At 46.4% G+C, this 72,089-nt stretch overlaps 1 protein-coding gene across 1 annotated transcript; it reads left to right on the top strand.

Annotated features, from left to right (window-relative positions):
- Positions 1 to 5,196: 5,196 nt before the first annotated feature.
- On the top strand, positions 5,197 to 38,602 carry LOC126534433 (uncharacterized). The gene is made up of 6 exons (XM_050181708.3): positions 5,197 to 5,288; positions 5,674 to 5,814; positions 9,941 to 10,095; positions 14,184 to 14,248; positions 17,253 to 17,336; positions 38,313 to 38,602. The coding sequence occupies exons 2-6, from the start codon at positions 5,689 to 5,691 to the stop codon at positions 38,450 to 38,452; spliced, it is 570 nt and encodes a 189-aa protein (XP_050037665.2). The 5' UTR covers positions 5,197 to 5,288; positions 5,674 to 5,688; the 3' UTR covers positions 38,453 to 38,602.
- Positions 38,603 to 72,089: the final 33,487 nt, after the last annotated feature.

Raw genomic sequence — 72,089 nt, forward strand, 5'->3', positions numbered from 1 at the left:
GTTCCTGATGAAATGGCGGACCAAGATCAAGAAATTGTTGTTATGATCAGCTCTCTGGTGAGTGCTATTCGTGTTCTACTGGACAAGCTACAGACACCAACAGCTCGAAGTGCATTGCAAGTGCTGGATGCCATCAGTCCGGTTCTGGCGAGCCTTCAGAAGTCCAGTGCTTGAGAACTTCTACAGCAGAACCATGGCTCATCGACAACAACAAAGATCGTTCCGGGATGATGTGAGAAGTGCCTCCATATTCCAATGGAATGCGAGAGGCCTGAGGTCTCGTATTTTGGATTTCCGACAGTTCGTATTTGCAAACCATTTTCCTATACTGGTCATCTGTGAACCGAACTTATCAGCCTGCATAAGACTATCGGGATATGAATCTTTTCTTTCAAACACGTGTGTCCGTAGTAGTAAGGTTCTGGTTTACATTCGCAAGGACCTTACGTATTTTTCCCAACACGTAGCGCCACATGACGGTAACCAATACGTCTGTGTTACTGTGAAAAAGAAGAAGCTGTCTTTTACTCTTATTGGCGTCTACCTTTCCCCAACAAGTCAGTTTGATAGAAAAAGACTGGAAGATATTATGGCTGATACTCCCGGTCCTTGGATAATAACAAGGGACTTCAACGCTCACCAAAATATATGGGGAAGCTCCAGGATAAACTCGAGGGGCAGGTCACTAGTATCCTTTGCATCAGGCTACAACCTGTGTCTTCTAAATGACGGAAGCCCGACATTTCTGCGAGGAACTACATACAGTAGCTGCCTTGACTTGACTTTGGTGTCACGTTGCCTGACTTTGAGCGTGCAGTGGTTCACTGATGTTGACACCCATGGAAGTGATCATATTCCGACCTATGTGAGAATCGATGGACTAGACGCCGCATTACCGGTTGTCTCTCGCCAAATCGACTGGTCAGTCTTTCAAGGTCGCGTAGAAGACACATGCAAGATACATATTGCACGCAGATTAGAAGACATAATTGCTGACGCTATGCAAGATTGTACACGCTGCTTCACACATCCATCAAAGCGTACAGAGAATGACATTGAATTGGAAAGGCTTCGTGCACTACGTCGCCGAGCTGAAAGGAGGTACAGGCGCACGAAGTCAATTCTTGACCTCAGAGAAGCTCGGCGCATGCAAAAGAAGATCAAACGCCGAATGGATAAGCTAGCGGATCAAAGATGGAAATGTTTTTGCGACTCACTAGACCCTCGCAAGCCATTGTCCTGTGTGTGGCGTACCCTACGGGGTCTTTGCTCAAGTCCCCAGCAACGACACCCATTCAACGCCCTTGCTCTCTATCAAAACCGCCGCGAGATAGACGTCGCAGAGGAATTTTGTGCGAACGTCGCCGGCGGCACAGTTTTAGTCCCTGACATGGCTCTAGGCAACATCCCCGGCCCACGAGATGCAAGTATGGACGCTCCATTCTCTATGGAAGAGTTAGAAGCTGCTATGGCGCTATGTAGGTGTTCGTCTTCACCAGGACCCGATGGCATAACATATACTGCTTTGCGCCACCTAGGCAGAGAAGCACGAAGAGAACTCCTCAGCCTTTTTAATACTTCATGGCAAGATGGTGTCGTCCCACAGGAATGGAAACGCAGCCGCCTGGTACCGCTTCTAAAAGCAGGAAAGTCACCGCTCGAATTGGCATCCTATCGGCCTATAGCTCTTGCGAGCTGCGTCGGGAAGCGTATGGAACGTATGATCCTCATGCGTCTCGAATGGTACCTTGAACATCATAAAATTTACCCTTACTCTATGGCGGGATTTCGACGCGGTCGTTCATCGATTGACAGTGTCATCGATCTAGTATCATCTGTGGAACAACAAAAATCTCGGAAGCGATTATCAGTAGCGCTCTTTCTTGACGTGAAAGGCGCTTACGACAACGTTTCCCATCAAACCATTCTAGACGCACTTCTGACAATTGAACTAGGAGGGCGAGTCTATCGATGGGTCAGTAACTACTTGACACAAAGGTCCTTGTTCGTACGAACGGAAGATGGGCCAACTACCGACCACTACACATGCCGAGGCGTTCCCCAAGGCGGTGTTCTAAGCCCTATTCTTTTCAACCTCGCGCTTCTTCGGCTGGCCGAATCCTTACCGGAAATAGTGAGTGTTTCAATCTACGCCGACGACATCTGCATCTGGACATCAGCGGTCACTCGCCTGCAGGTTCGCGCACGGCTACAGAAAGCAGCAACACAGGCATCTGACTACCTTCACACACAAGGCCTTACCATCTCAACAGAAAAATGTGCATTAGTCGCTTTTACGCGAAAAACGATGACTCCTTATCCAGTATGCATCAATGGTCAGCCTATCTCCTACAAGAGACATCACCGGTTTTTGGGCGTCATTGTAGACCGGGACCTCACTTGGAGCCCTCATGTTGCCCACTTAAAGAAGAAGCTCACATCTATTGTTCACGTCTTCAAGTTCATCGCCGGCAAAACATGGGGATCGTCAGTGGGCTCCATGCTACTGTTATATCGAGCACTGTTCATCGGATTCCTGCGCTATAGCTCCCCCGTGCTTGCTAAAACATGCAAGTCAAATCTTCATGAACTTCAGAGCGTACAGGCACAGGCACTACGTGTTTGCCTAGGCCTTCCGCGCAGCGCCTCGACAGCTGGAACCATTATAATCGCTCAAGACCATCCGATCACAACTTATATTAGCACCGAAACGCTTAGAGCCCATGTTCGTCATGTTTCACGGATGCAGTCAAGCTTTCTTGCGTGCCTGCCAGAACGACGACCACAGGCGTCCTTCTCCAACAAGGTCAACATCCATCGTGCCTCCTTACCATCGGGTTTCACACCCTCTGCACGTTCAACCTCAGCTTTGTGGTGTTTAAAACCTCAAGTGCGTCTTACGGTTCCAGGGATAAGAAAGAAGACCGACCTGCCTACCTTGGCCTTGAAGCAAGCAGCTCTGGATTTTTTGCAGACTTTCTACTTTCATCGAGTACATATATATACGGATGGCTCTTTCACTCAGACCAGCTCCACCAGCGCAGTGGTTATACCATCCCGTTCACTAAGCATCCAATACAATATTTCTCACTTGACAACATCGACTAGTTCGGAGCTTGTTGCCCTCCGAGGTGCCGTTGATTATATCAATAACCAAGCGGCTAATCGGTGGGCTATATTCTGCGATTCGAAGGCGGCCTTACAATGTCTTCTGGCATCTCTTCGTCGCGGGTCATGTGAACAACTTGTTTCGGAGATACGAGAAATGCACCATCACATGATCGCGAAAGGACACGACGTCGTGTTTCAGTGGCTGCCTGGTCATTGCGGTATCTCCGGCAACGACCTCGCTGACGAAGCTGCTAGAAAAGCTCACGAGGGAGCAACCCTTGTTTCAATACCTTTATCGCGGACCGACGCAGCCCAACACTTAGGCAAGCTAGCGCACTCTTTGACACTGGAGAAGTGGCGCACACCTGAATTCACTCACCATCGCTTGCATTCCCTCGATCCCTATATGCAACTGCGGCTGTTACCAGGTCTTCCGCGAAATGAGGAAACAGTGCTGTGCCGCTTACGTTTGGGCGTCGCATTCACAAATGCTTATGCATTTCTGATTCGAATGGCTGATAGCGCCGAGTGCAATGCCTGCGGTGTCGAGGAAACCATAGAACACCTACTGTGCTACTGCCCATCTTATGAAAATGAAAGGCAAGACCTCTGCACAGCTCTCAATCAGCTAGATGGAAAGCCGTTCACCTTGAACAAGATCTTGGGATCATGGCCTCGCATATCACAGCTACAAAAGGCCACAAAAGCGCTGCTGCGATATTTGAAAGCGACCGGATTGAGTCAGCGTCTGTGATCCGGACTGAGTGACCGACTGATATCTCCAGTGGACTTTCTCTTTTCTTTTTTTTTCAATCTTTCCGTCCCCCTTTCCCTTTCCCCAGTGTAGGGTAGCCAACCGGGCTCAGTCCTGGTTAACCTCCCTACCTTTCATTTATCTTTTTCTCTCTTTCTCTTTTCTGCCTGTCCTCCGGTTTCTCTTATATTCCCCCTATTGGGACAGCCAGCTTGCAAATTAGTGGGCCCGCTTTGTCATGTCGTCGTCTCATTTTTTCGTTGTCTCAAATTGTGCTTCACCAGCCAGGCGCAGTCAGCTTCCCTTCAGAAAAGTAATTACATGTATTTGTGGGAAATTGAGAGTAGCTATTTCGAATTCCACAATATTCATTACTGTATTTGACAGAAAGAAAGAATCGCATATAATAATGTAGAACACGCCACAACCTTAATATGAAAACGATTATGAAATGTAAATATCTATCTCATATAAATATAATGGTTTATATTTCTTACAAACATTTCGTTTTTTTCCTAACTTGCACATGGAATTACGAATTTTTAGTCTTCGAGCGCACTCCGCCTTAAACGCCCGTCCGGCAGATTGCTTCTTTGCCATTCCCGCGTAGTGTTTGATAGTAACTATTTCAAAGAAATAATGATTTATGCAGCCAAAATAAGATTATGGCGTTTACTGTAGAAGAATGCTGTCACAATAAATCAGTTCTGTTCGGAAGAGATAGCTGAAGTCTGCTTTCGCGTTCTTTAAGTACTATCGTTTCGTGGTGGAATTCCACACACAGAATGTGGAATGCAAAAGTGTCAAAGCTTGACAGTACTGTCGAAGTACTGAAACATGATGAGTAGAAGAAGTCTAATAAAGTTTACTGGCATGTGCCCGGGCTAAAATTAGGATCAGGTGGAATATTTATTCAATCCATCGTTTTTACGTTATTCGTTATATTTTATGCCAATCTTAGTGGGCGCTCTCTGTGCAATGCACGCATATTGACGCACTAAATCAAATAAAAAAGCAACGAATGGCCTGGAAGAGAAATTCTTTTTGCTGTAGTGATAAAAGGTGCCTCCCTGATGCTTAATAAAGAGAGCTGTGAGGGAATTTAGATTGCTATAACATGGTACCATCTGCGCGATAATAGACGCTGCAGGGCTGTGCATGGCTGTGAGGCAATTTTATAGAATAAAAGCAGAGCACGGAAGGAAAAAAAGAGGGCAAAATTCACCAGCTGTTTTTCTTCACGGTGAGAAGACTGAAAACAGCTTGCGAACTCGAACCATAAAGAGGCAGCCGTTTCACCTGAAATGCAGCAGTTGCTTTGTGCTCCTGCACCTAGATAACACCACCAGTGGGACGCTGCACATTTGCCGTCCGCACAGTGTTCTTCGATCTGCACGTGTCGGCAAACTTCGTTTATCAGAATGTGAGAGAGCCAACTCCCTTTGTGACATTGTGCTAAGCCTACTTAGCTTCATGCTATGCTCATTCTTAGCGCTAAATTTAAGGCCCTTTAAAATATTTTTTTTTTCGGACGAAACAAACATGAATTCGTGTCACTAAAAACAAACTTGTCCTAACATCACTGCCCCACACTGTGACAGTTGATAGTCGGTGTTTTCGTCTTAATTTTTGTTCGATTTATGCCCGTGTTACAAGCTTACGCCTTCAGGTAATTTGTACGCGCGTGCAGCAGCCGTGCCCTCTTATGCCTAAATAATGAATTTAAAGCTTCTTAGTTAGTCTCGTGACCCTGACTTCTGATATCCCTTTCTTGCATCCTTGATTAACGTTTTATTTTTCATGTGCAGTGCAGCCCCGTCGACATGACTTCTTGGAAGCTTTTCAAGCTTTTTGCCAGTGTCATCGCGGCTACCACAACAGTGCCAATGAGTATTGTTACCGATGCACAGGACTGCCAGCAGAGTCCACAGGACTGCAGCGCAACGCAGGTGAGAACCCTCGATGGATTTTACAATCCAGCGTTAGCACTAGCATGTCCATAATGACGAGTTGTTACAGAATTCTCCCGGCTAAGGGTGACAATCAATAATGTCGGTGCTCGCATGTTCCCATAAGCTTATTTGCCACGACTTCCTGTGTGGAAGCATTCACAATGAAAAATTAAAATTTCTACCCAAGAAAAACCTGCAACACTTAAGTTGTCCATTTTTCTCACAAATATTACTTCGGCATAAGTTGGGCATTGCTAAGACTAAAATGAAGCAGTGGAAGGGCGCTTACTTGAATTTATGTAAGGAAGGAATTCAAGCCATACCAAACTGGATGTTTGTCACTCTGAAGCAGATCACAGCTTTGACATACCGCATTTTCTAAGTGTAAAATATTTGTATTGTTTTTTCATGGCTGAACTGTTTACTAACATCAAAAATAGAGCTAAGGATGTAGTAATCATTGACATTACGCTAGTGATGGAACATACATTCAAAGAGCTAGTGTTTGAAGGTGGGATGTTTGCAGTATAGATAAAATAATAACGTGGGCGGATGATATCTTAATTTATATACAGGCTAAAACAGGAGTGCGGCTGGGCAAGTGACGCGCAAATCACATTAGCAAGTGCGTATATAAAGTAACACAATGTTTTCGTGGGAAAGAGCGCCCCGTCGCACACTAAACATGATTGGTTGTTGTGATGTGATAAAGATAATTGTGGGAAAAGAATAGTCTCGGCTGATGAAAGACCGCTGTAACTGGAGATCCCTGGGAGAAGTGTTTTATACTTTAGTGGAGGTATAAGACACGGTTATATTGATAATAACGTCTACAAATAGTAAGACTAGTCTTTCCATGATTCTACATCTGAAAAGTATTTGTCGACTTCATGACGGCTAGTGGGCGCTTATGTAAATGTTGACTGATAACGTTGCATAATTATTGGTAGCATCATGAAGGCTAAGTGTGACGCAGGTCTGTCTTCTACAATAAATGACTTGTATTAGATGTGCAACAGTTGTTTGACATGGTTGATTTGTCACAAATCTCATTATTTATTTATCTTTTTATTTATTCAGCATAGTCGCAAGGCCACGAGCCGGTACACAGAAGAGTGCGAGTTTGAACAACAATAGATAAATAAGAGCCAGGTGCACTTCCTTAAAAAGTTCGCTTGTAGACATGAAGGATGCACGTACAGCAATGGCGACGACAGAAGTAGGCAGGTGACTACAGTTGACGCTATATTTTGTTACAAAGGATTCAAAATATCGCTTAGTATGGCAATCCGGCATGCGAATTTTTAGAACGTGGTCAACGCATGCTGATAGCTAATGAGGTAGGGAGAAAAGAGATTGTTTGAAGTTTTTATTGAAGTAGTAAATTTTGTTAAATACGCAAGTCGGGCTAGGTGGAATCGTGCCAAAAGGTAAGGAAGATACAAAGCTTCCTTTATTTGGGAAACGCTGGACTAGGGGCGAATATTTATAAATAATGAAGCGTGCAAAACCATTGGAAATCAATTCAATGGACGTGACTAGGAATTTATTTTGGTTATTCTCCGTGGTTTTATAATTTCACAAATGTCTATATATCTGTGTCTAACTAGAACAGAGGAATCATTAAACAAAAAAGCGCATCGGCACTGTTGACAATCAAGAAACGCAGGACGGCTTCGGTAGCTCCTTAAGTTTAAACTATGTTCTCTTAGGCGGACACTAAGGTGGCGTGATCCCTTCGTCCTATATATTTTATTGCGAAGCAATACTACTTTAGGTCGCACTTCAGCCCGTTCCGTGTCGAGGCGGTGGTAGGCACCATTGACCTTTAGCGTGACCTCGCTGCGTGACGTCACACCACGTGACCTAGAGTGACGTCATACCAGCTGTGTAAAAACGGGGCCCCATCTCACGCCGTCGCGAGGCGAGGCGGTAGCCACCAACCGCCTCGCAAACCTCACACTATTGCTTCGCAATCTCCAGGCTTCACCAAGCTAAGCCACGGCCGTTTTTTTTTCTTCCAGATTACAATATCAATTTATACACAACGGCCTTTACACGATTAACGAACTGGTTTCCAAGCCTCTTTCAACAGATCAGAATCAACAGATCTTTCTCAGTTTATTAGCTGCTTAGAAAGCAACTATCAATCTTAACCGGCTGTCAATCTTCTTAAACCAGTGTGCCTACCTATGCAAGTAGGCCACAACCATATTCTTTTGCTTAACTGATACCTGTTGATTGGCTGTATACTGATTACCATTTTCTGTATAGGACCTGTTCTGAAAGCTTTCTGCTACAGATACCTGCAAGTACATCGAGTAGCATGCTGCGGATAAAAGTCAATTTTGTTTCGTTAAGCTTGTATGGAACATGTATGGAGTATTGAGCTATTGGTGTGTTCAGCTAAACACCGAGATCTGCGTGCAATAGTGAAGCTCATCAACTGATCTCCCTTCGTGACCAGCTGCTACTTCAGCCAAATAACTTTTGTCAGAAAAGACACCTGATGTAGATATTGGAACTGAAATGCGTATTAGAGGTGAAAGGATGTAATCACTGACAGCCGTTAGTGGTTTTCATTTAATGTCATCTGTACCGCAGGAATATTTGACATTATCAAGAACAATTTTCTTATCAAGAATAATAGTTCCAAGTACCTCATGCAGTTCAATGGGAGAATGAGACACACTGAAAGAACCGTCACTAGTTAAGAAAACTTTACACGGTACTTGTACGTCATTAAGGAGCATACCGTGATAAGGAATTCTTAGTTAAACATGCCTGCAATATTGACGTTGGTCATATCAGACTGCTGAGATGAAAAGCCCCTTTGTCATGGAATTTTTCTTGGTTACTTCAGTTCATTGATTATCTCAACGCAGTAGTTGCAGTACCATGCAACGGTGCCCAGGTGCTCTATTTATCACTACCTTTCGTCGAAATCACCAGGCTTAAGTCAGCTGCCGTTCTGTTATGAAGAGCCAGTTGGCTCTCCGAGCAAATGTTGACGCTGAATAACTGCTCGCTATCTTGATGTTACAGCACATGAGACAGTTACTTTGACATTGAAGTATCGATCAGTGGCGCTGCATGTGTGGAAGAATGTATTCTGCTTGAGTACATAACACAGAAGTTGCACGGAGACAACTTTATGCGTGTTATAAAATAGTCATCTGTGACGCGTTCTGAAGCATGGATACACCTACGCGATAGCCTGATTAAAAGATGAGTGATATGGCTTCATGAGGCATATATATCTAAAGGATGATAAACTTCGAGCCTGTGTCGCATTGGTTTATCGCCTAGGCGAAAGGTACGTCCGAAGGTGATTCTGTGCACAAGAAAGGAATAAATGGATACACAAAAAAAACAAGCCCATGTTCTTTATATTACGCAGGCGAAAAAGTAAAAATTAAGCCTTTACTTGACTTCACAAGCACGTTTTTCTATTTCGCTCATTGCACTACTTTTGTGGGAACGCTGCTTAAAACGTATTATAATGCAAGATTTGGAGATGATAGGCACGAAATAAAAATAAAATTATGATTGCGGAGAAAAATGTACACATGAAAATAGCTATTTACCGAGATAATACACATAGTACTGCCAAAGGCATGGTTTACTGTAGCAATGTGTATGAAATAAAATGTAGGGAATCATGCTATGGTAGCCCGTAGCTAGAAATTAACTATACATCTGCCTGCTGCACAATCTACTTTCTTGATAAGATCTTGCTCCACGAACAATTTATCTATAACTAAGGCTCAGGGGTAAATAATGAGTAATGTCCGAACGCTCGCCCGTGTCAATTGGCACAAAAGTGAACGCCACTGTTTCTGTCATTATCTTGCGAATGTTGCAACTGTGCTACAATGATTATGGGCATGGCTACGCTACAGATCCAATACACAACATAAAGTTTGATTTTAAAGACTGGCTGAAAGCAAATACAAATTTCGTTCGCGGCTAGAAGGAGAGTCATTGCAAAAATGCGCAATATGTGCTCCTTTGTAACTAATGCTTCTGGAGAATTTTTCAGAGGTCCAATTTACTAGATCAGCTCTTGTGAAGGTGACACCAAATGCCGTCACGTTCACAATCATGCACGTGTGTGTTTCAGGTGCTGTCTGATTTCAGCTTGTTCAACACGTACGTTACATCTGATCCTAATCCATCCAAGTTCTGCGAGAGATACGACCAGACATCACTTTCAGATGACGGCAGCACAGCGCAGTATGACCTAGTGTACAGGGATGCCGCTGGAAGCGGCGACCCGTAAGTACGCATTCCGATTCACAAAAGTAGATGTATATAAAAACGCTAGATGCTAGAAACTTGCAACAATTTATGGTAAAGGTGCTTATCCTGCAATAAAATTTCCATTCGGTATGGGACCCCAGAAAGGGTAAACCTTATGAACGAATATCTGAAGTTAAGCTGCACCATGAAAATTCCTATACATACAGGTGAAACGTTGCTGACACCTTCAAATATTGTTTCAGTGAATTACTGGACCTTGGGTTGAAAACATTCCCCAGGTTTATTTTAGCTGTTTAGCGACAGATAAGTTTTATAGAGAAAATAAGTTTTTAGACTATTATAGAACCAGCCTTATTTTCAGCTACAATCAATCAAGGATGCCATCTATCCCCCCCCATTTTACCACATGAGATACATTCGCTCTGTACGCTCATTATTTCGTCCCAACTTTACGTGTTTTCAATGGATTTTACACTCTTATTAAAGGTGTCGTGAAGCACTCCTAAGGATTGGTGCAAACAAATTCCTCGAATAGTCTACGCTGCTGTGAACCCCTCAGCCAAATTTTGCAATAGTGTCCGCAGGGTGGAGCCGGCTAGAGGACCGCGAAATAACATTATTTATCAAACACACTAATCACAACACACGCCTTGTCCTCACTGTTTTTCCTGTTGGTATATTTCGTCATATATCAGAATCCCATACGCAGTTGCTATGTGCCAATAGCTGTCATCCATTAAGAAAGGTGTTTGGATAAGTGCACTTGTTCCTACTCATAATGTGTGTTCAGGCAGTATAATGAATAGGCTGAAGAGAACGAGAATTGTTCTGCACAGCAGCAATACGGAGAACTCAGGAGAAGTTGTGTCTATCTGGGCATAAAGTGTGGTATCATTTCTTACAGTGCAGTGGAAGTAGACTGGATATTATTAGAACTTTGCTCAAGTTTGAGATTTTAATGCGATTAGCATTGTTTGGGAACTCGACCCAGGTTGTGATATGTCTGTTTGTTTGTTTTTCTTGTTCGGGCCTAACATCTTTCTCACCCAGCTATTTCAGTTGGTAATCCGTAGTCTCATCGGTAAAGGATTCGGCTTCCGTGTTGGAATTACCGCGTTCAAAACACACAGGTGGACCAACCTGAGTTCCTAGGCATAGGTAACTGCGTAAGTGCCGCATTTCAGTTAACCTCCTTGGCGCCAACTTTGGCCCCTGGCCACTCTTCAAACACGAAAACAAAAACATTAAGCAGAACGCATATGACGGTTATTGTCGACGGTAATGCGTTTAGCATTTACTCACTGCTGTGGCACAACATATTGCCACCATCGATATGAAGTATTTATGAGGCATGTAGTGCAGCAGGATTCTTCCTTCGCGCTTCCTTTAGAAAACTCGGAGCCACATAGCTCCGCCAGCGAAGCCTGCACGTGACTTATTAGCGAGCTGCACTAGATGTACAGGAAAAGGAAAAAAGAAAGATGACAGGATAGAGCGACAGAAAAGAGACAGGAAATATATAGTGCGTGTACAGCTGTCTGTCCTGTCCTCTCGACCTTGCTTTTTTTCTTTTCCTGTGCATCTTGCGCAACACATTATTATTTCAAATATGAAAGAACTAGACTACAATAAAGTAATATTTCACGCGGCATGCGAAATGCATAGTGCGCATGTGGGTATGAACGCTAATAAACGCGCCATGTGGAAATCGGACTCCTCTCTCGCGATTCTTTCTGGACACGCTGCGCCATCTAGTGGTTCTGCCGAGAAGTCCGGGCGTTAGGTCCGAGACGAAAAGCGTGGAGTTCCGTCGCCTGCGTACGCTGAGAATTGTTCCATGTTTTGCCGCACAATGTATGGTACTTACCCAGTGACCGCAGTTGGCTTGATGTTCATCGAAGAACGGCGCGTAGCTAGTGCACCATGGCACAGTTCGCTAAAGCTTCGGCGTGAGACTTGATTGAAAAGTGCCACGTACCCAGTGCATTTGTGGCGCAGCCTGCTAAGGCGCCGCGTTGCTCTCCTTGAGGAACCCTTGGGAAGTGGGTTGGATTGCGCGTGGCATAGGAGGAACAATTTAAGGGATTCTTTCGTCATTGAAGAGCGGTACATACCCATTCCACCATGCCTAATTACCCACGTTGACATTCATTGTAAAGCGGCACGGATCTACTAGAACATATAAAGCGACCCTAGTGGCATCATAGATATTCATGGAGCACCAGCAGAGACCGCGTGTCAAACACATATATGACCCGTGCAAAGCCCCTAATCACGAGAAACAGCAATGACTTAAACTTATCCGTATTTTTTGCTCGCACCAACACTTTTAAATACAGTTTTTTTCCTCGGACAAATGAACTCTGGAATGACCTGCCTGGTTCCATTCGTTGTTTACCACATAGAGAATTTGGGGATGCCATTGAGTGCTCCCCTTAGTCATGTTACTCAGATATGCTTGTTTTGTATGGTGATTTTCTTTCGCACATTTTGTATTCACCCACTCCTGCAATAGCCCTGCCGGGCTGCAGTATTTTTAAATAAATAAATAAAAAAATAAATAAATACCCATTGGTCCAAGTCGGCGTAAAACAGTTTCTTTGAACAGCTGTATCTACCTACGGATGGATGGATGGATGGATGTATGTCCACTTTGAGCGTCCACTTTGGAACGGGGTGCTGGGTTGCGCCACCAAGCTCTTGCTATTATACTACCTAATGTGTTACCTAGGTTAAACAATGAAAAACCGAAAAAAGAACACTCTGAACTACCACACCCAAATTTTCTGATCCTCTATTGCGAACTGTGCTTTTGTACGTCTCCGCCTTTTGTCGTCTCCCTACTTTTCTTCCACCAATCCTCCGATCGCCTCTTAGTAATGCCTATTGCGGACATGTTTACTTTACCACTGCTCCCGCTGAACCCAAGGGCTTCAAGGAGGCCAGTGGTGCCTAAATCGACAACTGGGCCCCGTAACTACAGTGTGCTTCTGGAGACATGGCACAGTTCGCAATTCATCCAACTTCTATTATGCCGACAGGGGCACCTGTCGGCATAATAGAAGTTGGATGAAGAGCGGCACATATGTGACCATTTCCACATACTCCATGACCTAAGTTGACCTGGCAGTTGGTTTCAAACCTTGTTTTCTAAGAACAGCAGCCCGACGCTCTACCCTTTCCACCACGGACTATACAGTGACCCAAGTAGGAGGGAAAATGGCTAGATGCAGCGAGAGATAGATAAATGGATGGGTGGCTCCTGGAAAGTGCTTGAAATACCCTAACAAGGCAAACACATAAAATAGAGCCATTAAAATTTTTATGGTGATGAGCAGAATCGACCCCGCGTCATATACACTCAGAGAGTCTTTCCAAATGTATATTTACACGTGCGCCACGCGCTGGCTTCGCGGCAGTGCTGCTATACATGGCATCTATACATGGCACATGGCGGTGCTGCTATACATGGCAAATACGTGTAGGCACGCCTCTTATATGACACGTTTGCGCGGTGGCAATAGGGTGTGTCGCTACACTGCCTCAATGCTGATCACAATAACTTTCACAAACATTTCCAGATTGCTCAACTACATGGTATTGTAGCGCAAGAAAAAAAAAACGAGAAAGGAAGATTCTATGTGACAGACGGTAGAGAAAAAGTCACTTGAAATCTCCCTTTTCTGTTTTTTTGTGCTACATTACCATGCCGTTGAGCAACCAGGCACTCCTCCAAGAAAAAGATATTCTGCAGTATATTTCTAGATTGGTTCTGTGTGGACATTTCAGCACAAATAAATAAATAAATAAACCTGTTAATCAAAGGACGTTGCACCTTGCCGAGGAAGAAGCGTTATGGTCAATTGAGGCGCCTCTGTTTGGTTAATGTAGTGCACTTTGTGCACGGCGGCATCATTAATTTTCTCCGTGAAGTATATGAGTAGCGACAGTGTTTGGTCGTTCATTCTGCAGAACACAAAAACATAGATTTCATGAGGAGATACGCGGTATCTGACTATTAAGCGCAGTGTGGTTGCTTACGAGGCCGAAGGACGATGCTTGATATTATTTTAACCTTGATGTATTTGATGTTTTCCCTTCAGCATCAGCGACACCTCCACCTTCGAAGTAGCGAACAACACTGCCTTTTACGTCACTTACGGAAGCGGTGAGCTGATGTTCTCGCTTTGATATTCCGTCGTGCCTTACGTAATTTCACTCATGCGATACGTGATATGAATTGAACGATATTTGTAAATAGCCATCCTCAGAATAACATACCTTTATGATTAAATTTTAGCTGATGCGGAATATTATTTCAACATCATTTATGCTTTTTATGCACTGAAAACTCTGAAGCGTGCGTGTCGGTGTCTGTACTACTTTAATGACCCAATAAATGAACAATTCGTGGCACGATACACAATGGCAATGCAGTGATAAGTGCTTTGAGCTTGTTTCGGCCAATCTGGCAAGAGAGAGACAGAGACGGAAAGAGAAAGGAAAAGGTAGGGATACTGAAAAATATAGTGCCTTTTTGGCTAAGAGTGGAAGACAATATTTCCAGAGAGGGAGAGACAGAGGAAATGAAGGTTCGGTGAATTAGTGGGCAAAGAGGTGCAGCATAAGGCAACTAAAGGCGCTCGCACAGGCCTCTCGTCTTCGAAGCTCACAGAAGTACCTTTGCTTGAATAGCAAGAAATTCTTTATAGCACAGCCTAAATGGTCGTCCTGGACAGTTTCCAATGTCATCGCTGGTCAGGAATAACGGCTAGTCATAATTACTCACATAAATCACAGGTGATTCCCTGAGCGCCGAAACGCCTACCAGTAAATAAACCATATATGCCGGAACAAAGACCATACATTCATATATTTGAAGAATTTTCTAAGCTTTCATCGAAGTTTATTCCATAGGGATTGTACATGGGGCTTGTCTTATGAGTATCCGGCCACGTTTGCAAATGTCGTTTGAGAAGATTGCCGCCTAGGTCTCAATATCCTATTCTCCCATACTTCTCCAACAACCCCGTTCATGTACTAATTGTGGCCATGTCGTCCCTGTAAACTTCTTAATCTGATCCGCCCACGTAACTTTCTGCCGCCTCCTGCTACGCTTCCCTTCCCTTGGAATCCAGTCCGTAACCCTTAATGACCATCGGTTATCTTCCCCCCTCATTACATGTCCTGCCAATGCCCATTTCTTTTTCTTGATTTCAACTAAGATGTCATTAACTCGCCTTTGTTCCCTCACCCAATCTGCTCTTTTCTTATCCCTTAACGTTACACCCATCATTCTTCTTCCCATAGCTCGTTGCGTCGTCCTCAATTTAAGTAGACCCCTTTTCGTAAGTCTCCAGGTTTCTGCCCCGTAGGTGAGTACTGGTAAGCCAAAGCTATTATACAATTTTCTTTTGAGGAATAATGCAACCTGCTGTTCATGATCTGAGAATGCCTGCCAAACGCACCCTAGCCCATTCCTATTCTTCTGATTATTTCCGTCCCATGATGCGGATCCGCCGTCACTACCTGCCCTAAGTAAATGTATTCCCTTAGCACTTCCAGTGCCTCGCTACCTATTGTAAATTGCTGTTCTCTTCCGAGACTGTTAAACATTACTTTAGTTTTCTGCAGATTAATTTTTAGACCCACTCTTCTGCTTTGCCTCTCTAGGTCAGTGAGCATGCATCGCAATTGGTCGCCTGAGTTACTAAGCAAGGCAATATCATCAGCGAATCGCAAGTTACTAAGGTATTCTCCATTAACTTTTATCCCCAATTCTTCCTAATCCAGGTCTCTGAATGCATCCTGTAAACACGCTGTGAATAGCATTGGAGAGATCGTATCTCCCTGCCTGACACCTTTCTTTATCGGGATTTTGTTGCTTTCTTTATGGAGGACTACGGTGGCTGTGGAGCCCCTATAGATATCTTTCAGTATTTTTACATACGGCTCGTCTACACCCTGATTCCTTAATGCCTCTATGACTGCTGAGGGTTCGACAGAATCAAACGCTTTCTCGTAATCAACGAAAGCTATATCTAAGGGTTAGTTATATTCCGCACATTTCTCTATCACCTGATTGATAGTGTGAATATGGTCTATTGTTGAGTAGCCTTTACGGAATCCTGCCTGGTTCTTTGCTTGACACAAGTCTAAGGTGTTCCTGATTCTATTTGCGATAACCTTAATAAATAGTTTGTAGGCAATTAACAGTAAACTGATCGGTCTATAATTTTTCACGTCTTTGGCGTCGCTTTATTATGGATTAGGATTATGTTAGCGTTCTTCCAAGATTCCGCTACGCTCGGGGTCATGAGGCATTGCATATACAGGGTGGCCACGGTGTGGCATGTAGTGTGTGGCACACGGTGAAAGGAAGAGCAGGCACATGACTAAATGCAGTGGGAAGACATACTCAAGAACCTCATATTTGAAGAGTTGTGAGCTGATTAGATTCTGAACCATGCAAGCCTCCAACTTGACGAACCAGCTGACAAGATTCTGAGGCGGAAAAAACGTTTGGAATGAGTTGAACCGTGTAATCAGGCCCTCTCCGGCCAGCCCCGTGTTGCGTCGCAAGGAGGAATCCTGATCACGTCTGCAGGTCACCAAATTGGGCTGCTGGTTTATTCGGGTCGTCTAACTTTTTTGCAAACAGCGGCGGTTAACTTTGGCGGGTGGCCGGTGAAATACAGTACAGATTTCTGGGCTAGTTGGTTCGTTGCAGTAGTTGCGGACATGGCGCTAGATTCACACGAACAAGAAAGATGATAGGAAGTGTGCTACGTCCGGTTACCTACACCAGGATAGCACTTGTGCTGACGTTTTTTCTTTGTCCTTGCCAATTCAACGCCATGGCCTCTATTAATAGTAGGTGACGCAGCATACCGTTGCTCTGGCCCAGTAGCCAGACGCGTTATTTATCTCTAGCTCTCTAGCTCGTGGCGGCCACTACAAGTGCTCGATACTAGCGCCGCTACAATACCAACGTGTAATGTGGTGAACGTGGCTTAAATCATGGATGCTGTACCTCAAATAGGTAGAATGTAATGCCGACGCATTTCTACCGCATTTGCCACTAAGTAACTCCGAATGTTTTTTATAACTCGCCTACTACCACAGCAAGCCTCCTCAAATCATACTAAACTAGGTACTTTTTTCTCTTTCAGATTCCAGTACTGTCTACCAACTCATCCTTGATTATGTGAACGGAGACCAATGCTTCGTTGGACACTGCAACTGCACTGAAACACGTAGGTATCGCGCGAAGGTTCTGTATTGCAGTTCCGAGGAAAATTTGGCAAAGAATGTATTTTTTTTCCTTTTAGTCATTGGATCACACATCACTACGTCACAATTATCACAAGAACGTCCCCATGACGCCAACTGGCTAGGATAGGAATAGGAACGAGAAAAAAACAACATGCAGTTAACACTTCACTGCGAAACTAATTCCGTGTTCTCATGCGACTCTAGGCTTGAAGACCTTCAACCGAGTTGAGCGCAGCGCTGCCTCTCGATTGCTGCCATGGTAAAAGACATAAAAAAGTATGTTTGGTGCCAAATGAACTGCCGTATTATGATGTACGCTGCAGTGGGAGACGGTGGAGTAATTTTAGCCATGCACTTAAGCCACGCTACCAGGGCATTATTGCATTGTCCCCCCAACGAAATACACCTGTTGTTGCCTGGATTTCATCCCGCACCCTTGCGCTCAGCGGCGCAACGCAAATGGTGGTGGCATCTGTATCGTGTTTGAAGTAACGGACCAAGGCAACTTGTTGCTGAGCAAAGAATGACAAACTGGTTGTTTATTCATATGCTTATGTAAGCAGCGAGGGAAAGGACATTCAGGGAAAGAAGTGGCAAGCGATATCGGCGCACATGTGCGATAGCCCATTCTGATACATCTTTTCTTCATACAATTGGGAGACTTGCTTGTCTTCACACAAACAAACACACAAAAATTAACCTAGCAGGCTTGACGAAAGTTTTCGTCGTAGCAAAGACGCTTCGGCTCCGTTCGGGATCTGGTAGACCGACGAATTGTTGGCACTGCGGATGGGCTTCCCGGTGTGTCTTGTTGCCCGGCTGAGTCAGGAACCCCGGTCATTTGCCGGCTTGAGCTACGGTCGGCTGCCGCAGTGTCACCTGTGTTGTTTACCGGTTCAAAGACTTCGATCGGTTGTAATACGTTATTCGGTTCCGGCTCAGTGTCTTCCCGGCTGCTCTCGTAGTCGTTCACGTTTGGCAAGCGCTCGTCTGTTCGCCGCAAATGCTGTCGATTGCGTCTCAGCTGTTGGTGGCTCTCAGTTTGGACCAGATATGAACGTGGCGCTGCTTCTTTAAGCACCGTTGCTTTGCATGACCAGTTCCCATTTTGTATCCGAACAACGTTTCCTGCTTCAAGAGGTGATATTGGCTTGCCCCGCAATGATTGTCGATGTTTTGATACAGGGCATCCCCCATCAGTGTTGAACTCGGGAACAGTTGTCCGAAGACGACGACCTTCCAGCAACTCCGTCCATCTTCCAAGGGAGAAGATCGATAAGCCAAAAGGCCCAACCAGAAATCCTAACGGCACTCCGTAGTTTTCTTGAGAATTCTTTTAACAATCTTTACCCCATTTTCGGCTAGGCCGTTTGAGCGAGGGAAATTAGGGCTGGATGTTATATTGTCGCGTAGACCCTGCTGAAGTATACACGCTGAATGGGGATCCAGGCGTTTGTACTTCACGAAACCTAAACGTTTACGCGCGATGCCGAGACGAACCTCGTACTCTTCCTCTTCAGTCCCCTTGCTGTGCCACACCGTGTGGCACTACCCCCTCTTCAAAAAAATAATAACAAAAGAATGAAAACATACATAGGCTTGACGTGAGAGTGCCGAGATGGCCTAGGACGAACACATAGGCTATAGTCACAATGACTGTGGTGGGCGATATAGTCACAAGGCACTCAGGGAGGAGCAACAACAAAAACTAACCTAAGCGGCTGAAAACGTCGAATTTTAGGGGCTATGGTATGGTTTCAACCGCACATCATGCACAATCTCAGATTACGGTTGTGGACGTCGGGGAGGCTAGCTTCCGTCAGGAAGGGCTCGCTAATTCACGTCACTAATTCGCTGCAACACTTTGTAAGGTCCGAAGTAGGGGCTCAAAAGCTTCTCGGATAGTTCTTTTCGGCGCACGGGAGTCCAGACCAAAACTTGATCGCCAGGTTGGAATTCGACTTGTCGATGGCGGAGATTGTAACGTTGCGCATCGATGCTCTGTTGTTTCTTTATGTGCCCTCGGGCAAGCTGACAGGCTTCTTCCGCGTGCTGCACGAAGAGTTCGGCATCTTGGGCGAGATCGAGGTGAGCGATGTTGTGGCGTGGCAGCATTCCTTCTAATATAGTCTGCACTTCACGGCCGTAAACGAGGTAAAACGGCGTGAAGCGTGTTGTTTCTTGAGTAGCAGTATTATACGCAAACGTTACGTATGGGAGTATCTCGTCCCACGTCTTGTGCTGTACGTCTACGTACATAGACAGCATGTCAGTCATCGTTTTTCAGTCGTTCGGTCGAGCCGTTTGTCTGCGGATGATAGGCAGTTGTCCTTCGATGGGTTGTGCAGCTGAGTTTAAAAACGTCTTCAATGAGCTATGCTGTAAAGGCTTTGCCTCGGTCTGTGATGACGTGCGATGGGGCGCCATGTCGTAGGACGATGCTCTGTATGAAAAACTAGGCAACCTCGGAAGCTGTGCCTCGAGGCAACGCCTTTGTCTCAACATACCGCGTTAAATAGTCTGTGGCGACGATTATCCACCTGTTGCCAGAAGATGACAGTAGAAACGGGCCCAAAAGATCCATGCCGACCTGGTCGAAAGGTTTGCCAGGTGGGTCAATCAGATTCAGCAATCTCGCAGGCATCACAGCTGGCGACTTTCGGCGCTGGCATTCACGGCAGGCTTGGACGTACCGCTTAACACACTCGGCAAGTTTCGGCCAGTAGTACGATTTGCGCACTCTATCAAGCGTTCGCGTAAAACCCAAATGGCCAGACGGAGGCTCGCCATGACAGGCGAATAAAACTTCGGCAAGGAGGTCTGCTGGAACGACCAAAAGGTATGTCTTGTTGGTGGCAGCGGAGTTCTTCTTATACAAGACGCCATGTCGTAAACAAAAAGACGACAGTCCTCGAGCGATGTGCCGGGTACAGATGGGTTTCGTGCTTCCGTATGTTCGAATATAGGTCGTAGTGTGTCGTCTGCGCGCTGCCGTGTGGACAAATCAGGAACGCTTACGGCCTCAAGGAAAACGCCGTCGTCCTCAATGTCTTGGTCGGTAGTGTCGATAGGGGCGCGCGAGAGTGCGTCAGCGTCTTCGTGTATGCGGCCCGACTTGTACACGATGGTCACGTCGTACTCCTGCAAACGTAGACTCCACCGTGCCAGTCGTCTAGAAGGGTCCCGCAAATTTGCAAGCCAAGATAACGAGTGATGATCGGTTACAACTTTGAATGGGCGGCCGTAGAGGTAAGGTCGAAATTTGGCCAGCGCCCATGCGCCCAGCGCTACACAAATACCCTGGGTCAGCAACATAGAAATGTTGCCTTCTACGATGGCTTCACCGTCTTGTAGCTCGTCGGACTTGACCAGAACCATAACACTTGCACGCGGCGGTATCGTGAGGAGTCCTCTTCAAGAACACATCTTTCTCTTTAAGAATTTTACGCTAAGTGCCAAAAAAGCACAGTGATCACTTCTACCGAGGTGCGGTATTGCCATGGTGTTTGCTGAGTCGACTTGCATTGTTCAGCGAGGGAGCGTTTTACAATACGGGAAGGGGGACTATTGTTAACAAGTAAACGTGTTGAAATCAAATAACGAAGCGACAGTAAGCAGTTGCAGAAGACCACAGCGTCACCGAAGCGAAGCCCCATTCAAAGATGGCGCTTAGCTTCGTCACTGCCACGCACGCATTCGCATGACCTAAGAATCTCAGTGACGTGATCAAAGGAATGCTAACGGACGGAGTGCTCAAGATTTTTTTTAACACTAATATAGTGCTAAGTAACTGCTGCCACTTTGTCACTTGCAAATGCAGATAGTCATTTTTAAAGTAGCTGACCTGGTTTACGGTGAGTTGAGTGAAATTAGTACTTCACAGGAATGGTCAGGATGTATGAATCAGGGACAACACTTTTGAAGCCATATACCTCTTCAACTGCATACAAAGCACGAATTCCGACGCTAGTGGGTTGTCGTCCTCACATTTCACGTTGAACTGAAGCACACCACGCGTTTGTGCTTCCGGTACGTGGCAGGCTGAAGGAACGAGTATCGACGCACCCTACACTACCTAATTACTACCTAATTGTAGATCTCGGTGGCTACAGAATCTACTAATACATTCACCAACTCTCCGCTTATTTCAGCAGCACATGCTCATTCTTAGTGCACTTTTCGAGTTTACTTACAATCAAGAAAGATGAATGGTGTATGCTGCCTTAAATTGGACCTGTCAGCATTGCCTGAAATAAAAGCCAATTAGAAACTTATATGGAGAGTAAATGTGCAAATTTAGGGGGCGTTTTACCCTAACGGTCGCGTCACACAATACAGTATTGGAAGTGGAGTTGAGCTCCAGTGGCGTGGCCGTGGGATTCAATGCTAGATTGTTCACGTTGAGGGCATTTTGCTGTTTTATTAAAATTGGCACGCGCAAGTTTGACGTGATAATACGTTAAGGTAAAGTATTAACCAATTGCCATTTTTTGGTGTTATGTACATAGTTAATTCCTGGCTGATAACAAATTAGCATGTACAATGACAATACATTCTCTACAGCATGCTAACTTTTTACAAGCATTAAGCAATACACTTGTGCGCAACGATAATTCAGCTAATTTAATATTGTAACAAAGTCCCACGGTGTTAAGGGTTCTAAGCAATGCACGGCACATCAAAATCTCGGCTGTTTCAAAAGACAACTATTGCGTTGAGCAACTCCTATTATATCCTTCTGCTTGCCCCTCTCTTCCTCTTCTTTTATTTCCGGCGTTCTTTGTTACCGTTAAACTCGCCGCCCCCTCTCCGCCCCCTCAGCACTCGATTTTGCACAGGAGTGAGACAGGAGCTTTTACGAGTACAGCTTTCACGAGGAACGTAAGGCTTCACCTGGCTGACCTAAGTAGGAAAAGTGCGTTTACGATAGTTTTCATCGAGTTAGGGAATCGCTGCTTAATGAAACGTCAGATGTTCCAGAGCTTCCACAATACGAAAAGGACCAGAAAACCGGGGTGAGAATTTTTCGCAGCGCCGAGGTAAACACAGGGCCCGTAGAAGCATGTCTACATCGCGCGGTTGGAGAAAGCGAGAAGGGCTTTGCTGAGAAGACGTGCTGAACAGAGCTTGGTGGTGAAGTAATTCTTGCGGATCTTGGAGCTGAGTCTGGTGCAGAGTCGCACAGGAGTACACTTTCGCGGGGCGTTCTTGCAGAGACGTGTCAAAGCCAAGAAGGTGTTCTTACGGTTACCTTGGCTTCCACACGTAGCGCAGCTGAAACACCAGGGCGTGTCTGACTTCCTGTTAGGATGTGTGTAGAGCGAAAACCCCAGTAGCCACGTAGTCATCCTTGTCGTGGTGTGTGGGACAGACGTAGGAAGAGACGACATCTTTTATGGTGCTGTTGGTGTGCTCCACCTTTCTATTTGTTTGTGGACGTTGAGGAGACGCTGCAGCACGTCGCATTCCAAGTTTAGACAATAAATTTTTGAAGACACGCGAATAAGTGTCATGCTGTGGTCGAAAATCATCAAATTTGTCGTACCATGCTAGAATATGAGGCACTCATTAATAAAAGTCGTGACATGAGCGGCTTCAGAATAAGGGACGGCTCCAATGTTTTTATTCATTTCACGCACACAATACGCAATACTGCTTGGACTCACATCCTTGGCGGCTAGGATGGGGTCCAATAACAAAATAGACATAAGAAGAACAGCGTACTTATTGTACGAGAAAACTTACACACGTTATTAAAGCATTTTTACATGAAAAATAAACAATAAACAATAGACTATGTCATGACATCAGGAGATACAAATAGAAACATCCTGTGAGTATTCACGAAAACAGTTTTTTACGCATTGCATAAAGTTTTGGCTCATCTTTACACTGAGTGGGAGTGGGCTCCATAGTAGAGCACCGTTGAACTCTACGAGTCTCTGTCCATATACATTGTGACATGGTGGTAATTTATTACAGTTGTTAGTAGCTGTCTTCGTGTTTCGTGTAGGAAAATAAAATATTGTGATAGGTAGTGGAATATTATACCGCATTATTGCATTAACTAACTGAGCAACGTTTACTTTATACGCCTCTCTGAACGGCAGAACACAAAGCAATCGAAACAGAGGTTTACTTGGATCAGTATGTTTAGACAAGGTAACTATTCGTAGCGCCCGTTTTTGAAGACCGACTATAGATTCTACATATTTTTTCTACGTACATCCCTAAGACTCTAAAGAATAATAAAGGTGACTCTGTATAAAAGCAAATAAAATATCCGTAAAACTTGAGGGCTAAAACATTGACGGGCTTTTACAAATACATGAAAACCATACGCCAATTTGGAATATACCATACCATACCATACCATTAGAATATACCAGACTACAAAACTTGTTTTGTCGATATTAAGTGTAAGCTTATCCTCGTGCACAATTTCTTTATTTTGCCCTGCAGTTCTTCCAATAGTGTCCCCAACAAAAAATAAAGCCGTATCATCCCAGTATACGTAAGCTTCGCAGAACGTTAACACTGACGGATGATCGTTGATGTATAGCGAGAAGACGACGGACCGAAGGACTGAACTTTGTGCAACGCCCATCGAAACACTATGTGAGGCTCACATGAGAGTATTAGTTACAACATAGTGCTTCCTGTCCGAGAGATACCTGTTTAGGACATCCTATATCCGCCCCTAAAACCATAAGTATAAAGTTTATGCAATAATATTATATGATTAACCGTATTAAATGCTTTTTTCAAGTCTAGAAATACAACAATCTTATTGTCGTGTGATTCTGTATTAATCAAATGTGTAAATGCAAGAACTGCAGAAGATGTGTGTAAGCCAGACGAGTAGCAGGTAACAAAAAGCACTTTATTCCGAAACGCAGCCGGGTATTTAAGGAGCGCTGCGATAAGTAGTGGGCGTGTTGCACATGCGCACTGGTTGACTTCGAGGCACGATATTGCGCTCCAGTACATCTTCCCTTCCTTGAAAAAAAAATAGAAAGAAAAAGAAGGAACATCGATGAACATTTTCATTTGCAAACAAGGATGGCTTTGCTATTTACGTTCAGGAAGTGAATAACGTTGCGGCTCTTGGCGTACCCGTTCACTTCTTCGAAGTGGGGCTTGAATCGCGGTTGCTGGGCTACTTGGCACAGCCTGTCTTCGGGTTTCTGCTTGTGATTCAGAAGGCTGAGCAGCATCTGCGGCCCTGAGATGCCCTCGTGCGGCTTAACTGTTCTCCACTGTCTGTAGCCACTAAGTAGGAACGCGGTGGCCCTGCAGGACCAATTACCACGGCCGGGTCCCACGTTCTGCTGTGGGTGTCGTATACGGACACTCTGTTTCCGCTACGAAGGTCTGGCAAAGCCCGTGTTTGTTCTCTTGTAGTAGGAACGCTGTTTATCTGGTATTTCTTGCAGTCGCTAACGAACTGCTTCCGTGGGTATCGTCTTGGGCTCCAGGTGACAGTTGAGAACCGAGAGTTGGCTTCTGGTGTGACGTCCCATGAGCCTTCGAGCTGGCGACTGCAACTGTTCGTTCCTCGGAGTATTCCGCCACTCCAACAACGCACTGTAAAATTCAAGAGTGGAAAGCGGGCATTTGTTTAGCAGATGTTAAGCTTCCTGAACGGCATGCTCTGCCACACCGTTGACGCGCGGATGGTACGGGCTAGAAGTTTTGTGGCTGGTATTAAGTTGACCTGTGAATGCTTGAAATGTTGCACTGTTGAAAGGAGGGCCGTTGTCACTGCACAGTTTTGAGGGAATGCCATGTGTCGCGAAGATTTCTGCATTTGCGTTGATCAGCATTTGCGTTTGCATTGCATTTGCGAGCAGCGGTAGTCCGGTTAAGCTTGCGAACCTCGAAGAAAAACGAGTAAGAATCTACCACTATGAAGTAATCATTGCCTTCGTGGTGAAAAAGATCGACCCCGACAACCTGCCATGGCAAACTCGGTAGTTCATGGCTGAGCATGGGCAGCCTTGCATTTCTTTTTTTGTACTTGTCGCAAACAGCGCATGATGTTGGCGTTCATGTTTGGCCAGTACATTACCTGTCTTGCTCTCGCCTTCATTTTGTCTTCGCCGCAATGTACAGCGTGGAGCAGGCCGAGAACTTCCTTGCGTTTTGATGGAGGAATTACAAGCTTGTTGCTTCTGAGAAGCAGCCCATCCTCGACGTGTAGCTCATCACGGTAGCTCCAGTATGGCTTTAAGGCATCCGGGAGCTGCTGCTTGCTTTTGGGCCACTCTGTACTCGCGTAACGGCAGAGTTCGGTCATGAGGGTGTCCTTATCAGTCTCTGTTCTGATACTGAGCAGCAGTTGATCTGAAACAGGTAACGAAGAAACAACATTGACTTGGAAGTGCTCTGTTTCATCCACTAGCTCTGTTTTGCGAGGAAAGCGTGAAAGTGCGTCGGCCAAAGACAGTTCCTTTCCTGGTTTGTATATCACGCTGATAGGGAATCTTTGAAGCGTGAGGCGCATGCGTTGAAGGCGAAGAGGGCAATCGCAAAGTGGTTTCTTGAAAATCGATTCCAGTGGTCGGATTCTACCGTGACTAGTGGTTGACCGAGTATGTAGTCCTTGAATTTCATGCAGCCATGAACTATGGCTAGGGTTTCCTTTTCAATTTGTGCATACCGCTGTTGCGTGGCAGTTAAGGAGCGGGACGAATATGCAATGGGGTGGTCATCTTGCAAGATGACTGCTCCGACACCGTACTGGCTCGCGTCCACGGACAGTTTCACTAGCTGAGACTGGTCAAAGTATGCTAGCACTGTTGCTGTGGCAAGACTAGCTGGTAACTTTTGGAATCTGTTTTCCTGCCCTTCTGTCCACGTCCAAGCGACGTCCTTCTTAACTAGCTCCCGCATAGGTGCAGATGCGACTGACAGGTTCGGCAGGAACCGAGACACATAGTTTATCATTCCAAGGAACATTTGAAGCTCCTTACGGTTTTTCGGCGGTGGAACTTGTATGATGTCGTGCACTCTGTCTGGGTCCAGTGACAGTCCTTCAGCGGTGAGGAGGTGGCGCATGTAAAGTACACTGGCCTGCAAGAATTGGCACTTCTTTTTATTGAACTTTAGATTACGTTCCCTACAGCGTTCAAGCAAGGCGGTGAGGTTCGTGTCGTGCTCCTGCCTTGTCTTTCCCCAGAGCAATATATCGTCCATTACGACAGCTACGCCAGGCAAGCTTCCAACGACCTCGTGCATGGCGCGTTGAAAAACCTCTGGTGCTGATGTGATGCCGAATGGCATGCGCAGAAATCTGTACCTTCTGAACGGCGTGCTCATGGTGCGAACGCGCGAACTTTCTTCGTCGAGGGTTATTTGCCAGAACCCTGACGTGGTATCGAGGGTAGAAAAATATTTGGCTCCTTGCAGCCGCGGCAGTACGTCTTCCAATGTAGGCATATGGTAATGCTCCCGCAAAATCGCCTTGTTTAAGTCGGATGGATCCAAGCATATGCGTATCTTATCCTTTTTCAGTACTACGACCATATAGCTAGACCACGAGCAAGGCTCTGTCATCTTTGCAATGACGCCTTCGCGTTCCATCTCGTCGAGCTTCGCTTTCACGGACTCTTGGAGGGCGACGGGAATTCTCCTCGCTGGTTTTATGGTTGGTCGTACATCGGGCTTCAGCTGCAGGTGACAGGCGATGCCCTCAAGTTGTCCTAGACCCTGGAAGACGTCTTCAAAGCCAAATATGAGGATCTCGGACACTTCGTTGACGGCATCTATGCGTTTTATTAGGCACAGTTTCTCAGCGACGTGTCCGCTTAATGTAACTAGTACATCTTGGACAACAACAAAAAACGTAACCTCGGTGCTTCGATTCTTATTAGACACGAGCAGGTTTATCTTTCCGATTGCTTGTTCTGTGTGGCCGAAAAACGTACGCGAGGTTGCGCAACAGTTCTGCGCAGGCGCAGCGGACAACTTTCGAAAGACCGTTTCTGGCATAATCCAACAGTTCGCCCCTGTGTCTATCTTACGTTTGGTCATGATACCAGCCACATTTACCACTGACGCCCAGTGCTCGTCACTCGTGACCGCTTGAACTTCCAACGCTTGAAGGAAGTATGTCTCGTCGCCAGCCCCATCTTCGTCACCAGTCATTTCAACCTGTCGCACATGCCGTCTTTCTGGTCGTGTTTTCGAGCTTCGTGTGCGGCATACACTAGAAAAATGGTTTCGGCCATTACAATGTTTGCAATACGTCCCTATTGCTGGGCATCTTGCAGCTTTTTGATGTTGTAAGCCACATTTCGGGCAGGTGGCAGTCTTTGCTTTTACAGCGTCAATGTTGATTTCCGATTCAAAAGAAGTGCTGCCGCCCTGGCTGCCTCGGATTTCAGCGACCTGTTCTTTGCTCTGTTCTTTAGCACGGCAAATCTCAACCATTCTTGCGCAGTTCGGATTTTCAGAAGTAAGTCTCTGCTGCAGTTCTTTGTCTCTTATTCCAACGATTATTCTACTGCGTAGAAGTCTATCTTCAATCTCCCCAAATTCACAGTGCGCAGCTAGAGTATTCAGTTCTGTGAGCCATTCGTTAAATGACTCGGCCTCGCGCTGGTTCCTGGAACCAAACCGAAACTCGTTGTTGGTGAGATTTGTAACTGGTCTGTAATATTCTTCGAACTTCTGCATTATTACTTTCCGATCATTCTTCTGCTCCTCGTTTTCAAACTTTAAGGTGCGGAAAACACGCCTTGCATCTTCACCGATAGTCATTAAAAATGTAGCGGTCTGAACATCCTGGGGCTGTAGACTCAGCATTGTCGCTGTTGCAAAAAGTGCGAACTCATTTTTCCAGATGTTCCAGTTGTGGAAAATGTCGCCAGTAACGTCGAGCGGCTTGGGCGGTGGTAGCAGAATCGAAGTCATTGTTGTGGCTTGTGGTTTTCGTTCCGGATGAGCCCTTGTCTCGTTCATGGGAATTATTACTGCTGTTAAGCTGGGATCCTATGGCAAAACTTGCCGCACGGGCAGGTTTTGAGTGGGCACGTGCCCACTCCTGACACCATGTAAGCCAGACGAGTAGCAGGTAACAAAAAGCACTTTATTCCGAAACGCAGCCGGGTATATAAGGAGCGCTGCGATAAGTAGTGGGCGTGTTGCACATGCGCACTGGTTGACTTCCAGGTACGATATTGCGCACGAGGACGAAACCGATGCTGATTAGGACAAATAATATTATGTTTAAAAAAAATTCCTGCATGCGTGTACAAATTATTTTCTCAAAGTATTAAATATGCTCAGAAGAGTTATTGGTCTTTAGTTGCTGGGGGCAGAACGGTCTATGTCCTTATACAATGTTACTACCTTTGCTACTTTCCAAGGAGTGATTAAACATATGCAACAGATGAATACCTAATATATCTATATTATCTCTCAATAACGTGAAGGGAACTCCATCTAGTCCCGCCGCCTTACTTACAGAAATGTTTTTCACGACCGTTTTCAACCAACCCTATATCATGCATCGCGAGAGAGAGAAACAACTTCATGTACTCGCCTGCAGAACGACACCATGACTAAATGGCGCGGTGACGCGGGCCCTGACGTCTTGTCAGCGGGTTTTCTCTACTCAGCTGCAGCGCGTGTTACTCCCGCGGTCGGTCGCCCTGAGGGGCAACGTTCCATCGGTTTCCCTCGGCCTTTCTCTTTCAAGAGCCACCGAGACATGCTGGACGGCCCAGGTTTGGCTTTCGGCGTCGTAGCTTTCGGCCGCAGCCGCGAGTCATGGCGGAATCGTTGTACTCGTCGAAGCTTCGTCGGCGAACTTGGTACAGTCCCATAGGATGTGCGTCAGGGTGGCCCTCTCCCGCTGGCACACGCGGCACACATCACTCACATATAATTTCAGGTATAGCTGAGTCATTAACACTGGGGTGGGTGAGGAACCAGTTTGCAATTGTCTGAACAGCACCGCCTCCGCTCGGCTCAGCCCCGGGTGCGGGGGTGGGAAAGTTCTTCGAGCGAGGCGGTGGAACTGTATAAATTCGTTGAACGTCGTCATGCGGTCCTTGGCACTACACCACGTTGGACGGTTGGTTGCAGCGGCGCGGTTCGTTAGCGCTCGCGCCACTGCGTGTGCCGTCTCTTTGTGCTTATTGTGCTTCTCCGACGCATCGTTGCCCGCGTGCGCCGGCAACCACTTGATTCTAACGTACCGATTCTCTCATGCCAGGTCAGCCGAGCACAGAACGCGCACAGCGTCACCACACACTTTGCCCTTGCTTAATTCCGCACTGCACTTCGCTAATCGCACAACACCGTCTGGCACCCGGGGTCGGCAATGGCCAGGGCAATGGCCACCTCCTCCGCCTGACACGCCTCGCGGACCTGTAAGCTCGCCGCCGCCCTCGTCGCGCCGGACGACGCCTCGATGATGGTAGCTACGAACGCCGCGCAATCTCCCTGGTATTCTCCCGCATCCACGAACCTTGCGTGCTCGTCCTTGGCGTGAAAGTCGATGAGGACCTTGGCCCTCGCCGCTCTTCTCTCCTTGTTAAACTCCAGGTTCATGTTTCTCGGGATGAGGTCTACCCGAATCCGGCACCGGGTCCCATCCGGCAAAGAAACGTCGCTACTCGCCTTTTTCGCCCCGGGCGTGAAGCCCAAGTATTGAAGTATGCGCCTGCCGGCTTCGGCCATAGAGAGCCGCTCCAGCTGGGCGGTCCGTTGCGCTTCCGCAATTTCCTCGAGGGTATTGTGTACCCCCAGGCTCAGGAGCTTGTTGGTGTTCGTACACTCGAATAGTCCGAGCGCCGCCTTGTAAGCTCGGCGTATCAGGGCGTTAACCTTATTCTTTTCGCACTGCATCCAGTTGTCGAAGGCTGCAATGTAGGTGACGTGGCTGATTAAGAAGGAGTGCACAAGCCGAATCAAGCTATCCTCCTTCATCCCGGCCTTGCGGTTTGGCGACCCGTCTGATGAGACGTATTGCGTTGGTAATCTTGGCTGTAAGGTGGGAAATGGTCTCGTCGTTGCCCCGTCGCTTGTTTATAATCATGCCGAGCACCCGGATTTTGTCGACCTCCAGGATCACTTGGCCGTTCCTCGACACGATCTTGATGGCCTCCTAATCCCTCGGTTCGCTCTTGTTACGTCTGACGCACTTCGGTGGTAACACCAGCAGTTCGGACTTGCTCGGTGAGCAGATCAAACCGGAACCGTTCAGCTGGTCTTCGGTCGCGTCGACGGCTTCTTGCAGCGTGCTCTCAAAGTGACCATCGCTGCCTCCCGGAACCTACAGCGTGATGTCATAGGCGTAGATGGTGTGCCGGACGCCCTCGACGCGAGAGATTCGCTTGGCCACCCCGATCATAAAGAGGTTGAATAACAATGGCGAGATGACCGAGCCCTGGGGGGTCCCGACACTGCCGAGCCTCTTGTCTTGGAGCAGTAGATCTCCGGCGCCGAGCTCGGTAGTCCGCCTCGTCAGAAAGATCTTGATGTAATTGTGCACTCTTGCGCCCATGTTGAGTCTGGACACTTGGGCTAGGATCGCAGAGTGCTTCACCTTGTCGAAGCGCCCTGCAGGTCCAGCCCCAGAATGGTCTTGTTGTCTTTCGTTATGGTGTTATCGTCAATGATATCTGCAACAGAATCATCGCGTCTTGGGTTCCGAGGGAACGCCGAAACCCGATGAACGTGGTGGGGTATAGTCCCGACTCCTCCAGGTAATCCTGCCACCTACACATGAGGACGTGCTCCAACACGTTGCACACGCAGGACGTGAGCGAGATGGGCCGGAGGTTGTCCGTGTTCGGCGGCTTGCCTGGTTTGGGGATGAGGATGGTCTTGGCAGTCTTCCATTGCTGGGGTAGTGACCCCGCCCACCAGCACTCGTTGTAAAAACCGGTGAGGTTTTCGATGGCCATATCGCTGAGGTTCTTGAGTGCTCTGTTCGAGATGTGATCCGGACCGGCCGCCGACTTGCTGTTTAATTCGTGCAGGGCCGCTCGCACCTCCTCGACGCTGATGTCGCGGTCGAGCTTCTATTTATTTATTTATTTATATTTATTTATACATACTGCAGACCACATAACGTGGTCCACGCAGGACGGGCATTTTTAACAAATCACATAGTATAAATCACAGTATATCACAGTATATGGGTGCACATACATTATGTTTTACATCCAGATACAAATAAATAAAAATGAACACAATGGCTAAATGTATACAATGCTATACGATGGCAAGACGATCGCGCTCTGGTAGAGAATTCCATTGAGACACTGTGTGCGGGAAAAAGGAAAATTTATAAGCATCTGTTTTTGCGGAATATGGCGTTAAAGATCTTGGTTGTTGATGTCGTGTAGGTCTTGTGGATAGGGGGGATAAATACAAGGAAGGATCAATAGCGAATTGCTGGTTAAGTAGAGAATTCAGGAAGCCCAAGCGAAATTGCCTTCTTCTGTACTGAAGGGGGGGTATGTTATTGGCTGTCATTAGTTCCGACGGAGAGTCCACACGACGAAATTTAGAAAAGATAAATCGAACAGCCTTTCTTTGAATTCTTTCGAGTTTATCAATGTTATGTTTTGTGTAGGGGTCCCATACTATGCTTGCATATTCTAGCTTTGGTCTGATGTATGATTGATAGCATAGACGTTTTACATTTGGTGGTGAATTACGAAGCTTGTGTCTTAGGAAACACAACTTTCTGAAAGCAGAGGAACAAATGTTATCAACGTTTGAATTCCAGGAGAGGTTAGCCGTGAACGTTACACCTAAATATGTGTAGTTATCGACATGATTAACTGTAGATGAACCTATGGAGTAAGCATACTGAAATGGGGATTTTCTTTTAGTTATAGAAATGGAAACTGTTTTTTGTGCATTTATGACCATGCCCCACTGGTTGCACCATTGGTATAGGTAATCTAGATTTTTGTTTAGTTCTTTTTGATCATGTATGCCGCAAACTTCACGGAATAATATACAGTCATCTGCGAACAATCGAATTTGAACCGTTGGATCAATTATATCTACGATATCATTTATATAGCACAAAAATAGCAACGGCCCTAGCACACTGCCTTGGGGCACACCCGACGTGACTGGTAGAAGGCGCGAATTTTGATCCTCGACTGTGACAAACTGCACCCGATTTCTCAAATATTCAGCCACCCAAGCGACCAACACCTTCGGAAGACCAATGTTGTTTAGTTTATAGATTAGTTTGTCACGAGGAACTTTATCAAAGGCCTTACAGAAATCTAAAAAAATTGTGTCTATCTGAATATTATTATCAAGACCTTTGGCAAACTCATGCGTAACAGTGACGAGTTGCGTCACTGTCGAATACTTCTTTCTAAAACCGTGCTGAAAACTTGTTAATATGGAGTGTTTGTCAAGAAATTCTGTAATTTGAGTGGCTATAATATGTTCTATAAGTTTACAACATGAGGAAGTTAAAGATATCGGTCTGTAGTTAGATAGTAATAATCTGTCGCCTTTTTTGAAGATAGGGATTACTCGGGCCGTCTTCCAGTCACGCGGCAAGGTTGCTGTTGACAAGGAACTATTAAAAATAATAAAAAGGAACTTGGCAACGCATTCGGCATATCGTCGAAGAAACACATTTGGAAGATCGTCAGGACCGCAACATTTTTTCGTGTTTAAGTTTAAAAGCATAGAAACCAAACCAGGATATGAAATAAAATTGACTTCGTATGGTTGAAAGGACATCGTGGTAAGCGTACATGGTCCGGATACTGAAAACACGCTATGAAAATAGGCATTAAAATGATTTGCTATATCTTCATAATGTGTGACTATGCTACCGTCAACTGATATCTTTGAAACTGCTTTCTTGGTTTCACTAAGATAATTCCAGAATTTGGAAGGATCATTCCTTATAAAATTGGGCATTACAGTTTTAAAGTAGTAATCCTTTGCGTGATGCATCGCTTGTGCAAGGATTCTTTGGTGATCACCGATAATACTGCAGTGGGCATGCTGCTTTTTTAGCCGTTTAACTTTTCTCTTCAATTTAATGATTTCACGAGTCATCCAGGGTGTACGCCTATGTGTTTGTTTGCGTTTGCTGGGTATAAAGTTGCTCATACAATAATGACACATCTCAACAAATTTGTCCCAAAGAGCGCCCGTGTCCGGGGCGCCGTCATCAAAGTCAGCAAGTACGGTTTCCATGTATTCAAGCACACGAGCATCGTCAGCTCGGGAATGGTCCTTAAAATACCGAATGGGAGATTTTTGGTAGCTACTGCATTTAAGAAAAGGAATTGACACGCTTACAAGTTCATGATCGGACAGCCCTCGTTGGCTCGTTGGCTTGACCGCCGTACTTGGGATGCCTTTCCGTGGGTGTAACCGGAAAGTGCTTGCTGTCTATGCGTCTGATTACTTTGGTTTTCCCGTTTTCCTTGACTGAATGATCTTTGTGAGGTGGTTGCGTTGGTGGGATTTTTTGTTAGTGTCGTCGAGCAGATGCCACATCTAGTTCCAGATTTTGCCGCAATGCATCTGCCCGTCCACAGCATTACAGATTTCGTTTCACTGTTGCGTGCAGAGCAGCCGACAATGGACTTCGATGGAGCGATTGAGCTGCATCACCTTCTTCCTTAGGCGCCGATTTAGTCGTTGCTTCTTACACCTGTTTAGGATAGATTGCTTTGCTTCGACTAAGTGCGCGAGGCGGCTGTCAACCTTGTCGACCTGCGCATCCGTTTCTATGATTTTGGTCGCCTCCTTGGCCTTCCCCGCGATGTGGGCTGACCATTCTTCCATGTTATCGATTTCCTCCATCTCCGTTGGTAACAGGCTACGGAAGGCATCACAATCTGTAAAATTATGTTTTCTGGTTTCCTCCGAGGCCTTGACCTCCTCCGGTATGATGACCTCTATGATGTAGTGGTCGCTGCCGAGCTCTGACCCCGTGTTGCGCCAGGAGAGATTTTCCTTCTCGTCGTTTTTCACGAACATGAGGTCCGGCGTCTTATCCCTGAATACAGAGTTCCCAATCCTTGTAGGACCAGTCGGGTCTGTGATGAGGGAGAAGCCCAGGTCTAATGTGTCTTGGATCAGGTATCGGCCCTTGGCCAATTGCTTGTTACATCTCCATGCCGGTTGCGCCGCGTTGAAGTTCCCGCAGGCGACGAGCCTGTGAGTCCCCGCCACTGTGCTGGCTCTGTGAAGGAGCGTATTGAATTTTTGCTTCCAGTGTGAAGGGCTACTGTAGACGTTAAGCAGAAAGGTGCTGTTCTTTTGTTCCTTGCCCGTAACGACCTCGATGAGAGTGTATTCAATTTGACTGTTGTGCAACTCGTGCTCAATGAAGGTGAGTCGCTTGCGAACCAATGTGCATATCCCTCCAGCGCCACTGACCTTCGGAGACTTGGCGTATACCCGATAACCGGGTAGCGACACTGCATCAGTGCGAGCCTCTTGTATCATGATTATATCAAGATTGCGTGCTACTTGTGTTGTGTGTTGCTGCAAGACTGCCCTCTTGCTAGCGAAACCTTTACAGTTCAAGTGCCAGGTCAAGAGACCCTTCACTGCTGTAGTTGTTGCTGTTGCTAGAGCGGCCATGATTGTCGCTGATTGTACTGTTGCGTTATTTGCTGTATTGAGTTCGTTAACTGCTGACACGTCCGCTCGATGGCGGCGAACCTGTCGTTAATCATCTTGGTGAAGGTTGTCTTAATATAATCTGTGAGCCCGTCGAAGTGTTCCTCGATTTGGTCGACCTTTTCTTTCAGGTTGTCCGCCCGGTCGTTGAGCTTGCGCTCCTTCAGGTTCTCGATCGCTCGTCTCTTCAGTGCCGGTTCCTTCTCAGCGGATGTTGGTGGTACAGCACTGCTGATGCTGGGTATGGGTTCACATGATACCGCTTGGCGCATTTCGTTATTGGTGGAACGGGTCGTCAGAAGCTTCTTGATTTCCGCGATCTCGTTTGCCATCTTGCTAATAGTGGCCTCTTGACTACTGACTTTCGTCTCGAGCTCGTAGTTTTTGCGCCGGAGTGCCTCGTTGGCTTCCTTCAACGTCCTCATCGCATTGTCTTCCCCCGTCTTGCTGGTGTTGTTGTCATCGACGGTCTTGCTGGTGCTAATGGTCTTGGTCGTTGCGGTAGTATCGGAGGTGGTGGTGGTTGTGCCCCCCTGTGCTTTCCTGGCACCGTGCTTTGCTGCATCGGCCCAGCTCACGCGGCCACTTGATTGTGATCGTTTACGGCTAAGGCTACGCTGTCTACGGTCGCTGGCCCTGCGCTTCGAGACGGAACGTGAGGCGCGGCGACCAGCTGAGCCGGCAGGCGTTGCATTTGCTGACACCAGTGATGGAAATTCCTCGATATATAATTATCCGTCAAGCCACCTAAAATATATTGTAATGCACTTAGTTTAGGGCCATTTTATATTCCGATAAACACAGTAGCAGCAATACATCGATATAAACCTTATCTTTTCTACCTAACGCCAGTTAGTATGCGAGTGTAGCGCACTTTTCTTCTGGCTCTCTTGGCAGTGAGACAATTTGCGGCCTGCTTTGATGTATTTCTCTTTATTATAAATGCACAAGAACAAAAAGAAACAGGCGAGGCGGACTTCTCCTGTCCTTATATTTCGCTCGATGCCTTCACATTCCATTTCATTAACGAAACAAAAAACCTGCATTGTTCCCATAATAAATTTAATGAGATTTATAAAAAGACCTTTTGTTAGCCAGAATATATTTATATATTTCGTGGTTATTTGTTACTTCTTCTATTGTTCGACGATATGAGTTTTCCTCGCTGGGTGAGCCCTCGCGTACATTTGAGGTGTAATCTGCATTTCGATCGCACAATATATATCCAGAAAGTTTGGACATTAGACCTCCGAATATCGGTTCGACCTCAGCGCAGTACAACAGCATAACTCAAAGGGTAATATAAAAATATATATATTGCAGAAGGGCAGCCAACCTTTCATAAGTTTTAATCAGCAACCTCCAGAGGGTACTTCGTTCAAATATCATACGCATTTGTGGCACTTAGTGCAAACTTTGCTGCTGCTTTATAGCCGTCTTTTTGTCAGGATTACCAATACCGCGCTCAGGGCAAAACTGAGCTATAATGCAGCTATAAAATACCTGCCAAGTGTCCTAAATGCGTAAAATGCGTAATGTAAAATTTTTAAAAGCCTGTCCATTGTGTTAAGCTGGTATGTTGCGGCGAACTTTAAAATATTTGCATAGTTGCAATGCCAAAGATTCTAGTGTGAAATAATGGCATTATTTTTTGCAGGGGTCTTCAATATTACCAGTGATAAGCGTGATATTATCATATTACACTATCAATAGCACATAGGCGTTTCCCGCAGCAAAACCAAATGAGAACGGGAAACCCGAGTGTAGCATTCAATCGTAACACGAAGGAATGAGCGGCAATTTTACGCAGCTGTGAAAACTAGAACCACCTATGGGACTTTCTTTAGCAATATGCTAAAGCAGGCATTCTTATCAAGTTCATTTTCGTAGGCAGCGGGTATGTACGCAAACAGAAGGTTATTAAGCGCAAGAATAAGTGATTAGTTCTGAGATACATTAAGCGCTATAAGTGCGCATACGAAAACGCAGGGCACGATAAAACAAACACGACGACAAGGATGGCATTGTGAACAGATTTGTTTCGGGAACGGGGACGGGAAGGATTTCTTTTCTTTTTTTTTTTTGCTCAGCCTCCGTATGTCAGTTAGGTTGAGCGCTGCACAAACTGATACAGGGCAAAACTACCATTCTTGTAGCTAAATTGCAACACTTGCCCGAAGCACAAGTTAGTTAAGCAAGAGAGTAGGCTGGATAGCTTTTCATGATCTCATGCGCAGCAATGACACGAAGAGCAACAAAAGGGCAGACGAAGCGAAACGCTACAATGAAGACAAGAGCTTGCCATGTTCAAGTCGCCCCATTGCAGTTTTTCAGACCATTAATCGAACTCAAGTCTTGGGATCTTTATTACGTCTTGCATTGCGTTTTGAAAACTTTAGCTTTGTTATTGCTATGCTCACTAAAGTCGCTACAGTACCATGTATTTCTTATGTTGTTAATAGTTTTTAGTTGAATGCAAGGGCATTATGAAACGCAAAAATGATATCCAACCATCGGCGGACGCAAACAGACCTGCATTTAGACCATTAAAAACTTAGTCTGTCCTTCAAAACTGTTTTCTGACGACTTGCCACCTCGACATTAATTTAGTACATGTCTTCACTGTTTACGATGACAGTCCATGGTAATCTCATTATCGTCCAAGCAGTGCAGCAATAAAGCGTATTGGTAGCTCTAAAAAGCTTCATGTATGAGCAGGCAGCTGCAGTACACTGCGACTGTGACTATAGTACGCTACGACAGCTAGTGACACATGCTCGAAGTCTCTGCAATGTTCCCTCATTCTGCATGGCGTCCCACATTTCACCGGTGGCGCGCTTGTGCCAATAAGCCATGTAGTGCACCATTATTTCTATCTCGCACTTTCATTTGGACACGCTGCCCCATAAGCGGCGCGCCCGCGAAGTCCCCGTTACCTTCTTCTGTTTTTGCGTCACCTCCGAGATGAGTGGCGCGCAGGTGCAGGCTAACGCTGAGAAATAATTCCTCGCTGTCAGCTGGCATTAGCTGTGCAGCCCTAACGCTTCGCTTTGCTGTGTTTGAGAAACCCGTGTGACGCGGCTTCGCTTAAATGCGCACTGGAGAAAAACTCAAAATATGTTTTATTTGAAAGGCGGATTTCAGGAAGCTGACAGATTGACACAAGGTAGTGACGTAGGCTCAGAGTGCTAATCTCAAGAAAGCGACAGCCTCTTGAGTAGCGATATTCTGCAACTAGGGGTAGGAGTGGTATCCAAAGACAATACATGTTCAAGTATGTTAAAATTAAGACTAACGAAATCTTGTTTCTTTTTCAGAGTATTACCTTTTCGACAGCCCTGACTCTGACATCTTGAAATATCATGAGTGCTTCCAGAAGATTGACGAATACTCAGGCGGTAGCGTCACATTCCTGCGTGACCTCTCGAAGTGCCAGCAGATTCCCCAAAAGCCCTAATGTGCAGCATCAGGTTATACGATTAATTATTCGTTTTCTCTTGAATGAGTTGATGAGTTGGCAATATATACATTACGAGCAATAAAGCCAAACCGCATAGCTGTACAGAAAATTGGTGGCCATGCGGGACACTTCTTCCCTCTTGTTGAAGCAGCCGAGTGAAAAATCACAATGACTGGTTGTGCAATGTCCACTTCCCTTTCATCGCACCTCCTTTTAGTCTTTTTTTTTTGGCACGCTGTGTAACTTTGACTCTTTTGAATAAAGGCGAGAATAGGAAGTTCGAAAATGTGATCGAATCATTGCGGGACGTGACCAGCCGACAACGAACGCACTTGTTCACACACATAGTGCGGAAGTGAGCTCGACCCACAGCTGTGTTGGGAAGTACGGGCTGTGAATGACGCAGACATTTGCACCATTCGGCAGTTGTCTATTACACTATTTATTTGTTCCCATGAATAATTATGACACACTGCAGAAAGGAATTTGGGGACCTCCAATAGCACTTAACGTGAAGTAATGCTTTTAGAAAGTTTTAAGCAGTGGCATTTCGATTGTTCAAATAAACCTAAAGCCGTAATGATGACGACTGTACATTATGTATAACTGCTGTCGCGTTCCCGTGCAGCTACGAAGGGATACACGCATTCGTATGGCATATGAAGGATAACGCCTACTGCTTGAAACAGATGGTTCGTTGAAAACGGAGAATGAAAGATGGTAAAGGGAGTGCTGATTACAGACGGCACTAAATAAGATCACGCGCACGAAGGGATACAACAGGCGCATCCGTATGGTGAAAGAATCGCGTTCAGTTACATCACTTGCGTTTATGTCTATATAAATGAGCGACCACGATTAATTGGGGCTCACGCGGGCCAAATCATCTATAGCAAAAACATTGCACTACAGCTCTCGCGAGTGAAAATCGGTGTGTAGTGATAAAGTGGTTTCCAGCCCGCATGGGCAGTGATGTGTCGGATGGCGGCAACGCAAACCACAACGCGACGGCGAACGCGGCGGCGCGAGCTCTAACCAACCGTGCCGCTGCTACTGCGGTCGACCAGTCGTGGTGGTGGGAAACGAAAGACAAAATAACTGCCTACAACGAGATTGTGAAGTGGTACAGACTAGAGCGAAGGGCTATGCCACCACCTCATCCGGGCTTGACCCGTAAGGAAGGGGTTCTATATCGACAACTTCAACCGGGATCATTATTCACCCCGGTGCTGATGAGGCATGTGTGTCCAAGTGTTTATTTAAGTGACCTGTGTTGTGTGTGCCAAAAGGAAAGAGCCACTGCGGCTCCCATCCTTTGGTACTGTGCTAAATATCCACACGAAGCTGCAACGATAGCAACGATCCCGCCGCGGCTCGAGGCCGCAAGAAGGTCCTATGATCAGGTTGTCCAAGCCCAGGCCATCCAGCAGATCTCGGCGGCCCTCGAAAGGCCACGACCGAGCGAAACCAGAGGGAGGCTGCCACACCAAAAGAGGGGCAGGCGCGGTCGACGAAAGGAAGTAGTGCGGCCGCGGCCGAAATAGAGGCGCCACACGCCACGAAGACATCATGGCCGCGTCACGGTGACGCCTCCCTAAAAGGGGAAGGCTAACCAATCTGCAGGCATCCATAACAAAGGTTATTCACTCACTCACTCACTCACTCACTCACTCACTCACTCACTCACTCACTCACTCACTCACTCACTCACTCACTCACTCACTCACTCACTCACTCACTCACTCACTCACTCACTCACTCACTCACTCACTCACTCACTCACTAAAGCGCTAATTGCCCCTGCTTATGTTGTTCCTGATTTCGCTAGATTGGGCGCTAAAGTTTTCATGTTACTTGACAGCACTTAGATATATACCACGGCGAATGTAACAAAAATATTAGGCATAAATTAAAAGCCCGAATAAATAGAATACATCCGAAACTTCAGAGAGCACACACACATGCGCAGATAAATGTTCGTGTGTTTGTCTCCTACTCTTTTGACTTTGTTCGGCAAAGAGTAGGGATATTGACCAAAAACTAATATAGCTGTGAAATGCATTTTGTCGCTTTTATGCACGTGCAAAAGGAAGCCTCAAGAATTTTCAGTCTGCAAAGCTTGAGTGCATCATGTATAAATGGTCATTAAGGAAGATCTCCACGTAGAAGCTGAGTTTCAATAGAAGCAAACACGTGGGAAACATTTAGGCGCATATGCATTAAGAGCTTAGGCGAATATTCGTGTCGTGGGGACACTTGAGGGGGTACAAAAATGAAGTGAGGCCATGCCCAGGAAAAGAAGGCACGTCATTGTTGTTCACAGTGGCGCCAAAATTATTTTCTTCTCCAGCCCTCAGGGCAGCTTCTTTAGGGTGCAAAAGGTGCCGCGAAGCGCCAGTCCTAGGAGCGTTCTGATTTCGCCCTCGCGCAACACATCCATTATTCGCGCACCAAAGAAAGCACTGAGTTTTCAATGGGGGTCTCGTGGTAGGTAAGGCCATATGGATGCTGAACCCATCAGCCATCGCAGCCAGCTCAAAGTAGGAAATGTCTCCAAGTTAAGGGGGGGGGGGAGACTCACTGCTTTTGAAGGAATCATTGATGCATCATGAACTCCCCCTCGCAGATGCAGTGCCCAGAAATTTTAGAAAACACCAGAACAAATTTCCCATAATGCGCGAAAGGTTGAATAATGACAGACCAACTTTACCGCCACAGCGTCTATCCCACTACAAGGTATTGCCATTCAGGCAATGGGTTTAAAATGCATTTTATTTTATGGCTCATCATGGAGCGCTGCACAAATGAAGCGTCACTAATTTACATGAGAAACGCATGAAGAAACCCATGGGTGAAAATCACTCGAAAATATTTATTAAAACGATTGCCGAGTAGTCTAATAGTTCACTTCGAAGTAATTTTGGTATATTATAAATGGAAGTGTACATATTTTTCTGCTGTTTCGCAATTTAATATTTTGTTCTAAGGACCCCCAAGTGCACTTTGTGTAGTGAACCCCACGTCACCGCGGGCAAAGTTTGCACTACCAGATACAAAACGCCGTACGTTATACGAAGACGCCTCCGAGAACGCCGAGCAACTCAGCAATCAACCCTTCAATCAGATTTCCCGCCCATGGTGATCAAGCACCGGTTGCGGTCCCGCTCCCTCTCGAGACCTAGGACGGGCCATAGATCAAAATGCACGTCTTCTCCAAGAGTCAGACATACCCCTGAAAAGGTGAGCTTCGCAGAGTTCCTGACGGACGTCTCGCGAGAGGGCCACGTAAAATCCGCTCCCCCCCCCCCCCCCTCTGTCTAAACCCAACATAGACAACACACATATCAAACACCTTAAGAAAGAAAATGCAGTTATGAGTGATTTAATCAAAAAGCTTACCCAGGAGGTTCACATCCTCACACAACCGAAAACACAACTAACACCCAAAACCACAGAACCCGCTAGCAACACCCAACCCGAAGAACTCTCAAGACAAACCCCGAAAAAGTGAGTTCTCCAAGAAGGAGCTTAGGGGCAAGTGCACTCCGAAGTGAAGGACATGCTCATAACACTTAGAAACTTTACACTATTCTCTAATCGCCCTTATGCAGACAGTAATCGCCATGGAAGCTAGATCCTTCTAACACAAAGCGCTTGCACCGCGCAAGTCGCAGCCGTGAACGCCACAGTAACCGTCGTCGCCACCCTGCCACCTGTGGCATCCCCTATCCTTCATCATGGCCCACACTAACACTGATATAACCTTTTGGCAGCGGAACTGCCAATGCTGCCTCAATAAACAACCCGTTCTCCATCAACACCTCCGTACTACTTCATGTCAACCCGACGTAATCTTTCCCCAGGAAACGTACGACACTCCGGTCAATCTTCCCGGATATCAACCTTTCACCGCGAACAACGCTCCACATGGAATCTCCACACACATTCGAAAAAGAATTACCGCAATCGAACACGATCTACACGATCGGCGCATCGAACATCTCTTTATTTAGCTCATCCCGCGCAGATAGTGAAAGGAAGGAATCTTTATCCTCGATATCTACAATACTTTATGTCAATGCCATGGCCGATTTCTAACCCTCTTCAAAAATGCTCTGAACATTTATTTACTTATTTATTTTTATTTCGTTATATATATATATATATATATATATATATATATTTATTTATTTATTTATTTATTTATTTATTTATTTAATCATACTGCAGGCCAATTCTTTCGCCCTAGCAGGAGGGGCATTTTCGCAATCACAAACAACATCGCAGACAGCAGCCCCCTCATCATCGGAGGCTACTTCAATCTCCCGCACAAAGGCTGCCGTTACAGACACAGCTCTGATGCAGGTCGTAACTTATGGCAAGACTCCCATGATATTGGCCTTACACCTATTACTGGCCCAGCCTTACCCACTCACTACGGAACTTCCACTGAATTAGACACGACAACAGACCTTACTTTCACCAAAAATGCAGACAACGCTCAATGGCATAGCACCCAACACGACCTCGAGAGTGATCATTATATCATTGAAATTTTTCTCAAACACCTAACAGCCGTTACGATAAGAAGAAAGGACCTTACTTGGACGGAATGGGATGCCTTCCGTAAACGCCATGTAACAGCAACAACGGACTCTCCCATTACCGACATAGAATCATGATCATGTGATCTACAGTCTAATACTAAATCGGCCACCTGCACTATCACAACACATGCCCCGACTGAGCACATGAACAGTAGACTCGCCCTCTTTATGGAGGCCAAAACATCCATCCTCTCTAGGTGGAAGGGACAACGGCTCAATAGAAGACTGCGACGGACGGTCGCACTTCTCAACAAGGAAATTGAAGCACACTGCCGCGTTCTATGTCAAAAGGAATGGTCAGAGCTCTGTAACTCTCTAGACGGGCAAGTCCAGCACCCCTGCTCGTCGAAAATCCTCAAACATTTACTGGACAGCAAGACTACTCGCTCATATGAACAAGAGCGCCTCACCGAGCTTTTATTCACAGAAAGAATACGCATGGTCAGTACCACGTTAAGAATACATTGTGTCAAAAGCATATTCCATCTGGGCCCACTCGACCTCACGAGCCATACATGGGAACCTCCAACCCTGCCCTTGATTAGGATTTCAGCGTGGCAGAGATTTATGCTACTCTGCACAAGCTGAACAGCCGTTCGGCTCCAGCCCCAGATGGTATTACGAATAAAACACTAAGAAATGTAGATGACCCATCGGTGAAACAACTAACCGAATACATCAACTGCTCGCGGCAAGGATTCATTCCTCTGACAGGGAAAACGGACAAAGTAATTCTTATCCGCAAACTCGGTAAGCCATCAAGCCTCGCCAGTCTACGGCCGATCTCGCTAACTTCATGGGTAGGCAAGGTCATGGAGCACGCAAACCTAATGCATGTAAACGCTTACTTGAAATACATTTCTGTTTACCCCCACTCGATAATTGGCTTTAGAGAGCACCTTTCCACCGAAGACGCTATGCTCCAAATTCAGCGTCAAATCCTAGATGGCAAATCCCGTCACACAAAGACAATCTTGGGCCTCGACCTGGAGCGCGCATTCGGTAACATTGGGCATTCCACCATACTTGAACGCATCTCCTTGCTCAACCTTGAAGAACGCACTTACAACTACATACGAGACTTTCTATCCACTCGGAAGGCCTTCCTCTCGGTCGGAGACATTCAATCGAAGGAACTCTCTCTCGGCAGCGTGGGCAAACCCCAAGGCACTGTCATTCCACCAATGCTGTTTAATCTGCTTATGCTATGATTAGCACAAGAACTACAAAAACTCGACGGCATTGAACACACCATATACGCCGACGACATTTCAATCAGGGCTGCAAAGGGCAGTGACGGCCAAATCGAAACGGCCCTTCTAGACGTCATTGACGTCGTAGAACATTATCTTCAAGGCATGGGACTCCGCTGTTTGCCTGACATTTCGAAGCTTCTCCTATACCACCTCACACTCCATGGACGCCCCCCACGGAGCTCCACGAATAAACGCCAACACGAGGAGATCGAACTCCACCTGAGGGATGGCAGACCCGTACCTGCGGTCCTAGCATCCGCGTTCTTGGTATGACCATCCAAGACAACGGAGCCAACTCTACGGCCACCTCCAAGATCCTTCGACCGACCGCTAATACGTCCAGAGGGCCCAAACGAGTGACCGACTGACGAGGGGATAAGAAACTCTCGTCCGCCTAGTCCAGTTTCTTTTCATCTGTCACATTACTTACGTTGCGCCCTTTCTCAACTGGTGCAAAGCTTAAAAAATAAATGGAAATCTTCATCAGAGGAGCCTTTTAGCAGGTCTTAGGACTACCCAACCACACCAGCACGGAACTTCTACAGAATAAGGTATCCACAACCCCATAGATGGTTTAACCGAGCTCAACGTCGACCCCAGCTGGAGCGGCTTACCCTTGCGGAAACGGGCAGCTGCATTCTAACCATGCTTGATATGATCTACCACCGCCAACATGGAGACAAAACTCCAATACCACGGGACAATCAGCAATGGATACACGCTGACCCTATACCCAAAAGCTTGCACCCAGGCCTCAACAAAGAACGCAGAAGGCACGAGCAACCTCCCTCATCAAAGCTTATGCCAAAACCGCGGGCGTCACCTTCGTCGACAGAGCTGAATACCAAGATGGACGTCACTTTGCGGCGGTTCCCACAACAGGCGGTTTGCTCTAACATGCTGCCAGCATCGTTACCCGAAATGCCAAGACGGTCGAGGAAGTGGCCATCACCATTTCCACTCTCGACCCAGCCTGACACACCATACTGAGCGATTCTTACACAGCAATCAACAACTACATCAGGGGTCGTATTTCTCAACAATTACTCCGTACCTTACAGCAAGCCCCGCATTCGTTTGAAAATTAAATCACTCTCGTCTGGATCCCAGCATACGCCGGCGATATCCACCCGCACATCACGAACCTCAACGAGGTTACATACTCCGTAGCACGGGAACTAGTCAACCGTGCAGGAGGTGGTGCCGGTGCACCCGCAGGACGCAACCGCCTTGCAAGATACAACGACCGTGTGTAGTCATTTTACATCGAAAAAAGAACCTGTTCCACCCTTCACTGCAAGTTAAACAGACCACAGGCAACCTCACTTTGCCTGTTACAGACAAATACATACCCCTACTGTACAAGCTTTCACATCATATACCTAGACATCTACCCAAGCCACACGTACAAGATCTGTAAAACTCAATAAGCAACACTCCTCCATATACTATGGGAGTGCAAACATCAATACCCAGGCCTTAATTTTGTGACCTTCTCGTCAAGATCGCACGCCGCCCAACGCAACTCCAATCTCAACAACCAACTCGCGGCTACCCAATAGGCTTACGAAGCGGCGAAGAGGCAAGACCTCGACGTCCCATCGTGGTAGGCCTAGTCCCAACTGACTAAACTGCTGGTTATGAATAAATTTATCTCTCTCTTTCTCTCTCTCTCTAATGACCTCTACAAATCGGTAGTTCAGCAACGAAAATAGGGGACTTCTCCAAGCCCCTGTGCAACTTTCGTGTATTGCTGATTGGCGGAGTACACGCAATTCACACACGGATGTTTGGTCCCAATTCTCTTGCTTCTTTGCGTTTTGTCGAAGGCGTGGCGGGCGCTTCACCAAGATGCTCACCTGAGCTAGTCAAATGTCTTCATGGCAAAAGCAGGTATCATTGCAGGAGGTTCATGATAGTGCATCTGTAGGCTCTATAGCATCCGGCATGCTGTGTCGCGTCCTGACGATGAAGGCGGAGCGCAACGAGAATAAAGCATGCGCCATGCTTGTTCACCTTCTCCATCAGAAGCATTGCACGCTCTACAGAAAGCGAAATCGGTAGGCTGAAGTGCTCCTAAAAAAAAAAAACTCTCGCAAGAAATACGCTTGTTGTTACCTAGCTGAATAGGAGCTTTAGTGAAGCTTAATGATGTCACTGCAACTAAAGACGGGGCATCTAATTTTAATAATTTTATCATATGCAACGTGCGATGCCATGGAAAGTTCACATTTACCCATCACAAAGGTGACATCTTTATTCATGGGCAATTTTTTACGTTTGTGCCCTGCATCATTCACAAGCTATGACGAATTGCAGACTCCTATCCGGCGGACGCTAAGTTTGAGTCGTAGACGCTACGATCTCATAAGGACGAATGCCACGTATGACTGACGCTTGTTGAAGGAAGATTGGTGATTACATTTTTACGCACAAAAGAGTACAATACGTGCCAAGCAGCAGTTCGGAAATTTTTTATCTCTTGATTCACAGTGGTACTTACTCATTCTCGAAAATTGTGGAACTATGGGCACACTCCCTCTGGCACATACCGTTACGGGTAAATAAAATAAAATAATGTAAGACAAAGAATCCGTGAAACTTAATTTACCATTATACCTGGTGTGCCAGTTAACTTCGACCAAGATTTGAAGAAAACCGAAGAACTCTAGAGAAATCGTACCGACTGCGTAGTAGCGGCAGTCGTGTGCACTTATAGCCAGTATTTTTTTCATCACGAAGTATTAATTAATAATTAGTTTTACTTAGTGAAATTTGGAACTATTGCTTGCATCGCAAACACGTCAATTGCAAATTTGTAGAGCACATTAATTAAGCATTTATTGCGTGCTGAAGTGTGCCAGTTTCTTTTTCCCAGAAAGAAACGAAATTCCGCGAAACACCCGAAATCTTAGGAGATGCGCGCTCGCCCTGCTACTCAGTCGCCTGCAAGCAACCTTTGAAAGATATACCGCTACATTTGTTTATCGCCGCATCGTACAATCCTTCGTCATGTAGCATGGCTCGAGAGGTTACGCGATTTAAATAAGGTGGTGCGATAAGCGCCAGCATCTGCGGACGCAAGTATGTTGTGCTGGATTGTGAGGCAGTCGGGAATAGCTTTAACCTTCGCGTATCGTGAGACAAAGCTGCAAAAAAAATTCAACCGAAGTTTAAAAAAAAAACAGTGCCCAAAAGAGCACAAATAAAGGAAAAGGCAGCCCTCGAAAGTACACAAAAGAGCTAGTCATGAGTTTATTTCAGTAAAAGATAAACCAAAAGCACGTAAGACGTCTCAGCCGCCCACAAAGAATCATCGAAAGGCGCAACTGGTTTATTCATTTACCCTTTCTGCCTCTTGAACCCCGGAAAAGAATCAAGAAATAAAGCAGTATTTCGCCCATTTCTCACTCTTCAACCCTGGAAAAGAGGCAAAACGAAGCAGTTTTTCACCCATTTATATCTTCGTCACAAGCTTTTTATACGTAACAATAGGGTGACATCATGAAGGTGCGCTAAAAAGTCACGTTTTACATAAGTTTTGAGCGGTTATTTTCCATTGCCATTAAAGCACGTGCTCAAATAGGTCACCGTCTGAAGCAAGACAGTAGTTGCTTCTTTTCAACACGGGCCAGGGTAAAGGTCCATGCCGGACAATCCACTGTGCACGAAAAAGCTTCTCGAACTACGCTCTAGACTGACTTCTACTATGTGCAAAAACACCATCGTGTTGATACCAGATATTTCGCAGGTGCGCAAGTGGAACGTTGCCACAGACGCCGTTCACAAGGCCCTCGATGATGTCGTTGACGTAGCGCGGCGTCGTTAGTGTGCTGTCAAAAAATATGGGCCGACGCTGTTAAGAATCCAAAACACGACACCAGATATTAAACGACCACTGGCATTGGCGTTGGGTTTGTTCTAGGCAATGGTAATTCATATCACTCCAGGAGTGGGCGTTGTGAAGATTAACTGGTGGTATTCTGGAGTAATTAGCCTCACGCGTGCTAAGCACGCGAGTGAGAATGCCCAGTTCTTCTTCACATTTCGTAAAAATTCAATTGACAAAGTCAAATCCGTTTTCAAAATCTCGGTCTCCAAATTTTTCATGAAGGTGTACATGGTACGGGTACATATGACCTTTTCTTGAAAAAATCCTCCACACTTATGACCTAGAGGTTCCGCCCTCCACACTGGCGTCGCGCACACTACCGTGAGGGCTAGCTGTAAAAAAATGTAAAACATTCGTTTCCGCTTCTTGAACTAACGACGCAGTCCTGTGTCGCTTTCTTGTAAAGCTACCCGTCTCACCAGGACTTCGTACGTTCTAAGTATTTTTTCAGGGACTAGGGCGTCCTCCACAATGCCACATTCTGAATAGCTTGGCTGCCTTCCTCTTTTTTTTATTGAAATGAATATTAGGAGAGGTTGGCGCCTTTATGGTGGCACCGGCTACTCCTTGTCACTTGGCAGAGGAAACAAATTTGCGTAAAAAGGGAGTATGGCGACACTAAATATGGCGCTCAGTAGAACACTGTATGAACAAAAAATATACAGTCCAACAGTACATGAGTCGCAAAGTTCTGAGCATTAGTTCAGTGCCCGTACTCATATTGTAACGACGTGGGTCGACGAGTATGCGTAGCAGCACCGCCAAGAAACGCACTTTATCAGTCGTCCAAGGGAACAACAACAACGTCTTCTTCGTTTTCCCCGCTTCACCTAAAAACCCGCGCTACTTCAGCGTCATCCCCACTGGCGCATACCCGCTGAATTATGGTTCTGCCAAATATAGTTGTGTCAATATATAAAGTCAGATATTTTGAACAGCCAAAACTCACAACACATGTAATGCACTGCAAGTACAGAACAGAACTATACATATTGCGTAAAAGTTGCTATCACCACGTAAACCAATTATGAACCACGAACAACGTTTGTGTTACTCATTTAGCGTATTCGGATCATCTGAGACCTAATATTTTCCCACAATGTTGGTGTCCTCTAAAATTGTTTCAGAGCAAGAAGCGCTCTTTTTTGAAGGTCCGCAGTTGGCCATGGGCGAAGTATCTTTTTTAGAGTGAATGGTCGTCTGTCTAATATCAACAAATTTCCTTGCAGTACCCTTCTTTGTGGATCGTATATCGTGCACTCGAGGAGAAGGTGGTACACATCTTCGTTTGGATGGCCACAAGAACACTGCGTACTAGAGGCACGTTTTATCCTGTACAAGAAGTGTTTTGTAAATGCAGTACGAAGACGCAGGCGGTGTACCAATGTTTCAAATTTTGTCTTGTCTCTTAGATTTTCCGGCATTGATAAGTTTATACATGGGTCTATAAATTGTAACTCCGAGTGTTTAGTTTGCTGATCAAACCAGGTAGTTTTGCTGAGGCGACAAGAAATCTGTCTCAGAAGCAGACGGACTTCACTACGCAATAGAGGAAGATTGGTTGTCTCCGCGTTATTGTGCGCCCGATTCGCAACTGCGCACGCTGCAGTAGTACCAGGAATATTGCAGCGCCCAGGTATCCACTGGAATGCAATTACGTGGTTTATTGCGCTTGCTTTTGTAAGTTTTTTGAGTGTTTCATACAATAGCAAAATGTTCAAAGAATTTTTCTTATTGCTCTGTAGTAATGTGAGAGCGGCTTGCGAATCGCTAAAGATAGCCCATTTTTGTGAATGTTTTTCTGATGTTATGAAACGCAAAGCACACAGGATTGCAAACAGTTCTGCCACGGTGGAACATTTCTCTCGGGATAATTTATATGTTTGGTCCAGCGCTAAATGTGGAATGAGGAATGCTTAAATCGAGGAATTTTTATGACACGAACTATCTGTATAAACATGGATGTACTGGGGATATAAGGAGTAAATTTGGAAGAGTGCTAGTTGTTGTGCGGCTGCTATGAATATTTCTCGCTTAGATATAATCCTATCAACCAATAATTCTATTTTAGGACATGTGAATATCCAGGGAGGGTAACAAACATCCACTTTGCATAATTCAAATCTTGGTAATCATGCTTTATGCTCACGAAGAACATCGTGAATTTTGCTTTTGTTTCTTTCGGTAAGCGCGAGGTTTAATGGATGCTTCTCGTGTTGGGTTAAGATGCGATAAATGTGTCGGCAGGTTTCAACCGTTCGTATGACTGGAAATGGTGGGTGACGAGCATCAGCAATTACTAAAGAACTCAAGGTGGCCTGCGGGACCCCAAGACACACTCGCAGCCCTCTTGCGAGTAAACGATGAAGACGTTCCTCAGAAGAGAATAGAAGAGAAAAGAATAGGTGCCGAGTAAGCAATTATTTGTTTTATGAGTGCGTTATGAACTTGTAGTAGTGAAGAGACTGATCCCCCCCACGTTGCGCCATCGAGCCGCCGAAGTACGTTTATTACTGAATTGGTTGGCTGTTCAATTGCGCGGATGTGTGAAGGCCATGTTAGCTGGCGGTCAAGAATAACTCCAAGAAACTTATGCTCTTTCACAAACATCAAAGTTTGCCCATTAAGCGTAAGTTGGAAATTATTCAGCTGTCGTGTAGTGAAAGGAAGTATGGCTGTCTTTGCGTATAAAGGATTCATGCCTCTTTCTTTTGAAAAGGTGTCGATACTATCAAGACCGTCTTGCAGCGCTGTTTGAATGTCTTGTATATGAGATCCAGAGGCCCATATGCGGATGTCATCTGCGTACAGCGAATACTGTAGACGATACGGGAGCTTTAGTGGCAAGGCTGCCATGACACAGTTGAATAAAAATGGACTGAGAACACTGCCCTGCGGCACGCCCTGCTGGAAGCTGTGATAATTACTCTCTCTTGCGATTGTTTCCATAAATATTTTTCTGTCTTTCAAGAAATTTGATACCCATCGCAGTGTTCGACCGTGTAGGCGAAGCCGTAGGCCATACCAGCAAGGATTTGTATGTGACTTACAATGTCTAATGCTCTTTGAATGTCTAAAAATACTGCTATTGTCACATTTCCGCAACTTCGTTCATGTTCGACGCATGTGTCAATGTCTAATACTGAATCCATTGTACACCGATTTTGTCGAAAACCGGTCATGTCATTGGAAAACACATTTGTGTGTTCACACCACCATTGCAGTCGACTGTCTATCAGCTTCTCCATTAGTTTGGAAAAACAGCTTAGTCTAGACTCGGTAGGAGTCTAGACAAAAGGGAGTCTTTCCTGGTTTTAGTACTGGAATTACCCGGGCTAATTTCCATGAATCTTGAAGAGTCTCTCTTATCCAGATATCATTAAATATCTCGAAAATAGCCACTCTTCCTACTGGACCTAGGTTCTTTAACATCATATTCGCGACACAATCTGGGCCTGCGGTTGTCTTTGTACGGCATGACGAAAGAGCACACTTCAATTCATTAAGACTAAACTCACAGTCAAGTTGAGGATGCTGTGACATAAAGCACGCACGCACTTTCTGTTCTGCTAGTGTTGTCGAACTTATGAATTGTAGACAAGTAATTGGAATTCCTGGTCTAGATATAAGTTGACGGAATTCGTCAGCAACAGATGGTTCCGGAGTGCTTCGAGCTACGGCAAGGGCTTGGAAGGGATCGCTCTGGGTAACTGGACCGCTAAAAGATCGGACAACTGACCATATTCTGAGAACTGGAGTCAACGGAGACAACAACGCGCAGTATTCTCGCCACCTTCTCGTACCTAATTTTTGTAAGCGTCTGCGCGAAGTTGACCGAACTTTCTGTGCCATCTTGTAGTCATCCAGCTTTCCAATGCGGCGGTAAGCACGTTCTGCGCGTCTCACGCATAACATCGCTCTTGTTACGTTTCGCCTCCGACGTGCGGTAATGCCGTCGCGGATGCAACGGATGCTGGGGCTTCGCTCACAGCGGCGGACATTTTGGCCAGTTCAGCGCTGTCCCAACGCCTCCTGCTATGCGCGTCCAGGCATATTTCAATGCCACGTGTCTTCGCGTGTGTGTGTGAGTGTGTGTGCATGTTGGTGCCCACGCTTGTCAAAGCGCGGCAGTCGGGGAGAGGAGCTCCCCAACCGTGAAGCGAGGAGGTCTGACTGGCGCCGGCCTGGCGGTTGCGTCACTTCTTGTCTCAACGTGTCCGTGCGCTGCCGTCACGGGCGCCTCTCCCAAGCCGTTCCTTCTTGCCCTCGACTCCGAGAGTATAAAAGCAGCTGCCCCCGGACGCCAAGAGGGAGGCTTCGATTTCTTCAGTCGAGTAACGTGGTCTCCCATTTCTCCACTTCGGTCGACCTCACCGGCCGCTCTTTTGCGATGCTAAAATAAACAAGTTGTTCTGTTAGCAGTCGACTCATCCTTTGCCAGGACCTTCGGATGCTTCCAGTTGTGCCCCAGGCCGCCAGGCCAACTCTACCTTTGGGCGCTTGCGACCCAGACTGGTTGCCACCGGTGAGATCGCGACAACGGAGGCCAGCAGCGAAGATATGCGGTCGACTGTATGCTCAGCAGCACAACGACCATCCGGGAGCAGTGCAACGAGCCCTGTGTGATGACTGGTTGCATGCAGCGGAACGACTGCGCTGAATTCTTGGCTGCGAGGTATGGTGAGTGCGGGACTTTCTTCGTCTGAGTTTTGCCAGGCTTTTGTTAGTGTCAGAAACAGAGCTGGTTATTGTGGTTGTCGTTGCTGCCGGGTTAGTTTGCGGCAAGGCAATAGTAGGCAGTAGAGAAAGCAGCATTCAGAGCAGCCATGGATTTGAAGTCGTTGCACAAATCGAAATTGCTGGAGCTTGCAAGAGAGTTGGGTCGGGATGTCTCAGACAAACTCAGAAAAGGAGAACTGCTAAGGGCTATTCTTGAGTTAGAAGCTGAGGATGACAAGCTGTCGGAATGCCTTGAGACCATTGAGGAGAGGGAGATGGCAAAAAGACAGGAGCGCGAACGTAAAGAGCAAAAAGAGAAAGACGAGCGCGAAAGTAAAGAGCAAAAAGAGAAAGAGGAGCGCGACCGTCAACAGGCTTTGGAAATGAAGCCTCTCGAGGTTGAGATGGAACGCGCTCGTAATGGAAGTGAGACACAAGGTGCAGGAGAACGAGTATCGTTGAAAATGACTGACCTGATGCGGCCGTTTAAGCTTGGAGAGTACATTGGTTTGTTCCTGTTTAACTTTGAGCGAACGTGTGAGAAGCAGGGGTTCTCTCGGGAAACGTGGCCACAGCGCTTGCTGACTTTGTTACCCGGCAAGGCGGCCGACGTAGTCGCTCGCTTGAAGAGAGAGGAGGCAGAGGATTTCGACCAAGTGAAATCGAGTCTGCTAAAAAAGTACAGGCTGTCAGCGGAGGCGTTCCGTCGGAAGTTTCGGGAAAATGAGAAAGGCAGAAGTGAGTCATATACAGAGTTTGCCTACAGGCTTATGTCAAACATGCAGGAGTGGCTCAAAGAAGAGAAAGCGTTTGGTGACCACGAGAAAGTTCTGCAGTGTTTCGGGCTGGAACAGTTTTATAGTCGGTTACCTGAGAACGTGCGGTACTGGGTCTTGGATAGGCCAGACGTTAGTACGGTGGCTAAAGCTGCCGCGCTAGCCGAGGAGTTTGTGACGCGTCGGGCTCGCGGAGCTAAGGACGGTCAAAAGGGTGAATTTGGCTCCAAGTTTGAGAGGCCGAAGTTCACGCCCATGATAGCAAGGGGGGACACACGTAGTGCGGATGCGAGTGAAAGCAGTCCGACCGAAGGTAAGGAGACGGCGGCAGCCGAAGCCGAACGCAAAAAGCGGTTCGAGACGAGGCAAGCGCGCGTGTGTTATACGTGCCAGAAGCCAGGTCACTTTTCGGCGCAGTGTCCAGAAACAAAAACAAAAGTCGTGTTATTGTCATTATGCAGCACTGATGAGAACATGAAGCTTCTCGAGCCTTACATGGGAGACCTCCTCGTCAACGGGAAAGAGTGCCGAGTGCTTCGTGATTCCGCAGCTACAATGGATGTAGTTCACCCCTCTTACGTAGAAACCGATATGTTCATGGGCGAGTGCGCATGGATCAAGCAAGCCGTGGAAGCTCACAGCGTGTGTCTTCCCGTAGCAAAAGTGCTTATTGAAGGACCTTTCGGAGCACTTGAGACGGAGGGCGCAGTGTCATCTATGCTGCCCCCCCCCCCCCCCCAGTACCCGTACCTATTTTCGAACAGGTCCGATCACCTCCTGCGCGAGAAGGGGCTTTTGTTTGGTGAGGCTAGCGTTCAGGCCGCAACCAGATCGAGAGTTCGGGAGCCCGCTGCAAAGGCGGTAGTGGCGGGGCCGACGTTGTCGAACAATGAGAAAGGGTCGGAGGCGCAGCAAGCTGATATTCAGAGCACGTCCAAACTGAATAAAATTGAGCCAGTAGCGTTGAAAACACCAGATACTGGAGAGGAAATGCCCGACACGGGAAAGTTAGAAGAGCTATCTGCAGATTTGCTCATCGCGCCTACGTCAGATGGGCTTAATAGGTTGCTAAAAGTCAGCCGGTCGGCTTTCATAGCCGAGCAAAAAAAGGATGGCTGCCTAGAAAACATGCGCTGCAATGTCAAGGAAGGTATCGCCAAGAAAAATGCTCGTTTTGTGGAAAGAAGTGGGGTCCTGTACCGGAAGTATATAGGCCGCAGGGGAGTGGAGTTCGATCAGCTGATCGTGCCTCAGTGCTACCGTCAGCATCTGTTGCGCTCGTCGCATGGAGGTTCGTGGTCCGGACACCTAGGAGTTAAGAAGACTAAGGACCATGTCTTGCAAGAGTACTATTGGCCAGGGTGTTTTCGTGACGCAGAACACTTTGTGAGGACATGTGACACCTGTCAGTGGGTGGGCAAACCAGGGGACAAATCGAGGGCGCCGTTGAAGTTGGTACCTATCATTACGTAGCCTTTTGGACGGCTCGTTATTGATACAGTGGGACCTCTGCCGGTAACAGCCACTGGGTACAGACACATTTTGACTGTGATCTGCCCAGCGACAAAGTTCCGATTAGCAGTGCCGCTTAAAGAACTCAGCTCAGTTGAGATAGTCAATGCGTCCATATTTGCGCGAGTTGGTATTCCTGCGGAAATCCAGTCAGATCAGGGCACAGTGTTTACCAGCGATTTGACGACAGCCTTTCTCGAAAGGTGTGGGGTAAAGCGGTTACACAGCTCAGTGTACCACCGACAGTCGAATTCCGTTGAGAAGCTCCACTCCGTTATGAAGCGCGTGTTGAGAGCATTGTGTTTTGAACAACAAACTGACTGGGAGCTGTGTCTGCCTGGGGTGATGTTTTCATTAAGGACCGTGCCGCATGCGGCTACGGGGTTTTCGCCAGCTGAGCTGGTGTACGGTCGCTCGCTGCGGTCTCCGCTTCGCATGCTTCGAGACTCGTGGGAAGGCAGGGGCGACGACCCTGTCGTGGTAGAGTACGTGCTTAGGCTCCTCGAACGCTTAAGAAGGGCACAGGAGTTGTCAGGTGAAGCAATGGCAAAGGCCCAGCAGAGGGCCAAGGTTTATTATGATCGGACAGCCAGGGCCCGTCGTTTTGAGGTGGGCGATGAGGTAATGATATTGCGCACATCACTAAAAAACAAACTCGACGTGCAGTGGGAGGGTCCAGCACGGGTTGTTCAAAAACTGTCGGACGTTAACTACGTGGTGAGTCTGCCAGGAAAGCGGAAAGCACAGCACGTTTACCACTGTAATCTGCTCAAACCATATAGACAACGGGAAGCAGTGGTGTGTATGATGCTAAACGTTCCCGAACAGCTTCCGGTCGAGCTTCCGGTCGAGCTTCCGGGACTAGGCTCAGTGACGAACAGGGAAGACACCCATCAAGTCATTAGTGGCTTAATCAGTAAAGCACCGCTGTCGCCTGAGCAGAAAATCGAACTACACCAGCTCTTACAAGAGTTTCAGGGACAGTTCTCTGAGAGGCCTGGAGGGACTTCTGTCCTTACTCATGAAATAGAACTTACCTCCCCAGAGCCAGTACGATCCAAGGCGTACCTGGTGCCAACCCGCCAGCACGATATTATGGAGGCTGAGGTAAAGAAAATGCTACAGCTCGGTGTTATTGAGGCGGGTGAGAGTGATTATACCTCCCCTTTTGATTTTCGTTGAGGTACCGTGCAAGGAACCTCGTCCTTGCGTCGACTACCGCAGGCTTAATTGTATCACTAAGGATCAAATTTATCCGATCCCTAACATCGAGGAGCGCCTTGAGAAAGTTAGTAGCGCTCAGTTTATTTCCACCCTAGATTTTTCAGGGGTTATTGGCAGGTTCCACTTACAGAAGAGGCTAGTAGGTATGCGGCGTTCATTTCACCAATGGGAACATTCCGTCCTAAGGTTTTGAGTTTTGGTTTGAAGAACGCGCCATGCTGCTTTTCAAGCCTCATGGACAAAGTGTTGCGGGGACAGGAAGAATTCGCTTTACCGTATTTAGAGGATGCAGCGATATTCTCCGAATCCTGGTCTGAGCATATGGCACACTTGCGGGCATTGCTAACCCGCCTGCGCGAAGCGGGCTTGACAGTCAAGGCTCCCAAGTGTCAGTTAGCACAGGCCGAGGTTGTCTACCTCGGTCACGGGATTGGACGGGGTCGTCGCCGCCCCTCTAAAATAAAGGTGGCCGCTGTGCGAGACTTGCCGCAACCGCGCACGAAGACCGATATTCGGTCGTTCTTAGGTGTCGCCGGCTACTATCAGAGGTACATCCCCAGGTACTCTGATATCGCGGCTCCCCTCACGGATGCTTTAATAAAAACAGAGCCACAAACAGTAGTCTGGGACGAGACAAGGGAAAGAGCTTTTAGCGCCCTAAAGAGCGCCCTATCAAGCCAGCCTATGCTACGATCGCCAGAGTTCACAAAAGGGTTCGTTGTTCATTGCGATACTAGTCAGCGAGACATGGGCGTTGTACCGTGCCAACGGGAAAATGGAGAAGTGGAACACCCCGTCCTGTATGCTAGTCATAAGCTGACCAGTCGTGAGCAGGCGTGCAGCGATACCGAGAAAGAGTGTGCGTGTCTCGTGTGGGCTGTTCAGAAATTGTCATGCTAACTAGCCGGCTCGAGGTTTATCATTGAGACGGATCACTGCCCTCTCCAATGGCTGCAGACAATCTCTTCCAAAGATGGTCGCCTCCTGCGCTGGAGCCTCGCTTTGCAACAATATTCCTTTGAGGTGCGTTACAAAAAGGGGAGTCTCAACGGTAACGCCGATGGCTTAAGTCGAGGCCCCTAACGTAGGAATCAGCCTCAAAGTTGTTTGTTACTGATGTTTTTCTTCCTGAGGCAGGATTTTTAACATATTGCTTTTGTTTAGTGTTTCAAAGTCATGACGTGCTTTCTAGTGCAATTTTCCAATTTGTGGACGCGTTCTGAGTGCTGCTAGACTACTCTAAGGAACTAGGCAGTAGTATAAAAGGGGAAAGAGCCTAGCATGGCTTAGTGAGGGTTGTGTCGTGCTTACTGACTGAGCGGTTGAGTTTCGGCGTAGTTCTAACGCTTGCTGGGAACGAGAACAAAAATGGCAACTCTTCCGAAGTCACTTTGCAGTGTCCTGTATGAACCCGAACGTGAGAACGAGGCCTTCTCTGTGCGCTGCGCTCAAGAAACGCCGAGGGACGACCGACTTCGGTTATGAGCATAATCGAGCGACATCCCTCCGGACAGCGGATGCAGTCCCCTGACCATCGGGATCTCTTTCTCCTGGCGGGGCGGTCTGTTACGTTTCGCCTCCGACGTGCGGTAATGCCGGCGCGGATGAAACGGACGCCAGGGCTTCGTTCACAGCGGCGGGCATTTTGGCCAGTTCAGCGCTCTCCGAACGCCTCCTGCTATGCGCGTCCAGGCATGTTTCAATGCCACGTGTCTTCGTGTGTGTGTGTCAGTGTGTGTGCATGTTGGTGCCCACGCTTGTCAAAGCGCGGCAGCCAGGGAGAGGAGCTCCCCAACTGTGAAGCGAGGAGGTCTGACCGGTGCCGGCCCAGTGGATGCGTCACTTCTTGTCTCAACGTGTCCGTGCGCCGCCGTCACGGGCTCCTCTCCCGAGCCGTTCCTTCTTGCCCTCGACTCCAAGAGTATAAAAGCAGCTGCCCCCGGACGCCAAGAGGGAGGCTTCGATTTCTTCCGTCGAGTAACGTGGTCTCCCGTTTCTCCACTTTGGTCGACCTGACCGGCCGCTCTTTCGCGATGCTAAAATAAACAAGTTGTTCTGTTAGCAGTCGACTCATCCTTTGCCAGGACCTTCGGTTGCTTCCAGCTGTGCCCCAGGCCGCCAGGCCAACGCTACCCTTGCGGGCTTGCGACCCATTTGCAACACTCTGCTACTTCCAGCAATGCGCGATGATTTATATATAACATAGTTTGAAAGACGAAAGCATCTCTTACGCCTGCCTCCTGTACACATAAAACAGGAAAGTTATGATGAGCTAGTAGTTTGCGAAAATCAGCAGACTTATTTCGAAGGCTATTAGCATTCCACTGAAATACGAAAACATTGTTGTAACGATTAATTATTGTAAGCCTGCCGTGGAGCTGTTGGTGGTTCTGGAAGTACCAACCATTCCATAGAAAGCAGTGCTTTTACCTTTGGTAAGTTGTTTGCTTGCGGAATGGCACTTAGAATTGCACGCAGAGCTTTGAATAGCATAGGCAGGATCATCTGTGTTATGGGTAAAGACGCGTAATCACCAAACGACGCTGAAGCTCCATGCGTGCTTGAAGCAGGTCGCTGAAGAGTTGAATGAGATGGTCGCTGGGATGACTGGTGTGATTGAGGCGAATGCTGAGGTAGTCGCTCAGATGTTATATGAGATTGCTGTGTGAGATGTTACATGAGGTCGCTGAGGGCTTTGCTGAGAAGGTCGGCAAATTTCACTCGAAGTCTGGGCAAGATGAGTAGCATTCTCTGAAGGTGGATCATGTCGCTCGCTGTCAGAACGTTGTCGACCTGAGTGCTTTAGAGCTGCAGAATAGTTCATATGGACACCTTGCTCTTTTTCTTTGTTAGGAGTTGGAGGTGCACATCTTACAGCATCTTACAGCATTACGAGGAGGCAGCCTTCCGTATTTTAACTCATGTCTGCGTAACCTTGAGGCAGCTCTGCTCTGTGGGCACCCGGATTAGGAAGCTGTATGGTTTCCGCCACAGTTGGCACACTCTCGCTGACACACAGACTTGCACTCTGAATGGCTGTGGTCTTCTGAGCATATCTTGCAGTGACGCTGACTGTGGCGGTTCTTCGATAAGTGTCCAAATCTCTAGCAGTTGTACAATCTTAGAGCAGGGCCACGATATTCTTCTACGGGGTGACTCATGAAACCTAAATGCACTCGTTGCGGCATTGGTTTGTCTTCTCTGAAATGGAGGATGACGGTTCTCAGAGGGCGTGATTCTACCACTCCGTCTTCTTGGCGAGTGTAGCGCGCCTGACAACGGGCAGATGTCATTCCAAAATCCTTCAGGAAGTCAACCAGTTGTTCTTCCGTATACTCAACTGGCACATGGCGTATCTTGCCAACATTCTTGGTATAAGACACCGGAATGAATGGCTTGACTTCCAAACCAGCCACTTCGCTCATCGACAATAGTTGTTTTGCAGATGACACTGAGGTAACCTTGACAGAGAAACTTCCATATCTATCACGTGGAATGACTGCACTTTTTCCTTTGCCGCGGAGACAATTTCCGACGCAGCGCGGTTTGGATTCACTTGCCAGAAGTTGCGTCCTTCCTGTGAGGGCCGAAGAACAACAGGAATGCCCTCAGGCCGCTTCTTTTTATACGTTACCAAGAAGAACGGCGTTTCATCGCAGTCTATATCTTCCTCTTCACTTAGATCACAGGTAGATCTTTTGTCGTCGTCAACCAGTGGTTTCTTGGCTTCACTTTCGCTTGTCTCAGCCATATTCACTGAAGGTGCGCTGGAAGGTAGGGCAGCGTTGAAAGCTAGCGTCGCCGGCTTGATGACATTGAGAGCTTGTTGTCGCACTTTCGAGTGCGGCGCCGATTCTGCGGCACTCATGCGCCTAGGAACGTGCTGTCGGACGTATGGCTCGTGCCGGTGTTCTTTGCTGCCTACCGCCATGGTAGGCGTGGATGCGCTGCGGAGCGCAGCAAAACCGCGCGATATTGTGCGTGATCGTTGGCGCACAGGAATCCCACGGGATGTCTGTTCTCCATGGACAACAGTGAAGTCTCAACACAGCACTGATTCTTCGAAGAAAACTGAAAATAATATCTCACCAAAGAAGCAACCAGGATGATTTTAGCCTTCTGATCATTCGTGAAGGGCATGACTGTCTTGTTGAACAGCAGGTCACTGACGTCCTACAGTTGAAATCCGCCGTTATTATCTACCTACTGACACGTCAAGCAAAAATGATTTCCGTAATTGACAACTTCATGCGCTGGCCGAACAGATGCGCCAAAACGCATTAGATGGATGTAACCTGGGCAAGGCTTGTTTCTATTGCTAAAAGAAAGAAAAGGAACATACTTTCCTGGCATGACTATCTACCGAACAGTATGTGTGCACAAAATTACAGTCACAAGTACGTCGTCACGGTTTCCCAGATTCGAAATCCCCCCTCCCCCATACGGCTTCGCTACGCTTATCATTGCGTCAGCGGCGTATTCTCATGATGCCGCGACCATCACATAGGAAGAAGCCCTGTTTTGAGTGGCCGACGCTAGTAAAGCCGTGTATCCGTGGCTATTCACTTAGGAGCGCTTGAGTAGCCGCGCGCGAGCGCGTCTCTGTTTCGTATCTTGGATGTACCTCGCGCTTTTGTTCTTTCTCAGAAACACCAAAGAGACAAAGCTCAGCAATAAACAAATGCTTGATTTGGTTTGAAATGCTTGATGAGGTGATTTGAGGTGCCCTACAACTTCGTAATTGATTTGTCTGCTATCCAACCAATAATTAAAAATTTAACGAATTTAAAGCAATTAATTATTATTTAGTGTGGGAAAGAAATACTGGCTGTAAGTACGCACGACTACTGTTACTATGCAATCGGTACGGTTTCTCTAGATCTCTTGGGTTTTTTATTTCTCAGTTCAAGTTAACTGAAACACCCTGTACATTATTTTATCGGCGTTCTGTAGCGATATTTGTGAGCTGATGCCATATGAGCAGCATTAATGTAGGGATCATAATGGGGCAGTTCTGGAAGATTGATCAAGAAGAGGCAGAAAACATGTGGTACATATTGAGTGGTTAAATTGATGAAAATAAAACACTCTGTAAACTCTAGTGTAACCTCTACCGGTGGCAATCGGTATTATAAAACTCGCGGAGACTGTAACTTGAAAAGTTATCAACTGTGGAAGTCTTGCAATAATGTTGACGACTTACTGTTCACGCCAGGCATCATCATCATTAACAGCGCCAACACCCGCGGCAGTCGTTCGCATTATATTGCCCACACCATTTCGTCCTCGTCAGGTAAATTAGAACATCAGTTAGCCTTGTTTCCCCAACGCTGTTTTCTCGTCCCTTTGACCGTACACCAATTTTCATTTTATCGTTCGTTATGAGATCCCTAACGTTTAAAACATTCTTGTTATCATGCAAGTTTCTGCAGCCTATCCAAGTACGAATACAATCAGACTTTCGTAAATATTTTTACAAAGATAGCAGTAAAATTCTGGTCATGATTTTATAATGCCTGCCGTATGTTCTCCCAGACATTTCCTTTTCTTCTGTGCATTGATTTTAGCCACATGCTTCGCCTTTGACAATTTGGCCTAGCTTAAACATACTCTTGCACAGATTCTAGAGTACGACAACCAATTAGGAATTCTCCTTCTCTTGCCGAACAATGGAACAACACCTTCACGTTATTGATAAGAATCTTCATCCCACTCTTACTATTTGTCAGTAAAGGTTCTCAATGATTTTTTGCAAGTCTTCTCCGGCAATTCTAAGAAAGAAATTGTGACCTGCAAACTACAGCCGGGTGAGATATTATTTCTTGATTTTTGCTCCTCATTAATGTGATTTCTTTTGAACATATATGTACAATTAACAGGAAAGGGAAAGCGAGGAGCAAGCTGGGAACTTCAACCGCAAGAGGCACAACGCCTGCCTACTCTTTAGAAGGAAGGTGACAGCAACACAGAAATAGAAGACAGGAATGAGGAGAGGAAACAAGAAAGGAACAGCAACAGCACAAATCTAAAGAATAAAGTAGAACACAGTACAGATCACACATAGTAGGGCCGGTTACAGAAGGTCAGGCTACTACAGAATGTTGAATAGAATAGTTTCGACGCTACTAACATGAACCTAAGTTATTTAATTCCAGAAAAGTAATTAGAACGCGATGAGCCTGATCGCGTTTAGACGCACAACCACTGGGGTACAAAAATTCGTCGAGTGCTGTACACCGCAGGCCAAGGGGATGACAGTCTCTCACTAGGGACATGCGCTGCGCACTGAAAGTGGGACACTCAAATATCAGGTGCTGAAGTGTCTCGCAGCAGCCGCGAGACGTACACAATGGACTGGCCACACGTACTTGTCTGTATAAACGTTCATGCAAGTTCACGCAGCCAACCCTCAGCTTGAGTAGTTGTGCTCTAGCATGACGGAGCAAGCCTCAACCGCGAACACGGGGTAGGAACGTTCGATTTGCGACGCGCTGGTCTGGATGCTGCTTGAGTAGGTGGCGGCGCATTAGCAGACGAGCGTCATCAAGCTTCCACAAAATTTCTGAGCAGTAGTCACAGTTGTTATGAGCGCAAGTTGAAGCAAGTCGATCAGCCTTTTCATTTGTGACAATTCTTACGTAAGAAGTCATCCATTGAGCAACGAGAGATACACCACGTGATGATATTAAGCTCGCAAAGTCAGTAATGCTGCGCACGACTGGGCGATCGATCTCACTGCGTTGTAATCTGCTAAGCGCAGCGGGGGAGTCCGTAAAGATGTTTTCGATATATTTAACTCCTCTTGCACGTATTTCTGTGCAATATTATTCGCTGCGAGCTCCGCAGTTGTTGACGAAGTTGGATGAGGTATTTGAAAGATACGTCCTACTTGAGTCGAAGGGCAGAAAAAAACTGCAGAGGCGCCTTGAGTGTCGCTGTGTATAGACGCATCTGCGAATACTTGATGATAATCGGAAAACTTATCGAACATGTGAGACTGAGGCAATTGGAATATTGCGGAAACCGGCATATCAGACTTTTTGTGCATGTAAGGGATTGTGAGGTAAATGGGGAATACGGGTTTCGTGACATCTTTTGGACGTGGAGGCGTAACTGAAGCAGCATGTCCAGAAATGTCAGTGATAATCATTAATAATGCCGCAATTTTTCCCATGCGAGATAACAGGCGGCCAATCAGACGATCAAGGAGCGATTGACAATACGATGCGCAATGGAAACGCTCAATATGACATATAGTTCTCTGGTCTGCTTGCAGCCTCAGGGGTAAGTGATGCGCTTCAGTGAGTAATGCAACAGATTGCGCCTCACGAGGGGATCGCAGCATGCGTCGAAGGGCAAAGCGATGATCTCGTTCCTGTTGGGCCATCAAACTATGCGGTACGTTCAAGAGTGGTAACGCATACATCGTGGTTGAGAGTACAGATGACTGGCGCACCTGGACAGCGGTTGTTTGGTCGCAGCCAGCCCCTCTAGCAGTCAAGGGGACCACATACTAAAGGAGATAATGCGATTTGCGTCGTTCACATTTAACGGCAGGACGCCAAGAGATGTGATCATCCGCAATTAACCCCAAATAACGGTGTTTTCGCACTCAGTTTGGAGGCGTTTCGTCAAGGTACAGTCGGCTCATTGTTCGACGAGCACGTTCTTTAGGGTGATATGCTATTGTAGCCGACTTTGCAGGTGATATAAGCAGGCGAGCTTCATCCAAGTACTCCGAAGAAGCGTTTAGAGCTCTTTGCAAGCTTACACGAAGCCGCAGACCAAGGTGCGAAGGGACGCTTATCCAAAGAGCAATGTCATCTGCGTGGATAGCTATGCTCACAGGGAGGTCACTGTCATCAGGCAAACGACTTGGAAGCGCGGCGAGTACGCTGTTAAACAAAAGCAGCGATAAAACGCTGCCCTGTGGGACACCGCACTTCACATTTTGGTATTCACTAGTTACTCCTCCGACACGCACTTTGATCCGAAGCACCGATAAGCAATTAGGCATAAAGTGGAGCTGACGACCTGAAATTCCCGTGGTTGCAAGATCAAAAATAGTCGCCTTCTGCGGAACTGAATCGAAAGCTTGCTGTGTGTCTAGAAAGAGCATGTAGGCGGAATGCTTGTTTCTTTTAACAAATTCTAGCGCTGAGACAAGGCCTGAAATGCTGTCCAGAGCTGAACGGTGGCGATGAAAGCCACTCATGACACCAGGGAAACGATTCAGCTTCTCTAGCCTCACATCTAAGCGAAACAGGACCATTCGCTCCATTAACTTGACGACATTTGAAGTTAAGTTTGGTTGCATGGCTGCGTATGGCTGCATCTATGCGATTATACATAGTCCAGTCGGTGCGTCGTTTAGAGCGCTGTGCCCGCCTATAAGCGCGCCATCGACATGCGCGGAGCCGCAAAAGCTCTAGATTGGGGTTCGGTTTGCCGATACTCCGTCGTCGTTGTACTGTAGCTTCTCGTAAAAACTGAGTCATCAGTTTGAATAGGCTGTATTGAGATGGTGCCTCTGAGATCAGCTGACGGAACTTGTCCCAGTTAGTCACTGTATACACCACAGCGTGGCAACCCACAGTATGTGTTGGTGTTAACTAAATGGGTAAGTGATCTGAGCCCCACGGATCAGGTTCACAGGACCAAGCTAAGCACACATCTCTCATTGATCTCGCAAGGTCTATAGTGGAACGCTCCTTTCCTCTACCTATATATGTAGGTGAACCGTCACTCAGTATTTACAGATAGTTCTTGATAATTATCTCGTTTATCTATGCCCGACGGTTGTTTTGGGGACGGCTACACCATTGTGGATGGTGGGCAATAATATCTCCGCATAACACAAACGATGCGCCACACTGAGGCACTAGCACTCAATTAGTGAGGTAGCGGAAGAACGGGTAGGCCTGTTGTTTATGCTTGCCACTGTCGTAGACACATCTCTGAGGCTCACAGTAACAGCTGCACACTCAAACTCGTCGTTAGAGGTGCCGTCTGTGTCAAGAACCGCGAAATCCAAGTGAGCATAAACGTAGACTGATGCTTTTGAAGCATTGCGCATATGCGCCGCGTCCACACACTGGAAAGAGGCACAAGCTGGTTCCGCGCATCGAGTGTTACTGTGAACACCCACGAAGGCTGGCAATCGATATTCGTATTTCCTTACGTTACTTTCATGAAGCGCTATAACGTGTGGTGGAGTCTTCATAGCGATGAATCCAAGAACTAGATTAGCGTGCAGCGGTCGCGTCGACCTCATATTCCGTTGCAGCACAAAGGGGAGAGGCTGCTGACTACTGTTAAAATTATTTCCAGTAAAACGTCTAGTCAAGGCCGTCGAGGACTAGAACGAGGGCCTCCAAAAGCTGCCCTGCTGCTGACACTGCTGGTGTCTGACGACCGGCGATTAGAGATCTGATGACGTTGACAAGCATCTTCAGAAGATTGACAAGTTGCACATCTTCGTTGGCTGAGAGTGCATTAGGTACAGCGTTTGCAGTGCTTTCTACTGTGGTCGAAGTCTTTCCGACAATTTCCGACTTTCCGACTTGTTCCGACAATTTCCATGGCAGCCCTGGCCACGATGTGTCTGAGAGGCAGAAGGTCCGACCCCCTACTTTCCGATGCGTTGTGTCTGTCATTCTGTGAACGTGTTGCTTTTCTAGTCGCTGGGGCAGCACTACGGCGACGGGAGCTTTCATTTCCTGCTGCCTTGTTTTTGGCTTTCTCTTTTAGTGCCTTTAGTTCATTCTTCAATGAAGGACATCCTTCATTCGTTGCCAAATGTTCACCATTACTGTTAGGGCATCAATATGCCTGACTTTCACAGGAATCTACATGATGATTCCCACCGCACATGGCACAGACCAGATCTCTGGTGCAAAAGCCCTGAACATGACCAATCTTAAAACACTTATGACATTGCAGAGGCCGTGGTACGAAAGGTCGAACAGGATAGCGCTCAAGCCCAGCCTTTATATGACTTGGCAGCTTCCCAGAGGCAAAGCGTACCTTCATACACTTTGACGAGCCCAGCCTTGGAACGCTAATTACTTTGCATGGTGGCGTGCAAACGATCATGCTCTTAAAAACGATGTCTTTGAGAGCCAAGTCGGCATCAGATACGACACCAGCTGCTATATTTGTACCCTGTGGTATGTAGGGCCACGTGTGGACCCCCAAGATTTCAGACAAATCAAGTAGAGTTTGCACCACCTTAGCATCAGTTGTGTGAGCGGCGATGACATTCTTACAGCGGTTCATGCGAACCTCTTGGACTAGTCCAGGGGAAAGGTTGAAGAAAAAATCTTTAACTTTCTGTCGGGAGAGAGCATTCAGGCTTACCATCGCGGCGATGGGCATGAAAGCTACTGTCGTAGGCTTCATGGGGCTGTATGTGATAGTCGCTTCACTTCACGACGATGCCGAAGACGTCCGTCTTGGACGGCGGTAGTTGACAGGTATGAAATCATCCGAATCTTCTAATCTTTCACTAGAATGGCAGCTTGGGCTTGTTAGTTTTCCATCCTGCTCTTAACAGCACAAAATGTAGACGAGAGACGAGACAAGAAGACGACACCACAAGCGCTGCGAGAGTGAAACATTGAAAAGGGCCCGAGGTACTAGAAATGTATTTCGCTAGAATAGCAGCGTGGGCTTGTTGGTTTTCCATACTACTCTTAACAGGGCAAAATGTAGACGAGAGACGAGACAAGACAGCGTTTGTGGTGTCGTCTTCTTGTCTCGTCTCTCGTCTACATTTTGCTGTGTTTACAGCAGGCTTCCAATCTTAAGCCAGAAAGCTCAGAATCAGCAGCGTCGGATTCTGCTGCCGAACTGAGCCGCTTCCGAGGCGCGGGTGGTCTATGTTGACCGCCAGACGAGTCCAAGACCATATCTTTCATGGCAAGCTCCGCGCGGTGGATCTACCAGCCGGGCAGGTGTCTTCAGGATTCAGCACACACGTATTTGCCGGTTACTGATGCACGAAAAGCATATAAAGAGAAAAAAACTGCTGCACCAGAAGAAAACCAGCAACCGAGCGCAAGAACTTCGTCGCCGTCTGTGTAATAGATGAAATGCATCTTGGCATGAGGCGAATATATTGGATATTGTGTGTCGCTGCATGGCCACTTCCACAAACTTTATTTTAAAATTTTCTTGCAGATTATCAGGCAGCTGTGCAACCTTTATGGATATCTGCTGAGAAATTTCCATATGCTTCATGTGCCGGTTCACTACAGAGTGTATCATTGACTGCTTGTATCTCTACTGAATGGAACACTCGTAAGTTAAGAAAGCCATAGATAGAGGTTTGTTGTACTCCACAGAGTTATCAGTTATGTGACTGAAGACATAAGTGTTAACTGCTGTAGAACCACCCTCTCAGTTCAAGCTCTTGTGTGCGCTGAATAAAGTTAAGCGTTGCCCTGATTTTATTGAAAATTACATTGGTAAAGATCACTCCTTGCAGGAAGGACACTCAAGCATGCAAGGCAAATTAGAAACAATTCAAGCAAAAAACACAATTCTAGAAATATAGCTACTATACAATAAATGCAAATAAACATGCATAACAGAGAGAATATGGGTAAGGAACTTCACTAGGAACGTTTCAATACATCGCGTGTCGGGAGTTCCACTCACACACTGTTCTGGGCAATAAAGAAAATTTGAATGTATTTGTCCTGGCGAAAAGAGGGATTAATGCATATGTGTCATCATGACGTGTACGCCTTGTGAACAGAGGGGCCCCGCTTACGGAGGCGTCTAAGGATAAATCACGGTTAATTAGTTGGTGTAAAAATTCAGGCACCACACCTGCCTCCGTGTCTGGAGGAGGGGAATGTCGTTTGCCACCATTGCCTCTGTGGGGGAATCTCTACGCTTAAACTTAGAATAAATAAAACGAACGGCCTTTCTCTGCATTCCCTCCATTACTTTAATTTTATGTTTATTGTGTGGCTACCATGTAATGCAAGCGTACTCTAGTTTAGGACTGATGAAAGTCAACTAACTTAACAATTTAATGTTGGCAAGTGAATTTCTCAGTTCGTGCTTTAAAAAGCAATGTTTACAGAAGGCAGAACGACAAATATTACTAATATGTAAATTCGCCGCAACGTTATTAGAAAATGTTACGCCTGGGTATTTATAATTTTCGACTACTTTTAACGGTGCAGCGGCCAATCTGTTTTCGTATTTTAAAGGGCTTTTGCGAGTAAAACGAAGGCAGACTGTTTTGTCTTTGTTGAAGGCCATGCTCGACCTATCACACCATTCTCGTATATTCTGTAAGCTTTGATTAATTTCGGTCTCGTCATGTACTGAAGATAATTCCCGAAATAAGACGCAGTCGTCCTCGAATAATCTCATGTAAGCAGCTGGCGTAACAACGATGACAATGTCATTTATCTAGAGTAGAAACAATAATGGGCCCACGACGCTACCCTGGGGTACACCGGATGTTACGGGAGGACAGCCGGAGTTATTGTCTTCAATTGAGACAAACTTCACGCGATACAAAAGATAAGGTGCTATCGAAGAAACTATAATGTTGGGAAGATTATTACCTGCATGTTTTTGAATCAGTTTATAATGAACTACTCTGTCGAATGCCTCATCATCAAGCCACAAAAAAGGGCGTTGCTGTTCCTTGCAGAAGCGCGTGCAACGGAAGTATATTATTGACTCAGGCCTAGACGCGATAATTGGCAATAAATACAGGCATTCAACACTAAAGCATTCAGCATTTGGGTCAGTGGTAATGGAAACATTCAAGAGTCTCGTGACTTATCCTCCAATGACAGTCGTTTCTTCCATTACAATCCTGTTGTATGGCTCGTATGTGCCATTTTCCTTATAATTTTCTGTCACTTCAAGAGGTGGGGTCTAAGTCTGGCTGACCAATCTGGGTTCCCTACTTTTATTCCATAACTCATCTCGATTGGCATAAGAATACTATACCCTCCCACTAATTTTTTATTTGTAACAAAAATGCATGAAACAACTTTCTTTTTAAATCTTCTTCATATGATATCTAAATGTTTTCCGTTTATATAAATTTACTTTAACACTGCTCGCTGTTTTATTGGCTGAGAAGACAAAAGTATCGTCATCTTTGTCGGCAGTAATAAAGAAACCAAGAGAAAAAATATCAGTCTTGCTGAATCTCTAAATATATTTCTTTCCTGCAACAGTCTCTAAAGTACTTCTGTCGAGCAAAAAAATATGTTGACGAAATAGAGGTAAAGAACCATCTTGTGTGCTTCGAAATCAAGCACATCCCTTTACCTTACACTCACTCAGCTAGCATAAAAGCAAAAGAAGTCTGCTTCCATAGCGATTCGCCAAGACGAAATGAAGGTCTGACAGACGCACTAAAACATCCGTGCAGTCCGTTTTGAAAGGGATAAACGGTCGTATGTCGTTAGTAATGTCCGGCGGATATGACTACTCGTATTTCAAGAAGCTCTAGAATCCTGCGTAGAGCAGGTTCGAAAAATATTCTCTTGAAAGGGGATTTTGTGAGAGACCATTGCAAGCTTTTAGATATACGGACAGAATACTTCTACAACTGTGATTTTGATCACCGTTTTCTTTTTTGTTTGTTTCTCTCCCCTTCCGTCTTTCTTTCCTTACCCTCTTCCTTGCAGCGTTTCACCTGCCATCGGCCTGCAGGTTTGAGCAATACACGAAGCACATACAGCAACTAGATGTTGTTTATTATAAAAAGGATGACCACTAGACAAGAAGAGTAGTGATAGGGGTTTGTTGGTATATATTCTATGTGAAGCTCACAGGCCACTGAAATTAATCACGAATCTGCGTGACTTGGTGGATAATGCGTGCTGGCTGAACGTACAGAAAGCCAGATAATCAACATAAACAGCTGTTTTGGTTTTTGATAAGGCACTTGAAAATCATTTTTGCAATTTAGCGAGCAATATCAAAGCAATGTCTTCGCCAATGAATTAAAATGCACGAAGCTTCAACATATAGAAAGCAGTATAAAACGCTTCAATAAAGAAATTAGGATACGAAAATATATATTCTCTAATGAAAAGCTACACACATGTTGGTTGTAAGAATACGTTGACATATTCAACATGGTAATATTATTGCCTATTATTGCACATAATAGTTTGGAATCAGGTACTAATATGAGCAAGAAAATCCCCATAAAGTAAATGAGACCGAAAAGCAGCCACATAGACGCAATAAAATGAAAAGGCACCCATAAGCAATTAACACATCAATAGCTTACACAAAATAAAATGACTAATACACCACAGGTCTCGTGCAAAAGACGTCACATGTTGCTTTCACTTTGGTGGTTAAACACAAGAGAAAGCTTATACAATATTTGAAGAATAATTACAACGAAATAAATTGGAAAGGAATAGCAAAGAGCTGCATACAGCACAAAGTGAAAATGACAGGCGCACCTTCTGTCTTCTATAGCACTGTTCAATTTCCTTATAAACATGCGACAACTAGCCAAGTTCGCCATAATGTTGACACAATAGCTGCAAAAATAAAGTAAAGCTTATTGTACGGTTTCGTCTGGTGGTCGAAACGGCTGCACCTCTGAACACGTGTTTCCGGTAACTTTGACAGGTTGACAGGCTTGGAAGCTTCTGGCCCAGCTTCGAACATGTTTTGGACTGCGTTTGTTGCCTTACGTACGTTAAGCGTGAGAACCTTTGTATGTCGTTACGGTGCGTGTCCTTTCAAGTCTAAGTTTACCTTACGGAAACATAAACGCAAAGAAAACGTTATAAAACAGGGCGCCGTCTGGTGCCTCGTGTCAAACGTATCCAAGTCAAGACGGTCCATTAGGAACCGTCCTTCTGTTGCTATGTGGACGCCTCTCGTTAGGCGTACCGCCGCCAGAATCGCCAAACGATCTCAGAAAATGGGCGCGCTATGCGCTCATAGCAGACCTTTCAGGTGAGTTTAGAGAAAGCGAAAGCTCCTTTTAACAGTTGCTGGCGATCAACGCTAGTGAGAGCGTAGCCGTCACGAAAATTCACGCTGAAGCGGCAGCCATGGCTGCCGACATGTTCGACAACGCTATTTCTTAGCGTCCGTAAACATTACGGGCATTTAACTGGCTAAATAACGTATGTTATCATAGCACGCGTACACCCCATAAATCCAATAACGTTCCCAGTATGCGCAGTGAGGACGACGCTCTTTCTTTACGTACATAATGCTTTTACGTTCGGTTGCAAACGCTCATTTAAAACTGTCTAATGCCTGGCCAGACGCAGCGGTCTCTGGTAAGCCGCAGTGTCACTTTGATGCCGAGACGGCTTAGCCCGCGCAGCGAATTGAATAGTCGACGCCAAAACTGATGCGGCACGAGCGGGCGAGGAGCTGCTTGCTATGTGTCACACGTGACCAATGCTGTGTAGGGAAACGTCACATGCGTAAGCAGGAGCGACGACCCTTTTTTGCCGCAATTGGGGCAGCTTGGGGTCGTGTTGCTGGGTGGAGACTGGATGCGCGGAAATCCACTGGGCCAGCAGGCGAAGCGCCAATCCTCAACACTGTGTCTGCTGCCTGATTTTCGGAGCCACAGATATGGCATATATGTGTAGAAAATTGGGAGATAAACAAAAGTTTCCG

Source organism: Dermacentor andersoni, chromosome 7 (genome assembly GCF_023375885.2).
Source record: "Dermacentor andersoni chromosome 7, qqDerAnde1_hic_scaffold, whole genome shotgun sequence".
NCBI classification, from domain to species: domain Eukaryota; kingdom Metazoa; phylum Arthropoda; class Arachnida; order Ixodida; family Ixodidae; genus Dermacentor; species Dermacentor andersoni.

Coding starts and splice junctions, on each gene's coding strand:
- LOC126534433 (XM_050181708.3), top strand. CDS start 5,689: ATGACTTCTTGGAAGCTTTTCAAGCTTTTTGCCAGTGTCATCGCGGCT. Junction 5,815..9,940: donor AGGACTGCAGCGCAACGCAG/GTGAGAACCCTC, acceptor TGTGTGTTTCAG/GTGCTGTCTGATTTCAGCTT. Junction 17,337..38,312: donor CTGCAACTGCACTGAAACAC/GTAGGTATCGCG, acceptor TTTCTTTTTCAG/AGTATTACCTTTTCGACAGC.